Source organism: Lepisma saccharinum, chromosome 12 (genome assembly GCF_977018435.1).
Source record: "Lepisma saccharinum chromosome 12, izLepSacc3.1, whole genome shotgun sequence".
In the NCBI taxonomy this organism is placed as follows: Eukaryota; Metazoa; Arthropoda; class Insecta; order Zygentoma; family Lepismatidae; genus Lepisma; species Lepisma saccharinum.
The window spans coordinates 21,249,601-21,310,548 of NC_139240.1; the positions used below are offsets into that span (position 1 = coordinate 21,249,601).

General features: G+C 38.3%; 1 protein-coding gene across 1 annotated transcript; it reads left to right on the plus strand.

Annotated features, from left to right (window-relative positions):
* The first annotated feature begins 37,617 nt into the window (after positions 1–37,617).
* On the plus strand, positions 37,618–60,101 carry mRpL20 (mitochondrial ribosomal protein L20). The gene is made up of 4 exons (XM_083132856.1): positions 37,618–37,913; positions 55,242–55,352; positions 58,775–58,918; positions 59,925–60,101. The coding sequence occupies exons 1-4, from the start codon at positions 37,830–37,832 to the stop codon at positions 59,976–59,978; spliced, it is 393 nt and encodes a 130-aa protein (XP_082988982.1). The 5' UTR covers positions 37,618–37,829; the 3' UTR covers positions 59,979–60,101.
* The last annotated feature ends 847 nt before the right edge of the window (positions 60,102–60,948 follow it).

Consider the following 60,948-nt stretch of genomic DNA (forward strand, 5'->3'; position numbering starts at 1 on the left):
TCGAGGTCGAGAATGTGTGGAGCTCTACCTCCACATCTCCATATGCCTTCATACTTTATTTTGGGTCCATTATTTTTATCTTTTGTATGAGAATCCCAGATATTTTATGACTGTCCTTAAAGATGTTTCCCCACCTTGAAAAAATGCCGAATCTTTCAACGAAACGCGCAGTTTCCCAACAGTGGGATGATCTTTCCTCCTATAATAAGAGTAAATATGGCGAGAATAGCATCTTGCTGAAAAGTATCTAAATTTGTCACGCGTTTACTGATAGCTATTCCTCTTCTTTCCTGGGGTTTCCAATTTTGAAGCCTCGCATTTATTTATTTATTTATTTCTACCACATTATATTTTTCTTTCCCTATGGTAACAATAGTGTTCTTAGACACGCTGACAGCAGCAGCAGTCCTGTCCAGAACTTTGTTTACAGAAATGATTCGACCCCCCATTGTTTTTCTCTTGCTCAAATTATTTGCGCTCAGAACAAACCATCTGCCGCGTTTGGCTTTTGAGAGGAATTCCTTTTTGTTTTAGTGCATGGCCGCTTTGGTACATTGTCATCTCGAGTATTGCCTCCTGTGCTTGACATTCTTCACGCAAGCACACGACACACTCAAGCAGAACACAGAAAATTATGTACAAAAAATAACACATTAAAACAACACGCTATATACAACAAAGAATACTCTAAATTCAATAAACACTGACTGGTTAAAATATCACAGTAACGCAACGCAACAAACAAACAACACGTCCTCTCCCAACAACATGAAATCTGACCGCAGGAAGAATTGCCCGATAAGCGGCAACACCGAGAAAAACGTTTTCTGTTGCTAGGTAACCAGGGCTTGGGTGAAGCACTGGTAAGATTTTGATTGGCTCGCATGCCAGCAACCCACCCTCCCGCAGTGACGTAGACCCGATTTCAACACGTGGTTCTCAAGTGTCAATACCAAACTAATTTTGCGGCAGGTATACCAACACTCACGCACCTACAAGGTCAGACATAACACTGCTCCCGCCAGCAGACCCATAGTTCCAGCATGATATGCCAGGTGGCAACACCGAATCGAAAATGGTCGGATATAAAGCGAGCGAACAACCTTACTGTATTACAAATAGAAAGCTTTTATTGTTAAACATCTCCTTCTATGACATAAGTTTCACAAAGTGTTTCTTTGTGATATTGTGCTGTTTCTCATGTTCAGCTTATGACGCACATACTTGTTTGTTTTTCCTTTAGCCTCTAAGTCCGATACGACCACCGCTTGATCTAATTTATCCTTCGGCAGGCACACATCTAGAAATATATGTCGGGGAGGGTGTCCGAACCAAGTGTTTCAGAGGATATTATAATAATAACATTAACGACAACAGTTAAGGAAATGTTTAAATAAATACATTAATATAATTCATAGGTCTATTCACTTGAATATGTAAGTTAATTAATTCTATTATTATTATTATTACATTAAATGTTACAAAGACGGTACAAGAATAGTTATATAACAGCACGAATATTAGCTAATATATAGCTTAGCCTACGTGTAGTTAAGATCGCCAAAATCTGCATAAAAACAGCTGTCCTGGCAAAGGAAATTAATGTCAAGAAAGGTGATGAATTGAATATTTGCTGAATAATTAAAAAGAATGTTAAATCAAGTTGACGAAAAAATAAAGTTCCTGATTAATGTTTTATGCTCATTATTATAAGTAGTAGTGTACATAAATCTTCATTGATACTATCATTCAAGGCAGTAGGATCCCAATAGAATCCTTGTTTTCTAGTAAGTTCGGCAGGAATAAGTAACCCTCGAACAAATATATTTCTTGTTTACCTAGAGCAAGGCCCCAGGCGGATGCAAGAAGCCGTTCCTGCAAAAGTGCATGTTATACAAAGCGAAGAAACGTGACAAAACCACCACGTATGGAAGACAAACCTGCATTTCTTTTATATCGCACATTTACAGAACCGTGCCTCCTGCAGTTATAAAAATCCCAACTGCAATGATTCTTTTAGACATGCTATAGTTGAAAAAAATATGTTTAGATGCACCAAAAGTGCATCATTATCAGATTATGCATATAAAGTGTTATTGGAATCAACATGTTTGTGAAAATTGGGTGCCTCCCCGATGGCGTAGTAATAACGTCGAGGTCTTGTAATCAAGGGTCCCCGCGTTCGATACCCAATTGAAGGCACGAAATGGATCGGATCGCACTTTAAACTGTAGGTCGGTTCGCGATTTAGCCTATTTGAATCAAGTGGACTTAAAAAAACAAAAAACAATATCAACCTTAAGAATATTAGAATCCACTAATTCACCCGCAGGTAAGTCAACTTTCACATATCCCTCTTCATCCTCGTTCATACACTTCCTGCAATACTCTTGTGTTGCATCCCACCAGGTGCGAGAAATGTGAAGTTATTATTTCCCTGTACTGCGTTATTTCTTCTTATAACAGTGAGGCTAAATTCTCGTTTTATCTGCCTCCCCGATGGCGCAGTGGTAGTGTCATTGCCTTTTAATCAAGGGCCCCGGGTTCGAACCTGGTGGAGGCACATAGTGGTTCGGATCCCACTTTAAACTGTAGGTCCAGTCCCGATTAGCCTTACTGTGCATAAAGTGGACTTAAAACACCAAATCAATCAATCAAATCGTTTTATCTGAACATTTAAAAAATGTGCCAAATACGTCTCTATCTTTAAACAACCACCCTTTCTCATGTAGCTGTAAAATTATCCCACTCTGTCTCAGAAAACTTCTTCCTACGATCAAATGGCGGAAACAACTCTCAAGTTTCAATTATAAATTTATGCCTAAATTTCCTATCATTTATACAAACAGTAGCACATATCACATCCTTTGGTGTAACATTGTCAACAGCTGATGTTGCTTTCCTCGTCCTAATAAATCTACTTCCAGGGAAATGTGGCTGGGGTGTGGAAGGGGCAACATAATATTGTTGGGGCCAGTCACACTCCATATTATTCGTTCCAATAAAGGCATTAATTCTTTTTTATTCGTAAGTTGCGTTGTTTCTAGTGGCCTATTTCAGTATTGGAAGACATTCATAATTTTATAATTCATCGTCTTTCTTGAGATGAAATTACTGATATAAATATTTAAGTTATAAGATAATATAAATGACGAAAAAAATGCTTCGAAGAATTTAATTTTTGTGCAAAATAACGTGACGTTGGAAGAAATTAATCTTCTTAAGTATTAGATACAATGTGAGGCACTTAGTGAAGTGCAATTCTCCTGTAGGAGAATTCTTCTCTATGTGCTTTGGAGAACACATTGCCCACCTTTGGTACGTCCAGGACTTGACATTTCTTCTCAATGGCAAGAACAGCCAAATGAGGCAGTTTGCATCCAGCATCCTAGTTTCGAGCAAGCCTTTTCAAAGATTTTAAGGACAACCATCTTCGTAACGCTGAAGAGTTTTGGGCAAAATTTGTGTTTCACCTTTCAGGGAAATGTTATCACTGGATTAAAAAGCTGAAAAAGGTTAAAGTTATCTCATAATTCAAGAAATATTCTGACCCTGGCATTACTTACTCTTACTCTACCACTCCAACGCATGTCTGTGCTACACAATTACAGGCACCTATGAAGTTCGTGGGAAGAAGTTCTTCGATTTTGATATGTACGAGAAAGAGCGAACCTGCATCTAATGATTGAAGAGTGGTAAATTTTAATAAGCGTTCTTTTACCTGCCCGCGATATGTTTTGGCTCGAATTTTATGTGCAATTTGCATTTTAAGATTCAAGTTCAATACATTTCCGAATAATATCCCCTCATTTTGAAATTAACTTCAAGAGTATCGAAGAAATTCCCTTTGTTAAGGTTTGCCTCAGACTCATCATCTTGAAATTCAAGTCCCTGAAGAGTAAGAAACCGCGATGAATCCACAACAACTGATATGTAGTGACGGGTTTTCTTCCATCACCTTTGGTCCCGGGTTCGATACCCAGTGGAGGTACTTTAAACTGTAGGTCCAGTCCCGATTAGCCTTACTGTGCATAAAGTGGACTTAAAACATCAAATCAACCAATCAACCAAATCTTGAATGAACTTTGAATGTCTTCTACTAATTAGCGTCACTAACGACCACGATTAGAATAATTTGCCCGTACTACAGATGATGTCTTGTGGTCCTCAAAATATTCGTAATGTTTTAAAACCATTCACATTCAACACTTTTCCCAGTTCTTAAAACTGGTTAAAACTTTCTCGACGATTACAGGACATAAATGAATGAGAAATCACCTATGCCCAGGTCGGCGCTCGAATCTTGAACGAAAGTCACACACATAGCTATATATACTAAAAGAAATTAATATTTATTAGTCAAGTTGGTATTACAGTATAAGCAGGAAAGTGATATCATGCAGAATACACCACTTTGAAAAGGTGAAAAGCGTCATACTCTTAGAAATGAACTCTCGTATTATTCGATATTTAATTAACTTCAGTTGGGAGGACGGGGGGGGGGCGAAGTGTCTGACTTGGAGCGCCCCCTACCCCCCCTCTGGCGTCGTCACTGCTTCCAACCCTCTAATAACTTCGCTGCTGATAGCCTCAGCTTCGAAATGGAAGCTTGTGTGTCGGCGAATAATAGAAAGGACTTGTTTTCACTGTCCCTATTTCATTAAGTCTGCCGTTTTCCTCCCAGCTGAAAAGAATCCTAAGTGTCCCTCATTACAGAATTTTTATTGCTCCTTCCTTGCATCAACCTTCATTCCGAGGCCTGGATTTATGGCACTTACCCGCTAATGCAGGTCAACCTCGCCTCGGAACGGTGTCCATTGTTCGAAGCGAAACCTCTGTCAGTGGGAAGCGGCGAAAAGTAGTCTCGGAATACACCCTGGCCGTAACCAGACAGAGGGTGGACTGAGCTCCCGCCCCCCCCCCTGACAGTGCTGTAAGCTTCCCTCTGAAGTTTGATAAAACTACTTTGTGAAATTTGTTTAGTAACAAGTGGAAATGTAGACAGTAGATACGACATGTATTTTGCTCAAAAACTAGAAAGTTAAATTCACAGAATAAAAGAACAGCTACAACATTCGTTCATCTGATTTAGAGAAAAGCTAATCGGCACTGGACCACGGTTTAAAGTGGGATCTAAATCACTATGTCCCTTCACCGAGTATCGAACCCGGGACCCCTTGATTTCAAGGCGACTACGCTACCACTGTACCACCGGCGAGTCCCCTCATAGAACAAAGTTTCCTCCTACGACGATTATACAGATCTTATAGGGCATTTCCTTCATTTGAAATCTTTTCTATACCAGCCTCAGTATTTCGTTATTACAATCCAAGGAATAGTATTCTCCTTAAATAATAAATAAATAAATAAAATAAAAGCAGTGGAAATAATCTTCAAACGGACGTAAAAAAATAGAATCCAACCACCTGTGGAATGCCGGAGGGAAACAACATGAATTTTCTCAACAAAGACAACCCGTGTAAGTAATCATGTGGTAAAATCTTGCCATGGTTCCCTGTAAACACTAAAACCACCAAATTAGTTCTTTCCAAATTTCCCGTATTTTCTCCTCCTCTTTAGCTCTCAGTTGTTCGAAGTGGGATAATGCAAGATTATTTGTCCCTAATTATCTCCTTCTCTAAGTCTTGTTAATATCTTAGTCTCCCTAATAACTTTCCCAACAACTCGTAATCAATTTGTACTGCCATGTTTCCTACAATGTTTTTCCTACTTCCTAATAACATTCACTTCTGTACACCCTTTGATGTAAAAATTAAATAATAATAATAATAATAATAAACCCTATCCGTCGGTCCGTTTATCTTTCCAATCTATAGAGCTGAGACTTTTTTTACAAGATAAATGTCGGATTCAGACACTCCACGCTGTTTTGGCCCCTCCTTCCACCTTCTCTACCTGTCCTTTTACTTGATGTTATTCAGAATTGTATTAGTATCTGGAGTAATATCGTAACATAAAATTATTAACCTGGAATAAATTGAAAAACAAAAATGGGTAGTAACGCTGTGTTTCGAAAGAGTATTGAAAATAAATTTAGGTTTTCATTCATTACTTTCTCTAGAATAGTCTTCTTTTGACTTAAGGCGAAGAGGGACAATTACGCACCAGGCATGCATTTATTCCAATATCGTCGGAATGAGCAATGCTACTAAAAAGATCTCCGGCAGAAATGAAGAGTATGAATTTCTCCCCATGTGGCAAGTGGAAGCGGTTTCCTAAGTTGATTATTAAGCCTTATACGATTTTTGAAAAATATGATGAATTAGTATTTACCGAATCCCATGTATTCCTTATGGGACATCAACTTCAACTTCAAGTTATGGCTCATCAAATGGGAGTTTCGACTTTTCCTACTGCTTTGACATAGTTCTACGTGTCCTTTTTCCGTCCATGTACTTTTCTACGTCATCGGATGTTTGATATTCCCGAGAGAACGAATAAAATAATGGTCCCATAAGCCTAGTGCATTTCTCCTTGCCTCCTACGGCCATCCTGGCAGTGTTGCCAAACCTGATGTGCATAATAGAGCTAAATTTCACCATTAATATAGCTAAAGAGGACTTTCAAGGAGCTAGATTAACGAAGGCTGCATAAAGTGCCTACTAGGGTAATTTTAGTTGTCAGAGGGGTGGGGGTGCTGCTATTACCGTTAGCTTTAAAGTGATGGCAATTTATTCTTTCTTAGTTTTCACCGCCTAGATTTGGCGGCATCACCCATCTCAATAATCCAATGATGTTAATATAAAATCGAAAATAAAGGGTTCCTGGATAACAAAATTGTCATCTTCATCTTCGCCACAGCGCTATATGACTGTATCAAATACGATTTATGCACACCACTACTTAAGTAATATGATTAAATATTAAATTAAGAGCTTTTCATTTCGTCAAATGGATCTAACATCCTTTTTCGTTATTCAAACAATATTCAATTCCTTATCTGTTTCACAATCACCTTGCCAGGGCAGTTGTTTTTATACAAATTGAAGCGATCTGAACTATTCATGAGCTAGATAATGAATATGTGCGGTTATATTCCTATTCATATGCCGTATTTTTCCCATTCATGTAATAACAATATTAATTAATATTTTAATTATTAATTTAATATTACAGTTATTTTAATTTGTTTTTATTATTAGAAGGTGCCAACATCATAGGCGTGCGCAGACTCTCACATAAGGGGGGGGGGCAAAAGCCTTGAAAATTCAGTCAGATCGGGAAAGAAAAACCTCATTTTATCTCACTCTTTTAGTTTTTTGCATTGATGTGATATATATATGTGTGTGTGTGTGTTCGCGCGCGCGCGCGCGTGTATATTATATATATATATCTACCTAGGTATTAACATATTATTTAAATACATTACGTAATCTATTCATCCGCCACTTAACAAACCAACAGCAAAAATTATATTGATTGTCTCTGAAATGTGAGCGCTGTTTTCCTCCAAACCAAACTGTTATCGCAGCAACTGTCTGAATTACTTATTCGTTCTTACTTTCTCTCTAGTAATTTACAATGTATTGGAGAAAAGAAACTGTGAGCGAAGCGAGCAAGCAAATTTTTCGATCCAAATTTTTGAAAGTTGAAAACAGTATTGATTTAATAGGGCGCAAAAAATTTCATGGGACGGCATGGCATTCTCTTTTACAATTTTTCTCAATCAGATTGTTCGGCGCCCAGGGCCAACTCCCGCTACTTCCTTTCTACGGCTCGGAAGTTGACAAGACTGCAAGAAAAGCAGGTACCGCGAGCGAAGCGAGAAAGAAAATTTTACGAAATGTATTTTTATTTGTATAAAATTTAAAGTCGAGGGGACAATTATCCCTCTGTAACCCCCTGCAAGTGATCCTGACCGTCTGGAAGAAATAATGCAAGATGGACGTGAAAACTAATTCCGTCTTGAGTATCCTTTTGTCCTGCTACTAGTATAGATTCTGCTAGTCTTGCTTTTTTTTACTTCAATGTATGCCCCCCCCCCTATAATTGATTTCCGTCCAAGGTTGGAAAAAGGCATAAGGCAATGCCCCCTTGTCCCCTTGTGGTTGCGCCATTTCCTTTTAGAGTATAATATTGTTTAATAACAGCGACAATATTGCTCTCCACTAAATTTCTAGGTGAATGTATAATAATATAGGGGCATGGAACGTCTGGAAGGGGGGCAAGGATTACCACACCTCGAAAACGAAGGTCAACCTAAAAGTATATATTTCACAAGTATAATTATATTTCAGTCATAGTAATTTACATTAATTATTATGTAATGGGGACGCAGGAATGCGATAATTTCAAATTCAAGTGGTGTTTTTAGAGGGGACAGCACTAGTATCGGGGTAATATGCCCCATGAAAATAATACCTTTCTTGTCCCTTTGTGGAAAAATCTGCAAACGTCCGTGATTAGGGGACAATTCCCCACCTCCCCCGGCACGTGCGCACGCCTATGACCAATATATGGAATAGTTTATAACATCGAGTAGCAGGATACCTCTCCTGTATGGTGCTGTAAACTAGGGAAATAATGACGATGTTTTGTAGTAGTGCATAGCTATTCACCCTGTTGCGACACATGTGCAGAACAGGCGGAAGACATTCTTTTGTGTTTTCTGCAGTTGGTGGATAGGTGAGATGATTTTGATGTTCTTTCTTTTCTTAACGTAATAAAAACGTGTCTTGCAACCTAAGGCGTCGTGCTTTGTGCTCCGCCTGAGGATGAATTATATGATGAAACTGATGAACGGACACTCACAAAGAGCATCCATGCCGGGATTCGAACTAACCACTCCATCACGGAGGCCAGTGCTAATGCACATGAATATCACTCCAAGTTAGTCATTTGGAATCATTGGAAAAGTCGTGTAGTTAGTAAAATGTGTACTTTTAGCATTTTTGATACAATTAAAACTATTTACAGCCAATGCATATTACTCATATTGAACCGGAACGACGAATTTGTGAATTTACTACAGGACTTTTCAAACATCCGCAGATAAGGCTAATACAGTTTCTTGTTCATATCTATCATAGTTATCCTGAAATACACGTATGTCAGTTTTCACGCAGCTTACTAGTTTCCAGATATGCTTGATTCTGTTAACTGTTCACTCCTATTATTCATAGTTGCGAACAATCTCTCCGGATCCGAGCATGCATGTGAAAAAGAACTGAATCACTCCGCTCCGGAGGGCTCCTTTAGTACCACCGCGACCTAGCTCCGAAACCCTGCCTGCTGGCAATCGTATAATTGTCAGCGATGTTCTCTCCATCCTTTCATCCTTAGGTTCGAGTCCTCATTGAGCCTGCATTTTCCACTGAAAATTCTACGTAAGTTATGGTTGTAACGAAATCCTGATTGTCTCCGAAATGGGGAGATTACCTCCGAAATCCGGATTCTCTCATTTTTCCATCGGATTCCCGAATAGTAAAAAAAAAAATCTGGATTTGGCCATCTCTACTTCACACGTCTTGCGCGAACACTGACCTGCTGATGTGTAAGTGGAATTATCAGTGTGATAATTCCTAGTAATTCAGACTTCATAACATTCTGGTAGAAAAATGTGCAGAACAAATTCTCGAGTTAGTAACCTCAAAGTTGTCTTTTCGACAGCATTTGTTCTTTTTTTTTAACTTCGGACGGAAATGCATGGTAAAAAAATCAGAATTTTCAGTTTTCATGAGATAATTTGGAAATGTGTTTACAGGACAATAATACATCATCATCACTGGCACTGAGATATGGATCTCACTGGCACTGAGATATGGATCTCACTGGCACTGAGATATGGATCTCATACAAAAATAATTTAAATACACGAATACAAGAACAGGGGAAGAACACAGAAACGAGCACTGCCGGATCTACAAGCCGCAAGACCCCGCAGTGCGGAGGTGGGGGTAGAGACAAGTAAGTCTCTAGAAGGCCCTCAGTCATTGACATAGTATAGGGTTCGTATATGCGTATTAAAAAACTAAACTTAATTACTCAGGGGTTCAGAAACGAATACAAGATATACAAGTAACGGCAGTGGCGGCGAGGGGGACAGTCGGCCCCCATTTTTCGCCACTTTTGTCCCCGCACTATGCTAAACCGTACAGTATCTACAATGGGAAATACACTGCCCCCCCCCCTCGGTTTTGGAACCCAATCGCCGCCACTGGGTAAAGGTAAAGTTAAAGTTCCCTGTGCATATAGCACCGTGCCATGACGTCCACTTGGAACACACCAATGTGTTTATATATGAGTTGTTGAGGGACTTTTGAATCACCCTCTAGGCTCTTAGATGTGACTTTGTCAACATGAGATCAAGAACTTCACACACACACATGCATTATAATATACATACAGACACACATACATATTATATATAGAGCGTAGAGGGTATGTTTGTGTGTGGTAGGTTGGTAGAGGGGAGCCTTTGGTCCGTTGTTGATCCATGCAGATCTGCAGCTGCCACCTCCAACCATGATTTTACGTACAACACGTTGTAATAATCTTGCGATCTTATAAAAGCAGGAAATGTACTTGAACATTGCAATGGCCTTGCCCTAAGGGAAGTTTTATAATGTAAAATATTACGTAAGATAGCTTCTACTTCTTTAATTTTCGAACGCAAGGCGTCTACCGTACTATAAAATCTGGGGGCTACAGGGAGCTTAGATCTGTTGTTGGGGTTTCATCCCCCCTAACCTCCTTGTAGCGCCGTCCCTGGCTGTATGTATTTCGTCCAATGAGTACAAGCTAGCAAAACTGTGAATTTCAACAAGTTTGTAGATAATTCTGCAGCTGTTCATAAAAACAGACGTACGCGTATTTTATTAGTTTCTTGCTGTGGTTCATTTTCCCATTTCAGCAAAAAAGTATTCACACTCTTTGCATACGGTGAGTAAATGTGGGGGAAGGAAGAAGTTCCCCTTTAATAGTCTCACTTAGAAATTTAGTGCAGAAGAATCTAATAACCGTTCTTAAACAACATTATGCTTTTATAGAAATAAAAGTAAATACTATTTTCAAACCTACGAAAGCTCCAAGTAACTACGTAAGGAAAGGGTAGTGAATTACTTCCTATGTAATTGGACTCTCCCACTAGCAAATTTCTTATTAACACCTCCACATATTTCATTCTTTAGTTGTATTATCTGTATGTGTCTGCAGAATAAATTGCCCATATATTGCACATGAATAAATTATGTGTAGTTCTTTTGAATTTGCGGTACTAAACCACGTTTAAACGTACATTAGTCTTTGAACGACAGAGATGGAAAATAAAGCGCCAGCAGAGAACAATGGTGCCACTGAAGTTGAAATTCATCTAATAAAGTGATTTTAGGTGGGTCGGGACACACACGACCCTGTTTTGTTCCCACCAATGTAATAAAAACAGTGAGATGGAATGAGGACTTTATTTCGTCAGCTGAACTCTTATCAAGGCCCTTGCTCCCCATAATCGGAGGATCTGAGCACGCCTAAAATTCCTTATACAGAAATAGTGTTATTTGTCGTATATCCAGAAAGTTGATTGATTTGCTTTATTTTACTTCGCTTTTTGTGCCACTTTTGGCCAATTTGCGAAGATGGGGATGAGTGATGATATGATGATATGATGAAATTGATGAATGGACACTCACAAACATCCGCGGCCAAGCCGGAATTCGAACCCGGGACCCCTGGCGTCGTAGCGCGATGTGCTAACCACTCCCCCACGGTGGCCGGCCCCAGAAAGTTGAAAGTGAATGAAATTTTTATGGTGTGTTTTGTATGGTCATTATCAATAGTAAGTCTGTCATATTATTCCACTAAATAATGTCTTTGGAAAAGAAAAAACAACATATAATTAATGTATTTTATTTTACATAAGACCTATGCCTAAAAGTATTTTTGTATATGATGACACAGAACTATCTTATGTTGTGACTTCTTTGGGTCTGACTGTAATATATATATATATATATATATATATATATGTAATTGGTGATAAAATAACGCAGTAAAGTATTAAGTAAATATATTTTATCCCCCTTACTTACAAATCATGAAAGGAGCCAAATTCGAAATTAAGTTGAACGGACGTTCAAAATGTTTAAAAATAGCACTATTTCCATAACAGATCAAGTATTTTTTACCATTGACCCTCAGAAATATCTCAAACTGACAATGAACGTTCATTGAACTTATTTATGATCGACAGCTAAAAAGTCATTCATTTGCGTGGCTGGTTGATAATCCACCACCAGATAGAATTTACACAATATTTACCTAAAAACTTTGAGTAAAGTCACCTTCCCCCTAAAAGAAAATCCCTTGGTAATGGACTTTCGTGTTCTCACAAAAAAAAAAGTTATAATTTGGCACAATTTTTCTTTTGCAGCCAAACCTTTTGTAAAGGTGTACTTGAGTCTGTGCAACCAGCCCTTCCCATTTGTGAACAATATACTGGGGAAATCCCCCGTTCTTCACTGTTGTCATTGCACTACAACCCCATCGTGATTTAGTATGAGGATATAGCGTAGTGAAGAACTGTTTACAAGCATCGCCCAAACCATTGATTCTCCCCCAAAACCTTTCCCTGCATTCTTTTTTCTTTTCCTAGCTCTCAGCATGCGGTTTTCTTGCCACTTGAGGAAGACTGGCCGATTGTGAAAGAAAAGGGACCGCGGAGGAGTGTGGAGAGAGGGGGGTTGAGCACGAGCGGTACAGAGGGGGAAACGGCTAGCGCGACCAGCTTAGAAAAGTCGAAGTTAAAATTTACATACATTGCTCTGTACGTCGACAAACTACAGACATTCTAAAGAAAATTATGTAAGATCAGTTTCATTTCTTTGCTGTAGAAGAACAGTTGAAGCTTTCTTGCGCTTTAAAAATGTTGATTTAAGTTATTACATACAATTGGCGAGCAAGTGAATTTTACGAAATTGAGATCAGGAAAACTACGTAATAAATAATATTTTTAAAAAAAGGCTGCGCGACATAACTAACTTCATATTTGATCTTTAACTCAGTAAAATTTAAATGCCACACACTTGACTGTTCGAGCACAGAAGGTCGACGCAAGAACCTATTTTTTAGGTATCGTCACCAGCGGTGATACGGGCTCTTAATTCACGCTTATCAACGTTTCTAATTGAAGTACTTTATTCCAAGCAAACAAGTATTTGCAACTGATTAAATATTTTGCTTTTATTTTTTCGAGACATTCGAGACGAGACGAGGCTTTTCAAAAACGAGACGAGACAGGCATTCCGTCTCGTCCCGTCTCGAATTTCAAAACGTTTGTCCCGTGAGCAACGCTACTATCAATGTCAGCCTGAAGTTGAACTACGTCATTATTTGTTAAAATACTCTTAAAAATGTTTATATCTTCTGCACATAGTAAACATGTGCTAGATTTAAAACATAAAGTAACATCATTGATAAAAACAGAAAATAAAATTGGACCAAGTGCCGACCCTTGAGGTACTCCAGAAAATATTTCTTTTCTAGAGAAAACTGTTTCACCAATTTTAACAGAGAAAGTTCTATTTACTAGAAAGTTGGAAAACCATTTCAGAAATCGTGGTGATAATCCCATTTGGTCGACTTTATAAATTAATAGCTTATTGCTGACACTATTAAATGATTTAGCCAAGTCAATAAAAAAAATATCAGTCTAGGATTGCTTCCTAATGTTAGATTTAAGCGAGTCTATTAAAACCAATAAATTGTTAACAGTAGACCTTTTTCTAAAAAAAAAAAAAAACATGCTGATTTCCATTAATATATTGTTTAAAAGAGAAAGACACATAGTCAGCAATTATGTGTTCAAAAACCTTTTCCATGGCATTTAATATAGTAATTGGCCTATAATAATATATGATTGACTTTTCCATCTTCGTTTTTTGTTACAGGTACAATAAACACATTTTTCAGATATCTGGAAATATTCCAGAGGATAGTGACATATTGGAAATTTTAGTAAACAATGGTACAGAAACATCTTTGTTTGCTTTCAAAATAATATTAGGTATGCCATCAGGACCTATAGAAGATATGCCTTTTAGTTAGTTAATTGTATCACTTACATTATTTTCCAAGATAACAGGTATATCAATTAAGTTGGTGTATGAATGAAGTTTATTATTTTTTACATTTACATGACTTCTTTTTTAGAAAGATTTGTGAAAAATCTCACTAAATGCATTAGCAATATCATATTCATTGAACAGTACATCATTATCATAAATAATTTCAGTGTAATATTTTCTCTCTTCTTTCTATTAAAGTCCCGGGTTCGATACCCGGTGGAGGTACATAGTGGTTCGGATCCCAATATAAACTGTAGGTCCAGTCCCGATTAGCCTTTCTGTGCATAAAGTGGACTTAAAGCAACAAATCAATCAATCAATCTTTCTATTAAAGTGAAACCAAAAAGCATTCCTATCACAATTAACATTGTTTTCTAAGGAGGAATAGTATTGCTAAATAATAATAATAGGCGTAACTTGGCGGGGCAAGGGGGTACTAGTCCCCCCCCAAAGTGTGAGGGTCATTGAAATTTAGACTTTAATGGTGCTTTTGTTAACATCCTCGAACTCAATGTGTACTTTTCATGATTTCACAAAAATGTAATTGTTAGCAAAATAATCATGGGTGTTGTTTTTATGGAATAGAAAAGTTTTCGATTCTGCTCCCCCAAATTTAAGCCTCAAGTTTCACTCTGCCCTCCCCCCCACCAGAAAGTTAAACCGGAAGTTCGAGTCTGCCTCCCAAAAGTTAGGGCAAAAGTTACGCACGCACATGATAATGATGATGATAATAATAAAAGTTTCTATGGCTCTTCCCCTCCTGAGAACAAATCCTGCGGACGCCGCCCTTGATAAAAATAAAGAAGAGAAATATACTACAGAAATAGAGAGAGCGAAAGAGCGAACACAAGCAGAGGAAAAAGTATGTACAGGATAAATAAGAAAATGTTCACCAGCAAGAAGAAATGGGGATAGAAATACAAACGAAATCTTGAGAGAGGTGGAAGTGAGAGGGTGAGAGAGAGAATGTATGTTTGTGAAATTCCATATCTGCCTCCCTAACATATCAATATATAGATCCTGCCCACCCGGTCAAAATTTTCTTGTGCCGCCCCTGGCTATCACACCACGTAAACTTTGAAGAAAATTTCTCCGTAACTTTTAAGTCTTTTTTCTTGAACTATGTGCGTAGAAATTTATAACAAAATAGAATAACTATGCATTTCAGTAATATTACTGAATGAAATGTAAAAAAAAAAAGTAAAATAATAACAGTTGTGCTAAATATTCACTCATCTGGTAGATTAAGTAAAATCTCCCCAGGATATTTACTATTACTACTACTGCTGCTGCTGCTGCTGCTACTAACACCGAGACCCGGATTGAATTCCCGGGATGAGTGATTTAAGGTCGGAATCTTTCCGGCCTTGTCCCCACATAAAAGCGGTTCTGGGGTTCACCCAGCCTAAACTCAATGGACTAAGTGGGTACCTGGGGGGTGAAGGCGGACCGGAACGTGTTGCTGATCACCAAACCTCCAACATGGTCGAGATCGATAGAATGTCTGGGGCCCTACACCCCCACATCCCCCTGCATATGCCTGATGGCATAGTGCAAGGTACAAGGAGAACTTTAACTTTTTTTACTACTACTAACGATAATAAAATTGGTATATTTTTATTTGTTTGTAATAGTTATTATTCTGTAATAATGATAACCGTCATTATTACACATGGTTATATATTATACGATAATAATTGTTATTATTTATACATTTTAAGTTTTATCTAAAGCCTGACCCCCCCTCTTCCACAAAGATTTCTGGCGACGCCCATGCAACTAGCTAAATTCTGCATGTTGCTATGTTGAGTAGTTGTTGCCTATAAAAAGAAGTATTCAAACTAATTAGCGTTGCAGCTAGAATAACACTTGAAATGTATATGCCATAATCAATGGCCACTCTTGTTTTGCTGGTATTATCTCTCCGTTTTACCAAATTGCCCTCTCAGTTATCCACATGAGATAGCAGACAGAAAAATATGTAAACGTCTTAATTTTTTCCGTAAAATACTTATTTACATCACCCACATTTAACATGAACATGTTATCTTAATAGCTTTCACGTTTAGCATCTTTTGTCTGAAAGCAGTCGCGTCACTCCTTGAAAGTGTCTGTCGTGAGCAAAACACAACTTCGTCTATCCGTCGTAACTCGTAAGTAATACCAGGGGTCCCGGGTTCGAATCCCGGCCTGGGCATGGGTGTTTGTAAGTGTCCATTCATCAATTTCATCATATCATCACTCATCCCCATCTTCGCATTTAGCCAAAAGTTGCACAAAAGCGAAGTAAAGTAAACTAAATCAATCAATCAATCGTAAGTAATACAGCATTGTGAATATACAGTTGCTTAATTCTACTTATGGCCATTTTGCGCCCTTCAATGTAAACGGGGAAATATACCCTTATCCAGGGTGCGAAATCATTTAAGACTGGTGGGGGGGGAGAAAGATCTTAATCTACAAACCCCCTCCCCCACAAACATATGTATAAATTATACGATATACATATTTATAATGTTATTAAAAGTAAAAAATACTAAATTAAAAATATATTGTTACTATTATTAATTACAAATAAAGATATCAATTTGTTACTTTTATATATATCAGATATGATAAACTGGCAAACTAATTCCTTTGCTAACTGGTTAAGGATGTTAATAAATTATGAAATAGTTGAACTGGTTTTATTATATGTAAGTTTTTCATTAGTTCTTGCTTTATGTTAATGTAAATCATTTAGATTTCATAATTATTACTGTCTTGCATTCTTGTTTTACTTTTATTGTACATATTGATATACAGGTGTTGCAAAACACCTGTTACAACGCTTGGGAGGTGATTCGACAAGTAAAAACAAGGAAAAAATGCCATATGAAAAAATGTCGAAATCGGCACAGTTTTCGAGTGACAGGCGTGCGAAACTCGCCCCACACCATGTTTAAAGCACAATAACTGAAGAAGGAAGAAATATATCAATGTCGGATTAAAAGAATACAAAGAAAGTTGTACCTGACGAATACAATGGTGCAGCAATTGAGGCCCAGTGTTAATTGCGCAAGGGGACTCTCAAAGAAAGTGGGGAATCCGCTGATGGAAAATACAGGAAATTGACTACTATTTTCTACATAATGTTGAGATCGGAATGTAGCCAGTAAGAAATGACGACGTATGTCCACATGGCCCACTACTACTGGGACACCGCCCCACACTCGGGAAATAGGAAAATAACTGCAAATCTCCTGTTGCACATGGTTCATATTGCGGTACGACGAAGAAAAGAAATAAATTTGTCGCATGTCGCACTACTGCTGGGACACCATCCCAAATGGAAAAAATACGGGAAAACCAGGAAAGAAACGTTTTCAATCCCCTAATGTTGACACACTACTTTGCAGTATGAAAAACAAAAGTTAAACAATGGCCACATGTCGTCAGGCTGTACATAATACAAGAGAGCTCCCCAAAGAAAGTGGGTAATCCTCGAAGGAATGAAGACGGAGAATGGCGAGAAAACGCACACAAAGGCACGTAACATTTCTAGGCACAGCATATCTTGAAGGGATTCCCCTGAGAAGCGCACAACCTCCGCACATGCAGATCGACGGCATGTAGAACAGCGATCTCCAGCATCTTCATTCGCACCTTTCTCTAAAGGATACTATGTGGTGCTGATAGGGGCTCACAAACACCGGTATACTCAGAGACGTTGTTAAAAATGTCCGCCATTGCTTCAAGACAAAGATGGCATCGGCGAAGCACTGATTGTCTGGTACGCGCAAATACCTCTGGCATGTCACCAATTGTCCCAGCTGCGGCACTATCACGAGCAACGAGGTCCTCGGCACTTTTTACAGGGGTTTCATACACGAGCCTTTTCATTTCTCTCCACACAAAGAAATCCAGTGGTGTGACGTCGGAGGAGCGAGGTTGCCACGGTAAAGGTCCGCCCCTGCTAATCCAACGACCGCCGAAAATATTGTTGAGTAAGGCCTGGCTCCCCGGTCGAAATGCGCGGGGGCGCCGTCGTGTTGAAACCAGATACGTTGTCTACCTGCCAGTGGCACGTTTTCCAAAAGTTCAGGTAATACGTCATGTAGAAACACTCGATAATTTCCACCACACAAAGTAGAGGGCAAAATATACAGGCCTATCAAGTGGTCACCTAACACGTCACACCACACATTCACTGCGAACCTATGTTGATGATGGTTCACGATGATTGCATGCGGATTGTCCACATCCCAGATGTGGCTGTTGTGGCAATTGAACATGCCGTCCCTGGTGAACATTGCCTCATCGGTCCACAAATCTATTGTTGGGAAATCTGGACTGGCAAGAGTTCGTTGCACGTGCCATTGGCAGAAATCCATGCGGAGGGGAAAGTCCATGGGCAGTATGTGGTGCACCTTATGCAATTTGTATGGGAGCAATCCCTCCTCCTGAAGAACGCGGAACACATTGCTATGGTGGGTTTGTCGCGTACGAGCAATGACACGTGTGCTGGTGCCAGGACGGTCTCATATCGCGTCCAACACGTCCTCTTCAAATTGCACAGTGCGGCGTCTTCCACAATCCCACCTACGGGGAATTAGAGATCCAGTTTCACGCAGTCGAGCATCAAGTCCTTGAAAGATTGAATGTGCTGGTAACCGCCTATTGGGAAAACGCTCGTGATACGAATGCCATGCTTCACGGCTGTTTCGGTTTGCCTCTCCATAAACGAGATGCATATCAGCAAGCTCGTTGGTGGAGTACTCCACCATTTTCCTGTTCGAGAACTGACTAGCAACGGGGGCACTTTCCCTCCGAGTGACGGATCACAACTACCGTGATTAGCACCCACGTAATGTCACCAGGCGCGGTTGGCCCTATAGCGCACAGGATCAGTGAACCCCCAGTAATATACGATAATCACCTCGAGAATGAACAATGAACAATGTCTTTAAATTTTCACATTATTTCGCTAAAAATTCTACACAATAAGTCATGTATTTGTGCCCGTAACACGGCGAACTCTCTTGCTGAGAAGAAGAAACCGCGAATCGGCCGCCCTGATACAGACCCTCAGTTGAACCCCCACAGGACAGCTCGTGCCATTGTGAAAGCTTCGTGCGGGAGCAGAAGCGCGAGGAGGGTATAGGACAAAATACATGGGAGATGAGATTCCAGAACCTATGTCTCTACCCAACGGTCATGCGCAGTTCGTTCTCTCGCAGAAGCCGCGGGACAAGGCTCCTTTCTCGCTGCTTCCTCCCTTCCAGTGTTGCTGTGTGCGGTTCAAGTTTGAAGCGCACACATTACATATTCAATCTTCTCTTGTATCATTTTTGCACCGAACTTCTTGGAATAAATGCAAGATTGTGTCAGAGATGGATGAGTGGAAACAAATAGAAGCTGGAATTAGATGCGATGAATTAAAATAAAGGAGATACATTACCAAAATACCTTGTGCATGCATTCAGAGGTTTTTCCTTAAAGGTGGAAACACTTCGGGTTCGCGAAAGAGAAAGAATGGCGCGAAGACGTGACTCGCTGTCGCTCGGTGTCAAAGTCTCAAGTTTTTTAGTTTTTGAAGTGCTTGGATACTTCTTGGAAAGTATTAAGTGATGCTGCGAGTGAAACGAGGGATGGACTTTACCTAGGTTATGTCATTTGATGCAGTGTAGGCGTTGCTGTCCGCGCAGGTAAGAAATGACCGATAGAAATGCACATAATTAACGTAAACAAACTTCCTTGTCCACTGAAAAAAAGCGTGTGCTGGTCGACCAGCCCCAAATTTGAACAAACCTGTCGCGTATAAATGAAAGGGTCTCAGGTTTGATTTCTAGTATGCGCATGCCATTAGTTGCCATTTCCCTTTAACAAATGTAGGGCCAGTTCTGATTAGTCAGCATGGACGTCCGGAAGGGGAAAAGGGGGCCGCCCCCCCATGGAAATTGAATGTAAACCAAAAATTATATATTACACGCATATAATTTAATTTCAGTCACAGTAATTTTTGGTAATTATTATAAAAGCGTTGCAGTAACTTCAGACTGAAGGAGTGTTTTTTGCTCCTCGTGGGGAAAAAATATATTACTTGCCCCTACTTGAGGACGTCCATGATATTCCAACAAAACTCAACTTTTTTCATAAAGGCACAATTTATTGTAGTTTCAGCCCTAAATTTATTCGCACACCCCTACAACAAAACCTTATACTCCCAGATAAAAAGAATTCTTGACAAAGCTTTTAAACCCTCCCCCATCCTTTTGTTGGGCGAAGGAAGTATATTTTGCGGAAAGTGAATATATGTCACATCACTTCAGTGAACCCCCGGGTAAATAATGCACGAGCCGCGCCTGAATGTCACACAGGTGTCTTCGCAGTTGTTGCAAACCGAGAAAGAACGCTGGAATACGTACCCTCCTTGGCGCAATTCAACCACACACACACGCCAGTAGTGTTGCCCACGAGACGAGACTTTGGCCTGTCTCGTCTCGTGGAAATGCTGTCTCGTCTCGAAAATATTCGTTTGTCTTATGACACATGGTCAATCTCGTCTCGTCTCGAATTTTTAAAAGCCTGTCCCGTCTCGTCCCGTGGGCAACACTACACGCCAGACTAAACTCGACGCTGCGACACGCAGAACAGACAGGAAGAACAACGGTCGACTATCCTCTCTACGTAGAATCCACCAACGCTAATACTTAATAGGTGACCTACACTCCCAGCGCCTCTAGTGGGGCTTTCTGTATGACTTAGCTGAAATCAATCTCAGCGTAATCTGACGGCATAGCGTCATTTTCGGGTGAATTTCCTATTTCCCGAGTGCAGGACGGTGTCCCAGCAGTAGCGGGACATGTGGACATACATGGTCATACGATACATTCTGATCTCAACATTATGTAGAAAATAGTAGTAAATTTCCTGTATTTTCCATCAGGTGATTCCCCAATTTCTTTGAGAGTTCCCTTGCGCAATTGCTGCACTATTGTATTCGTCAGGTACGACTTTCTTTGTATTCTTTTAATCCGAAATTGATATATTTCTTCCTTCTTCAGTTATTTTGCTTTAAGCATTGTGTGAGGCGATTTTCGCACGCCTGTCACCCGAAAACGGTGCCGATTTCGACATTTTTTCACATGGCATTTTTTCCTTGTTTTTACTTGTCGAATCACCTCCCAAGCGTTGTAACAGGTATTTTGCAACACCCTGTATAGATATTGATTAGATCTCTTGAGAGAGAGAAGCATTGAACACACAACCACACTAATTTGTGTTTGATTTTTACATTATTCTTAGTAAAGTATATTTGAAATTAAAAGTTCCTGATTTTCGTTTGTTGTAACCGGAAATTTTTTGTAGGGGAGATTTTTGAGGCCAAAATTGTTGGTGGGGGGGAAATCATCCGCCCAGAATTTCGCAGCCTGCCCTTATCTAAAATCCTAGGAGTTAATAAAGAAGTGTAAAAAGTCACTTGAGAAATGTTAAAAGTGTAAAGTTGTAAAGAGATCTTGTAAGCTAAATGCATTAGTTTGTCGTCATCTCTCAACTAGGATTATAAAGAATGGGAAGATAAAAAGTATATCTGAGGATAGAAAAAACAGTACATTGAATAAGAATATGACGACTACTTAAAATGACATTACACATACGACACATGCATGCTAAACATTGTGACGTGTAGCTGTAATAAAGTTTGATGTAATAAACCCTATGCACTGACGTTACGACTGTAGTGAATATAGAAAGATAAACAGAGAATAAATATACTTATACAGGGTGTACACAAAGGGCCCGACACATTTTTAATTATTAATAAATCTGAAACTAATGAAGATGCAAATGAACTGGTAAAAAAAGGTAAAGTGCTCCCTGTGCATAGCACCACGCCATGAAGGCGTATAGGGGGCGTGGGGGTAACGCCCCACACTTTCTTGATCCGGTCGTGAGTGGGGGTGATGTGATCAGCATCACGCCCCTGACCGCCTTTACCCCCCAGCTTTTCCCCCAGGTACCCATGTTATTCGACGCTGGGTGGGCGCCGGGGCCGCTTCCATCGTTAGAAAAGTTCCCGGATTTGAACCGGCCGGGGATCGAACCCGGGACCTTTAGCATGGTAGTCAGACCGGTTACCGACTGAGCCACCGCGGCCATGAACTGGTGGCAATGACAAATAGATAAACTCAAAACGTGTTATGTCTTATATCAGTACACTTCTATGCGCACGGAGAATGTAAAGATGATAATAGATTAGTATTATCTCCTATACGTATGCAAAGAAAACTTATTCAACGTATTAATCTGCTTTCAGTCTCGGGGACCATCTGTGTCTGGCATAATGAAGAAGCGTGTAGTATTTGGCAGATTTTTATTGGTGGCATTAATCGCTGGAGTAGGTAAGTTTAATGTGTGGTGTATGGCAAGATAATATCTGAATAGATAATGTAGTAAATGATTTTAAATTCTAGGCCTCGTCGATGACGTAGTGTTGACGTCGTCGTCTTGTAACCAGGGGGATGGCTGAAGCCCCACCCAAAATTCTACAAATATCTAATTTAAATAGCGTATAGTGGTAATTAATTTTGCTTCCTTAGCAGGATTAAACATCTTGTATAATGTACTGAGAAATTCCTCTGCAGGGCTTCACGCCCCACTTTTACGCTTTTAGATTTCGGCTACTGATAAGGGATGAGCCCCTCCCGAAATTTAATTCTGGCAACGGCCTGCTTGTAATCAAGGGGTTCCGGGTTCGATACACCGCGGAGCCACATAGTGGTTCGGATCCCTCTTTAAAGTATCGTTCCAGTCCCGATTAGCCTATTTGTGCACAGAGTTAAATAAAATTTAAACAAGGGAACACGAAATACCACGCAATATCATCATTCATCCTCATCTTTTGCAACTAAAATAAATCATTCATTTATTCATACAGCATCTATTAGTAGCTTTTTCCATAATAAAGGACTGTTTTCTGAATATGGGAAGGTCAGTAGAAACGTTTATTACGTCTATACAGCTTGTCCGGAAAAGATTGTACATATTTCTTCTCTTTCGCTCTACGTGACCAGTTTGCGGAGAGCCATGTAGCAGGCGCTGATTGCAATTAGACTGCAGACGTTTCACTTGTAATATCCACCGTGCACATGCGAACTGCTGGTGTAAATTTTTTTCTGTGTAGAATATGCAAGAACGACGTCTGTGACCACAGTTCAACGAAGTTTTCGGCGTCAGTTTGGGTTTGATCCTCCTTTAAGCGTTGGTGTACCCAATTCTTGGAGAAAGTTGTCTATGCAAAGGCGAAAGCAAACCTTCCAGCTCAGTCGCAGAAATGCCCCACTCTACGGTATGGGATGTGTTTACAACTGAAAGCTTAAAAGGTGTAACTTGCATGCACTCACTGAACCAGACAAAGCACTTCGGTCCGTTTTCAGTGTGAACATGCAAAAAATTAACAGTCCGCCACTGATGTCGGCTGAAAGTAAACTTGAAACTTGTAACGTATGTTAAGAAAACTTGGAGACAGTTTGTCTTCCTTTAGTTGTAAAAAGCATGCTGATACCACGTCATGGGGCTGAGAATAAAGGGTTTGAAAAAGATACACTCTTTTCTGGACACCCTGCAAACTGTGCATGTGTGTGTGTGTACAAGTTTGTGTCTGATTTTCATGGCAACCCTGAGTATGGAGAATCACATACACCACATGTAGCCATAGCCATGCTCATGACCGTCGGCAGAAATGTTTGCGGGGGGGGGGGGGTCAGGCCACTGATAAAAGTTGAATAGTATAAATAATAACAACAATAATGATTATTACCAAGGTTATAAATGTTATCAGACAATAATAAATATTATAAGCTAATAAAAGCAATCAAATTTTATTCGAAATTTATTATTGTTATTATTTATTATATAAATGGGGAGACTTTGTTACTCGGTCCAGCAGACGAGTGAATATCCAGCACAACTATTTTCCATTTTTTTTACATTTCATACAGTTAGTGTACTGTAATTTACAGTTGCTGCATTGTTATTAACTTTTATGTTGTGTGATTTCTCACTCAAAACTATATTTTTTTAGAATTTTGAGAATTGTGAAACCATTTTATTTGCATTAAAAATGGTAGAATATGAAAATGTAACCTCGTTCTTGTATTTTTCACTAAATATTTTCGATTTAATTCAATTTTTACTTTTGTTTCTCTGTTCGCATGTTAACTAAATGAACTTAATTAGTGGATTCTGATTCTCATTTGTTAAGATACTCTGGACGAAGAGGCAGATTTTGAGCCCGGACATTTCGCAGGAAAATACATCTATCACTCGGTCCCCAAGACATGGGACGAGGCAGCAGCCATGTGTGCCATCCAAGGCTCCTATCTGGCTGTCATCAACTCCCCGGAGGAAGAGGTGGAGGTGTTCAATCTTATAACTGTCCTTGGGGTTCCTAGAAGCGTCAGCAGCTTGGTGTTCATCGGCTTCCACGATCGTAACTACGCAGGAGTTTACGAGACGGTTTTAGGTAAGTTGCAGTTGAAAAGGTTGCATTGAACTTCTAGGGTCGTGTCCGAAAGGTGCGAGACCGAACATCCTTCGAGAATGGTGTCGCAGGAATGGTGTCGCAGTTCAGTCTTGAAGCCTTGGACTGGAAGCGAAAATATTTCGAACAGCACTTTGACTGCAGCGCCAAATACGGTCAGTAGATAAAACTAAGAACACATCGTTTTTCCCGCGTTATAAACACTTATTTTTCAACATAGACATAACCTAGCATTTTAAAAAGTTCTTACACATAAATTTCCACACAATAGAAAAACTACAACAAACATTTGCCTGGCTTTCGACTTCCATAATTTCAAACAAGTGAACAAGCAAACGAGTGAAGTAATCAAGTCTGCAATGACGCGTACTGCACGCTGTGGCCTGGATTGCTCGTTTAACTGACGCTTTCGAATTGCAATAGAAGACGTCACTTCCGACAAGAGCGTACTTAAAGCCTACTTTTTGGATCTTTCGGACACAGCCTAAGTTTAGAACTACCACAGTTGGTTAGAAATAACGTATCCCCTCTGGAGCTCGTTCGGAGCAACGGATTACAGTGAGACATAGTAGGTAATACACACAATGAAGAAGTGAATGCTGAAGAAAAGAATTAGTGCAAGTTTTCGCCACCAGGTGGAAATGTGGCGCTGAAATAATGGCAACCAGAAATAGAACATGCAAAACTTTATTTTCAGTTGATGTTAGTACAGCAGTGTTCAATATGCCTGATCAAGTTTCATTTTAATGTACTGACTTGTAGTTCTGTTTGTTTTTAATGGACTTAAATTAGGAGAATGGGCAAGTAACCTCAATGCTGACGCATCCACTTTGATAAATCAATCAACGTTCTTGTATCATCAAGACCCAATATCTAACACATTGATCTTTTATCTAAATCAAACGTGTCCATACAGTTTCAGGAAACAATAAATCATAATTATACTTCACATAATTTTTCTACAACCTACGTTTAGTAATTAACTGAACATTTGTAGAGGGAGATTATTTCAATAACATCTTTGGCTGCTATGCATCTGAAGCTTCGGAACGAGTCACAACTCTCGAAGCAGCCAATCAACTAAGCGAGCTGCTGACGTCATCTCAACCCAGAGCCTATCGCTAAGCCCCTAGCTCAGGCTCTATACGCCCACTAGGCTCGCTAGACAGACTCGCTCAGTCCGCTGGAGATGTTTCGAAAGTAATTCGACTCCACCGAGGCTCAAACCTGATGAACCACGATTTCGATTCTATCTTCTTTGTTGTTTCTCCTTCTGATCTCATCAGACAGACACTTGAGAAAAAGTGGGAATAGTATAATCAAAGTGTCCATCAGCTATTCATTGATTTCAAAAAAGCATATGATTCAGTCAAAAGAGATAAATTATATAATTCTGTATATTAGTCGAGTTTGGAATACCTAAGAAGCTTTTAAATATGATAAAGATATGCACCAGTGAAACAGAAAGTAAAATTCGTGTGGGTATTGATGTGTCTGACAAATTTACAATTCATGAATTGTTAAAACAAGAAGATACATTATCTTCATTGCTCTTTAATTTTGCCTTAGAATATGCTGTTAGGAAGGTAAAAGAAACTAACGAAGGACTAAAATTAAACGGTGTGACTCAGTTGTTAGCATATTCAGATGATGTAGACTTATTAGGGGATGATATAAATGCAATTAAGAATAATGCTAAAATATTTTTCAAAGCAGTTAAAGAGATAGGTTTGGAAGTTAGAAAAGAGAAAACTAAATATATGCTTACAGGCCGAAACCAAGTGTTAGGTAATAATCAAAATCTAATTATTGATAACAACTCGTTTGAACCAGTATCCAAATTCAAGTACTTAGGAGTAATACTAACAAATGAAAATGATATTAAAGAGGAAATAAAAAGCACGTTTAATTCAAGAAATGTATGTTACTTTTCTCTTCATAAACTTCTTCTCGTTTAATATCTAAGAAACTAAAAGTTAAAATATACAAAACAGTAATTTTGCCTGTATTATTATATGGATGCAAAACTTAGTCCCTTACATTGAAAGAGGAACATAAATTGAGAGTATTTGGAAATAAGATCCTTAGGAAAATATTTGGACCTAAAAGGGATGAGGAGACAGGTGAGTGGAGAAGGTTACATAATTTAGAAGTGCATAATTTGTATTCATGTCCAGATATTATTAGTATGATTAAATCAAGAAGACTTAGGTGGGCAGGCCATGTGACACGAATGGGAGAGGAAAGAAGAGTTTACAGGATTATTGTTTGGAAACCTGATGGTAAGAGACCTGTAGGAAGGCCAAGACGAAGATGGAGGAATAACGTTGAGATGGACCTAAGGGAAATCGGTAGGGATGGAAAAGAGTATATAGATCTTGCTCTGGATAGGGACAGATGGAAGGCTTGTGTTCCTGCAGCCATGAACCTTCGGGTTTAAGAAGGCTAGAGAGTGAGTTAGTTAGTTCTTCCTTGTTTTCCAGGACGGCTCCTGAACAACGTAAACATCGCCTGGGACGAACACCAACCGGACAATGTAGGCAGCGAGCGATGTGGGGCCATGTCTCCAGGTATCAGGTTTCATGACGTCGACTGCCAAGTACAGCAGCCGTTCTTGTGTGAGCGGTTCGAGAAGCCAAATTTTTGACCTCGATAGAGGTTTCAATTTATGAAGTAGTTTAGAATAATAAAGAGAACAACATTTATTTCTACTGAGTTTTCTTTGTATTCTGCTGTGTTCTCTCTCTCTGCCTCTCTCTCTTAGTGCAGCCAAAGTAGGAAAAATAAAGGAACTAATTCATAACAAGCTGAAATTTGGTATGTAGCGTCTTTATAACATTTATAACCACATACCAAAAGCCCCCAGCGAACACCCGTACGCTAAGCAGGCCATATTGAAAAATGGCGGATAACAACAAAATTTCTCTAATTAAAGAACTAATTGACAATAGCTTGGTGTTGGATATATATCTTTCTTATAACACTAGTAACATCAATTACAACATGTTAAGTTTTCTGCAATCATTGACACGGTAGATAAAGGCTGATAATTTCAATATTTCGCATGAGAATGGAATTGACTTGTAACAGAATGGAATTAGGCAAATCTGTTTGGTATGTAAGGTATGACAACTTTCTGTAATATTTGCTGTCTCATCAGGCAGGCTATTGTTTTCACGTGTTACGTTCTGTTCAAAAAACTAAATCAGATTGTCGCTATGGTAGTGTACTCCTGTAGGTAACACACCAGTTTGGTACATCTTCATGAAATAAAAGTCAGCATATGATGTTCTCGCCAGTCAAATGCCATTTCTAAGAAATAATAGAAAGAAATCCAGATTTATTACTCACCTTTCTTCAAAGTTAGTAGAGGCAAGCGTTCCTGTAAAACTTTCCCCTGGCGACACCAACTCCCTAATCGTTCTACCTGCCACTGTACAGTACACAGTATTAGAGGTTCTAAGGTACAGATTTGTTTGTTATTCTCACTTGCTTAACTCGCTCAGAACATAATGTGTTTTTCTTTGTTTTTGTTCTTGTTATAACAGGACGTCTCTCAATAGCTTCAGACAAGAGAAGTTTGTAGCAAAAAGGAAGTCAAGATTGAAATCCTGTTCCAAACGATATACTGAATTTATTTTCATAAGGATGTACCAAAACTGTAATGGAGAATGCAAATTTGAATGCAATCAAGCTAAAGATGTTTCAGATTATGTGTCCCTTGCCAAGGTGTTTCCTGTACAAATTCCATTCTTGTTTTCAGTGTTTCCAGAGAAGACGTCGATGACCAACATGACAACGATGAAAGCGATGAACTCTTTAATTCAGATATGTGCTTTCTGGTGTGTTACCTACAGGAGTATACATTACCGTAGCGACAATCTGATTTAGTTTTGTGAACAGAACCTGACATGTGAAAACAATAGCTTGCCTGATGAGACTGCAAATATTACAGAAAGTTTTCATACCTTACGTACCAAACACATTTTCCAAATTCCATTCTGTTACAAGTCAATCCCATTCTCATGCGAAATATTGAAATTATCCGCCGTGCTTCCAATATGGCGCCGTTACCTACAGTGTCAATAGTCTGAGGAAAACTTAACATGTTGTAATTGATGTTACTAATAGTGTTATAAGAAATATATATATCCAACACCAAGCTATTGTCAATTAGTTCTTTATTTAGTGAAATCTTGAAGTTATCCGCTATTTCTCAATATGGCCTACTTAGCGGCATGGTGATCGCCGGTGACTTTTTATGTTTCTATTAATGTTATAAGGAAGCTACACCAAATTTTAGCTTGTTATGAATTATATAGTTCCCTTATTTCGTGAAAACTTTCACTGTCCGCCATCTTCAAATATGGCAGACTTAGCGTATGGGCGATCGCCGGGGACTTTCGATATGTTATTTTTAATCTTATAAGGAAGCTATGCACCAAATTTCAGCTTGTTATGAATTATAGTTCACTTTTCCAATATGGCGGACTTAGCGTATAAGTGATCGCTAGGAACTTTTGGTATGTTGTTACTAATGTTACTAGGATGTTATATACCAAATTTCAGCTGAATTAGTTCCTTTATTTAGAAAAATTACAGCGCCATTTTTTAAATTATTTTGTAGTGTGGAAAACGGCACTGTTCTGGGGCTCTCTAGCGGGTTCCACTCGAATATGATACCGCTAGAGGCGCTGGTATCGGCCCCGCTAAGTGGTGGAGTTTTCGCTGCAACGTCTGATTCTTTTACATAAAGCATTTCTATGAATGTGATAATTGCTATGATATTTGGTACAGTGGTCGTGAAGATATTAACGAACATTCTAGACAGTCGACCACGTTCTGTTATCGTGACTTTCATTAATAATACGGGAGAAAATATACGCGTGGACTGCTCTTGGCAACTAAATTTTTGTGTATAAATTAGGTTCATTATTAGGTATCATCATCATCATCATCATCATTTCTTTTAAAGATATGCACACTGAAGCATTTGTATTTTTGATATTTACTTTATCTTTTCTTCCGCTTGAAACTGATCGCTGCAATGATGATAACTGATGATTGCATGAAACGACAAAAGAAAACCCACAAAACTCCCTTAGTGCCATCATAGTGCCATCGACATGAGTGTAAGGAAACTTTCAGACCAATGGGACAAGCGACACGGGATGTTCACACTGATGTGACTAGTAACACAGACACTTCCAGACTGTAAAATAGCATTCATTGCTCATGAGGGTTCAAGCAGCAAATCGTTCAGCAAGCGACACGTTCAGCACATGTTCATATGTGGTATTCGCGTGCTACTTGTTGCTTCGGTCGGAAAGCTCCTTAAAGGAAGGGTACTCAGACCGAAGCGACGCGCTACAGGGGGATTTCCCAACGAAGTGACAAGCGGCATGGTGCTTTCAGTCTATTAGCAAGCGTTTGTTGCTAATTGTGCGAACAACATATCTAGGCGACACCATAAACCGCACGTGTGTCTCCAACTGGGCTATTTCCTCAATAGCTTGCAACGTGTTGCCGTGGTTTGTTGTTCACGCATGTGCAATGCAATGAGTGTTTTGCTTTAGGGAGATTGCGCACCGAAGCGACAAGCGGCACGCGACACTTGTCGCTTGAGGATTTTACCAACAGAACGCTGGCCTGTGCTGCCCGCTAAGGTATGAAATATTGCTCTTGATTGACTCGTTTCCAAACGACATGTGTCGCGTGACGCTTCGGTCTGAAGGCTGCCTTTGACCGAAGGACCCGTGTCGCTTTGGTATGATATCACCGTATCGTGTTACGCTTTGGTCTAAAATCTCCTTTAGGAAACGGTGCAGTCAGATTTGGTGTGGGTCATTCCACGTCAATTCATCCAGGCCATGTCACCCACCATCCCCGATTTTGATGAAATTCGGTATGCTTATAGAACTTTTGATGCTGATTACAAAAATGACAACTTTTTTAAAATTGGTCAAGGGATTCAGAAGTTACGCGCTTTTTAAAATCTCCGTGTACGCCACATGCGGCTCCACTTTGAATGACACGCATTAGGTTATAAAGAATCGTATCTTCCCTCGCGTTTGCCGTAGAAACTTCAAGTTTGTTTTCTTTTGTTCAGAATAATATAAGCTTTCATTTAAATAACGTTTCAGATGAATGCATCAGTAAACATGTATTTTTATATATAGTTTTATGTATTTTTTTAAAAAAATAAATGACTAACTTCAAGAGCGAATTTCATGCAATGCCCCCCCTTCAATTTTCCCCCAATTTTATATGTAGGTAGCTCAGAGTGTGTACTAATGCCTGATGGAAAAATTGGGATGGGCGGTTCAGAGACAGGGTGATAAAAAAATCATTTGCATAAAATGACATTAAAAGTAAATCTTATTAAAAATACTTATGTATTTAGCACAAAGCCTGAAGTACAATATGTATCAAGTTACAATATTCAAAATTTATGTTCACTAAGCATAGGCGTAACCTGGCGGGGGCAAAGGTAAGCTCTTGCCCTCTCCCAAATTTATAGATTAATTTAAAATTTGCAAGTAATAATTACAGTGGAACCCCGATTTAAGTTCCTCGTTTTAACATTGGGTGCAATGCATTTGCGCCAAAATCGCGTGTTTTGCGCCAATGAACAAATTGTAAATATTAGTGCCACAGTATCTTTTGCGCCAAGAATGTTTTCCGCCACTCTTGAATGTCTAGCCGAGCTAAGAATTGTATAGGTTGGCAATCCTGTCTCTCAAGGGCAACGACTGATCGTGGCTTTCGTCTACCTCCCTGTGCTTCACCTCAACGTTACACGTTTCATTACACCGGGGTCCGGTCGACCATGGAACTGCTCGCAGGGGCATCGAATAGAGGTAAGGATCTAATAAGTAAGGACAATTATAAATTCAGGAAAGCTTACGCATATTCAGATGGACGTGTTCGGTGGCGTTGCACAAACAAGTCGTGTACAGCAATAATAATTACGAACAGTGACATGATAGTTGAAAGTGAGAAGATAATTCATAATCACGATAGCAATGAACGCAGTTTAATACTTCAACAAATTCGTGGTTCATGTAAACGGAAGGCGTCAAGTGCATTACATGAAAAACCCTCGAGCATTGTGTACGCGGCGCTGAACGAAGAAAGGCTTACAAGTATCAATCAGCTACATTTCACAGATAAGAATCTTTTGCGATAGGCTGTGTATAGAACACGGCGAAATATGCTCCCTCCATTTCCGAAATCAGTGAGCGATGTTCATGAAGCAGTCGAAAACCAGACCATAAGGACTGTTCGTGGTGAGAATTTCGTACTAATTAATGACAGCGTAAAGAACATAATAGTATTCGGTTGTGAATCAAATCTAAAATATATTTGCGATGCTGATTGTCTTTATATGGATGGGACCTTCAGCTACTGTACAAAACATTTCACTCGGTTGTTCACGATTCATATTCTGGAAAAAGGCCATTATGTGCCCCTGTTATTCTGCGTATTAAAGGACAAATTAAAAAGTACGTATACTTCGTTGTTCAATGCTGTGAAATTAAAGTGTGAGCAAGTTTGCGGCAGTAGTCTTGAACCGAAAAGAATATGCGTTGACTTTGAACAAGGGATTCACAGTGCCATTAATGAAGTATGGTGTGGGAGATGTGTTATAGTAGGATGCAGGTTTCACCTATGCCAAGCCTGGTGGCGAAAAATGGAAAACCTAGGTCTTTCGAAAATCTACAAGGAAAGAGGTCCCGAAGGTAAATGGCTCAATTATATTTTTGGTTTGTCTTACTTACCTCCCCATGATGTCTCTGATTGCTTCGCAATTGACATGTTCGAAGATAAGCCATCAGATGAGAAAATTACAAAGTTCTGTGATTATTTGGTAGAAAACTATATTGCAGAAGATTCTACGTACCCTCCACACATATGGGCAGATTTTTCTGCCTCGGCCTATCGCATAACAAATGCATGTGAAGCCTTTCACAGTCAACTGAATGCCATGTTTTACACCAACCATCCTGATATTTTCAAATTTGTACATGCATTGATTAACCTCCAGACCGACACTTACCTTAAAATAAATGGCCTCGAAAAACCCGCTCGTAAGAGGAGCGTTTTAAGAGAAAAATACCTCAAAATTGAATCTTACATTGATCAATATAATTGCAAAGCAATTTCAAGCAATGCATTACGTGAAATTGATCTCACATGCCACAAAGGTTCCATTGTAAAAGACTGCAGTTTGACAAGTGCAATTTTGTATACTTATGGTTGGTGGTGCATAATTTTTAACCACGCCATCTCGGTGACAGTCCGCAGCCTGTTTAAGTGGGACGGAAAATCATGCTTGCCAACCTAAGTCATTGAATTACGATTTTCTGTAGTGGCGCAAAACCATGTACGGAAAGATAAGGATCCGGTAATTATTGGCGCAAAACCAAACGATTTTCCAGAGTGATTGGCGCAAAGCCGTGCACCCCTTAACATTTTCCTTCATTTTGCATTCAATCTTGATGGTCTGGTTAGAATTTTCCAAGATTTTACATTTTCCCGCGTATTAAGTTTTTTCAGTTTGGTCTCCTGGATAACGTAAAATTGAGGTTCCACTGTATATAAGTTAGTTTCAACAGCCTTCATTTTTTAAAATTTTATATATTATATAATTATATATATAATTATTACTAACATTCCCAAGTTTAGCAAATTTATCTTCGAGAACATTCTTTTTGTGCATTTTATCTCAATATGGAAGTTCATTCTTGGCTACTCTTCATGGGGATACGTAATATGAAGTAAGAATTAATACTACACATTTGTGCTGATTGAAGTTTTTTTCAAATGGAGCTTTTTCGCCACATACCACAAAAAATATCCTTCTGACGGGATGGTTGGAACAGTAAAAATACTTGTAAAGACTTCTACAGTATAAAGTAACAAGTACGGCAATTATGTAGAAATAGTATTCAAGGCATAAATTTCTTAGTAATCATCTAGGGTGAAATGACAACAACCCACAGTACAATGTGTCAGCGATTGCAAAGTACTACAACAGTAGCAGGAAGTATGCACTATTTTGAAGTTACAGGTTCCGTAAGTTACTTTTTACAAGTAACTGAGTTACAGTCAATCATTAAAAAAGTTACTCAGTTATTGTTACTGGTACTTTGAAAGTAACCGAGTCTCTTTTACAGTTACTGTAACAGTAACATACTGTTAATGATCATTGATTTGTGTAAACGTTACACAAAATCATATTAACATAAATAAACATGATAATATTAGGGCTACCCCTTATTATTTTTGTTCTTATTTTGAATATTTCATAAAGACTTCTGTGTTTTACTTATGTTTCTAGTACATAATATGTATTCATATATTTACATTATTACTGCTAATAAATGATGGAAAACACAGTCAGCTTTGCTTGAACGATTATAATTAAAAATCATTTGTATGCTGACCACGCTAGTTTGAATATGGTGGCATTGATTCCACTTGCACCTATTTCTCTCTCCTCCATTCCAAGTTCAACAATATCCGAAGATCCATTCCCTCGACAATGACTTTTTCCTAGCTGGACAACAACATTCCAAATGAACGCAGCAGTCTACCAAAAACAATGGAGTTTTCACATACAATTAGAAATGAATTACAGTAAAGCGTGGATGTTCTAAATTTAGCATGCAACAAAGCATAGCTTCCTTGCCAGCAATTCCAAGAAAATCCTCTCACGTAGCATCCGGAGAAGGTACATATTTTATTTTTATAGTCTGGAACAGAATTGTCCAATTTAGCTATTTCCCTACTGCAAAAAGTAACTCTGTTACCGTTGTTAACGTTACAGGTACTTACTTTTAAAAGTAGCTAGTTACAGTCAGAATTCCTAAATAAAAAGTAACTGTACTTGTAACTTTGTATATTTACTTTGAAACACTAGTTGTTTAACAGTCAGAGCAAAAATAGTAAATGCTGATGTTTTGTATAACTGTATGGTTTGACTTTTGTGAAGAAGTGGCTTTCCGAATTCCAACAGTAAACAGTTATGTAGTAGCATGTGTGTGCGTGACTCAAACTTGTTTGTAGGATTGCTTCAAAAGTCCACGTGAAAATGGCAATGCAGTTATTAAATTCTTGCAACCACTTGGTCCATCAACTTCCCACTACTGGCCAAAAAGTATGCTGTGTCCAGTGGACATTAACAACACAAATGGATGGACATATGTACTTAGTGATAAGTCAAATACTTTAGTGTGTTTGAAATGGTCAAAATATCCATCTAAAATGTGAACAGCACAATTTATAGTACATGAAATTTTGGCAATGCATAGAGTACAATTTTTAGGTACTATCTTAATGGGTCACTTGGAAACTATTTTCGGGTTGAGATAATCACAAAGTTTTCCATCGCATAAAAATAGTGTCCAGGATTATTTGAAAAATCACAATTATTACTCTTTATTCGTTTGTTCCTCAAGTGCCAGGAGGATCACAAAATATATTTAACTTATAAATTTTGGAGGGGGCAAGTGCTTCCCTTTGCCCCCGCCAGGTTACGCCTATGCTTACATTCACACATAGTGAACATAAATATTGAATATTGTAACTTGAAACATATTGTACTTCAGGCTTTGTGCTAAATACATAAGTATTTTTAATAAGATTTACTTTTAATGTCATTTTATGCAAATGATTTTTTTATCACCCTGTCTCTGAACCGCCCATCCCAATTTTTCCATCAGGCATTAGTACACACTCTGAGCTACCTACATATAAAATTGGGGGAAAATTGAAGGGGGGGCATTGCATGAAATTCGCTCTTGAAGTTAGTCATTTATTTTTTTAAAAAAATACATAAAACTATATATAAAAATACATGTTTACTGATGCATTCATCTGAAACGTTATTTAAATGAAAGCTTATACCATTCTGAACAAAAGAAAACAAACTTGAAGTTTCTACGGCAAACGCGAGGGAAGATACGATCGTTTATAACCTAATGCGTGTCATTCAAAGTGGAGCCGCATGTGGCGTACACGGAGATTTTAAAAAGCGCGTAACTTCTGAATCCCTTGACCAATTTTAAAAAAGTTGTCATTTTTGTAATCAGCATCAAAAGTTCTACAAGCATACCGAATTTCATCAAAATCGGGGATGGTGGGTGACATTTTCACAAAATTCTGGGTGATTTGACATGGAATGACCCGTGTGCCTTTGGTTCGAAAGGCTGCATTGATTACCGACTGCTCGCTTCCAAGCCAAGCGACATGTGGTTTGTCGCCTCGGTATGAAATATCTCTCAAGATACTATTTATATTCTAAAAAATAAACTCTAGTGTACAATCCAACACCTGACGCCCGGAATCACATTGCGATGTTTCTTCTTGTGTTACACATGCTATTTAGTTATTCATTTTATTTTACTTTTATTTCCAAATTAATGCCATTTCGTGACTGGAAATTACTCCACAAATATAACTGTTTCCATTAATTCACTTACCGCTTTTCAAGACAAACAAATCTAAACAATATATTTGAAAAACTAACTAAGTCGCATTACTTTCATAAGAAAATTAGATGCGATACTGATCGCACTGACATCTATGTTGTCACCCGTCTCGGGAACCAGTGGGTGTGCGGGACAGAATTTTTTGGGTCGGAACGGGAATTTTTTTTTAATCCCAACATTCGGGACGGGAAGAAAATTGCCATTCCCGACAAAGTCAGGAAATGTTCGAAATTTCCAGAAGCACTGAAAATCTCGAATTCTACGTCATTTTCACATTAAGTGATTGTTTTTGCATTTCTGGAATAAAAGCAAACGATTTCCGATAAGTTCCAGACACTTGCAATGCAGGAAACGTCGAGAATTAACAACTTTCTTAAATGACCATTCGGTATTTCCCGACTGCTCGGGATCCCGAAAAGTCGGGAAGTCATTTCCCGAAGTCGGGTTCGGGACGGGAATTTTTTTTCCAGATCCCGGTCCCTACTTTTAGGGATCCCACACACCCGGATTATAGTGGAACCACAAGCAAAAAAAACCTTTACTCCTGTGCACCGTACTCCCGCGAGGAGAGAGAAAGCTCCGCGGGTCGTTTGCCACACTATGTATTCAAGGCGCTGCCTGTACCAGTGATGTGCAGTAGACTATAAGTTTACGTCTACATGCGTTGTCTACACGTAATCTACGCGTAGATTACATTCGGTTGTAGTTTACATAGACTACGTAGACAATCTAAAGTGCATAAAAATTAATTTTCAAGGGTTTCATGAAGAAGGGAAAGTGACATTTTCAACTATATTGGTTCCTAACGAAATGAAGAGAATCCTATTTACAACAAAATTTATCTTCTCTTCTATTATCAAATATGGAAGAAGATAAATAGTATGCAAAAAAAAACAACAACAGATGGCAGTCGTGAGGCAAGAGTGGTCTTTTTCCCATAAAACACTAGAATATTTCTTATATTACGTTTCTTCCTAGGTGAGAAATTGTTCGAATTTGGAGGAAAGAGTATGAAATGTTCTCTTCACACATCAGCAACTGATACGCAATATAATTTTCTTTTAATTTCACGGCGCCCTTTGCTAAGTTATCACCTTTCGGATTGTTGTTTACATAGATTACGTGTATAAAATAGTCTACGTGTAGAATGTAGACTATCGTTGTTTACGCGTAGACGCACATCACTGCGCTGTACCCTCGCTCTGCTCTTGGGTGGTCTCACTTATCGCACAACATTTGATGAACCTTGTGTTCTGACGTCACGATAGAATGCCTTAGAATTTTTGGCTAAATGCCTACGTTGTTATGATAGGCTAGCTACCAGCTACGCTTAGTTCTCTTAGCCTAAGTAATTTTTGATTGCATTTATGCTAATGAAACCTAACCTAACCTAGTATGCATTCCTCATCTAACGTCAGAACACATAGTAGCAAGACTGTTGTGCGACAAGGAAGACCCCTCTGCTTTCTGCCAATATTATCTTCCAAGCAAATTATCCATCACCTTGTTTATTCTCTTTATTTTGCACTACGAGGACATCAAGAATTAAATAAAAAGACTAAACAAGCTGTCGACAACCTGTGCTCTAATATTTGTAAAACAAATATCCCTTACAAGCATGATACAAGAGGAAAAGAATAATAAAATAGTCATGGATCATTTGTAGACACGCATACCCGCAGGTAGCACACACAGTTCTTATGATTGTTGCTGCTTAAATATTACAGAATGTTTTTAACCAACGCTCTTCTTGTTCGAAGCAGAGGCCCAGATACTTTCTGGAGAAAGAGGAAGATCTTGAAATTATCTGCTGTAAGTATTGACATTTTAATTACATTGTGCAACAATATGTGTTGACTAATTATTTTTGTCCCTTGCACATTGCGTGTAGTATCTTTCCTAATACGGGTTTCAGCGCCCCTTTTCCCTCCCATAAAATAATTTTGCTGGAAGGAAGGTGCAGCGAGACATCTGACGAAAACGAAAACATTATTCCAGGGTGGTGGTGAGACATACAGCATGGCTAGTTAGACCACCACTAAGATCCAAGAGCCCATTCGTGCTGCTATGGTTAGATTTTTATGTGCAAATAAGTTTATATTGAAAATGTATATTTCAAAAAGTAAAACAGCAAAGAGGATGGTGACAACACTGCTAATGTTCTGAATTTGATGATAACGTTGGGTATAATTTAACAATACAGGGAATTTCTCCAATTTGTTTGAATTTTCGGTTACTTACTAATTTGGGTCTCCTAATCACGAATCTGCACTTAAAATTTGGCGCTCACGTAAAAATTTGGCGCTTATTTGGGGCAGGTGAATCCGGCCACTTTCTAACATGCCCTTAACAGGGAGTCTATAGATATAGGCGGGAAGCCGGAGCGGAGCGGAGGCGGGGCCGCGATAGCGGTTGGGGGCGGTAGGTCGATTACCCCAGGGGCGGAGCCCGGAACCGGCGGGAAATTCGGAAATCGAGGGTGTGGAAATAAGAACTTAATTTCGATTATTTTGCTATTTCCACGTGTGAGCGCCAAATTTTGACTGCAGATTCGTGATTAGGGGGCCAAAATTAGTGAGTATGCCGAATTTCAAACAAAATGGAGAAATTCCCTGTATTGTAAAATCGCTCCTATATTCTTCCTAAAACTTCATCCTACAATGCAGCAGAACAATAAATAATCATTTTTCATGTAATAATATTGCGCATTTTGTGAAAATCGACAACATTATGCCGTTGTTTCCAAGATGTACCTGCAGATGGCTCTAGCGTCGGAAGTCACGCGATCTCGCTAGTGGAATCAGGGTTTCCAAACGCGCGATTTTTTTCGAGAAACGCGAGTTTTTTTTTTCTTCGAGAAATGCGCGGTTTTTTGTCGAGAAAGGAAAATGGTTTTTCGATGAATTTAGGGGTGAAATGGGTGCTAATGGAACCTAACCTAACAGGCCTAACCTAACCTCGTGTGAATGGTTCTTGGGGCTACCCGTGGATGGTTTTTGGGGCTACCCGTGGATGGTTTTTGGGGCTACCCGTGGATGGTTTTTGGGGCTAACGTCAATGGTTTGTGGGGCTACCCGTGGATGGTTTTTGGGGCTAACGTCAATGGTTTGTGGGGCTACCCGTGCATGGTTTTTGGGGCTAACGTCAATGGTTTGTGGGGCTACCCGTGGATGGTTTTTGGGGCTTTTTTACAACTTTCATGCACAATAGAGTTGGAAACATTGATATTCGAAAACAAAAGAAGCGTTACAATTCGCAAAGCAAGCGATATCGCACCGTGACGTCCTTTCCGTAGCATTAAGGAAAATGGTTTATTTTAGCAGAAAAAGTGTTTGTTTTCGTGCAAAAAGCATATTGGCACCTTCCACTATGTTCCGCAATACATAATTGGTAAGTACAAACCACGAGAAAGATAAAATATCGGATTTAAATGTGTCTCCGATGCATGAAACTGTTAATGAAAAAAGTAAAATTCTGAGGGAAAATCATCTATAGTGGAACCACGAGCAAAACAACCTGCGCAGACCCACGACTCCTGTGCACCGTATCCCCTCGAGGAGGGGCAGGGGAGAGTGGACCATTCTTCCTTATGGCCAGAGGTGGAGGGAAGAAGGGAAACCTGCGCGGGGACTTTTCGTCCCAAGGTTTTTTCCTTGTGGTCGATCTATAATTGGTCAATGTGTCCCAATGGAGTACATCTGAACGACTTAATTATTAACGAATTAATTGTTAATCATATGCTCCTTTGAAGATTTAGGCTTTAGACAGGGGTGGCGCGAAGAGGTGTTTGCGCACTCCTTAATTTTCTTCAGCACCCCCCCCCCCATCCAAAACCTATATTGTACCAAAAATATTGCATCTTACAGTGTCATATAATGTCATGTCGTTGTCATATTAAGTGTCGCATGTTAGGTACTGAAGTGATGGCAAGCATTGATCCTACTCTCAATGAGATTCCACATTTATTTTCCTGTACTCTAAGTTCAGCAGCCCTTGTCTTCATTCATTTTTTGACATTCGTACTTACCTTTCTGCTTCGTGGAACATTCCTTAAGGTGTTTTGCTCAAAGTAATTGAAATTCACATTACAAGTACTTCTTTCCCGTAGTCTTTTCGCTTGCCTGAGACACAATATGGCGCGTACACCTTCCTACATAATCGCACGTCGTGCTTGTGTTTTGTCGATTTTCATTTGTTATGCAGTGTTTCAACCTTCGGAACCCAAGAAATACCTGTGAACAAAACTCATCTGATGTATTTTTCTTTAAAAAAAAAAAAAAAACTATTTTCCATTGCTTTACGAAGAAAATTGTAATGTTTCATGGCGCTATCCATGAATGGTTTTTGGGGGTATCCGTCCCGGAATCGGTGGGAAATTTAAAGTAAAAAAAATATTTTAGTTTGAAATTTTTGAGTCCAAATTTCCCACCGATTCTGGGCTCCGCCCCTGGGGTAATTGATCTACCGCCCCCTACTGCTACCGTGGCCCCGCCTCCTCTCCAGATACCTGGCTTTCTCTATAGAGTCCCTGTTAAAGGCATGTTACGAATTGCCCGGAGTCACCTGCCCCCAAATGAGCCCCAAACTTTTGAATTTGAAGAAATCTGTTTCCAGGATACGGAAAACTTACCTGAATTTCACCACGCATCCACGACACGTCATATTAGGCATATACCCACAGCTCATTCCTTCTAACAAGTAGCTTACATTCACTGCCACATTTTTCGACATTCCTTTCCTTTCTTCACGATCCCGTGTTCAATTAAATTACAAAATCCACTGGATCTTCCACACCCAGTACGAATTTCACCACGCATCCACGACACGTCATGCTTCGAACTTTCGTTGTAAACACACTCAGTTCGAAACACTGGATACCCAATGAACATGAACAAAACACAATCACGACGCGTGAAGATGTACGAAGGTGTACGCGCCAAACGTTATTGTCCGTCAGAGAATTAATTTTCAACAAGGAACATGAATTTCCGCTATGAAACATTCCCACATCACACAAAACACCTTCCAGATGTTATACAATACTACAGGAACTTATTAGGGTAAGTAGTTTCTTCTGTAAAAATGAAGAAATCTGTCCGAAGCATAGTAAATTAGTACCGAAACGACTTACCGTAATGTTGTCAGTTTCACAGTACATACTTCACTCGGATGTATTGTACTGAAGCAGAAATCCCGTTGATAATGTAAGGAAATATGATACTTCGCTTGTACAATTCAATTGTTTCACTTCTATGCAAGAGTTAAGTTGTTTGCTTTGCAGAGAAGAGAGAAGTAGCTTTATGCATCGAAAAATGAGTCCGCACTCATGGTTCTTGCAAGCAGAGGGTTCCAAACCTCAGTGGAAATATCAACATATAATACCAATAATGTATAAGGAGACTGATAAATTACAAATTGTATTTCTTAATCAATCACTCTTCACTCTTATCTCATTTAGTCGTAACTTTAAAAATAATCAAATATTTTATTTTAAACTTACTGCGTATGATTAAATTCTGTAATCCTTCCCTAGCTTGTGAATTGTAATAATTTTTCAAATTCGCTATTTTGCTGTTTGAATTCAAATCATAGAGAATGGAAAAATTTAGTCAATTTCATAGAAGATAATATTGGTACTTAACAAATCCATACTTGGATCTGTATGAGTATTATTTCTATTTGCAAAAACATTGATTTAGTTTAGTTTGTAATTGCCAGGGAAAAATGTAAATTTTGTCCTGGAAAACCTGGAAAAGTCAGGGAATTTTATTTCTGCTTGTTTGTAGCCACCCTGAAAGTAGTTTGGATCCCATTTTAAACTGTATGTCCAGTCCCGATTAGTCTATCAAGTAAACTTAAAACAATGGATGTCAATGTAAAGTGTACATTTCAGTCACGGTCATTTATGTTAATTTTTATGTGTGTTTTGCAGGAACATGGTAAATTGAAACTGAAGAATTTTTTTTAGAGAGAGTGAGCATGCTATTGGGGGAGGGGGGGGGGTATTCCTTTCCGTGGAAAAAGGCTTTGCCTTGTTTGCATCTCTATGAAAAAATCCTCCAGTTCTCCATATATGCCATCGGCCTCCCTTGAACAAGCTGTTCTTTTCAAAATTTCCAAACGTCGTCGTTGTGTTAAATCAGGCAAAAATGAAGCAAGTCATTAGTATTCTCCAGTTTCATTAGCATATTATCATAGATGTCTAATAAATATTGATTATGTTTTCTTTATTTTCAACGTCGCACCCCCTAAATTTCATTCAGCACCCCCAGCCGCTGACTTTAGATTAGGGCAACCATACATCCTTGTTTTCGCAGGACAGTCCTTTTTAGACTGCTGTCCTGCAGTTCACAGTTCAACTCAAAAACCCAAGAATGTCCTGCATAACATGACTTATGCACTTGAAAAATACCTTCGTTTCAGTAGGGTGTGCATTGTAAGTTTTAATGAAAATGCATTGTGAATACATTCATATTTTACAGGAATTCTGTGAATTTGTAGAAACAGAATATTCCAAATTATTCAGCTACAGCAACAAGATTAGACTTGAGTGGAAATTTTTGAACACATCCTTTTTAAAGAGTTTGGTGCTCACAATTGCTGAGTTTGGTGCTCACAATTGCTGAACTTAGTTTATGTTTACTAGACATAAATACACCAACAGAGAGACTATTTTAATTATGAGCAATATATAGACAACCACGACAAGTTGAAACTCAAAGTTGAAACCTGAAACCTTAAGACAGTTGTTAATTACAAAATGTAATCTAACTTGCACACATTCCAATTTTCATCAATTGATTAAAAAAAACAAAAAAGTAGGCTTACTTAGTTGCAAGCAATTAATTCATGTGGAAGTCATGTTTCAAAGAGTTTGGAAGTGGAATAAAACTTGTGTAAGTTCATTATTTGACACTTCATTTGTTAATATGAGGCTTTTCTTTCCTTTACAACTGTTCGTAATTGTACAGAAAATATACTATTTTATTGATAGTTGCCAAATTAATATTTTTGTTATGAATTTACAATTACCGGAAGTATCTCCAATTGCTTTCAAATTTGGCATACTCACTAATTTTGACCCCGTAATCACGAATCTACAGTTAAAAATTGGCAGCACGTCTAGAAATTGCAAAATAACCTTGTCAATTACCACTATGATTCTCGATACACTAACATGGAAATGATATGAAGGCGTCTTCCTTTCCGCACAACGGTCTTGCTACCAACGTTGCTCAAGTGTTATGCAAATCAACACTCTCACTTATTGCACGTGAGAAAATGGCATCTTGCGTAAAAGTGGAAAACATGTTTGCCCCACGAACCATTCACGCTAAGGTTAGGTTCGGTTAGGCAAGCATAGTTCAAATTAAGAGTCATCATAAACATAGTTTTGAAAAGCTAATCATTGCAAAGGATGCATAGGACAAACAAAGTATACAGAGAAGGATAGAGAAGTAAAGAGTAGTGTTCATAGGGATCAAAGAAACTGGGTAGACAATCTGTCTCAGCAGGCGGAGGAAGCAGCAAAAAAGAGGAATCTTAAAGAACTATACAACATCACAAAAGTTCTGTCAAGGAAACAGATGCAGAGAAATCGACCAGTGAGAAGTAAAGATGGTACCCTCCTTACGAATACTGAGGACCAACTGAAACATTGGAAGGAGCACTTCTCTGCAACCCTTAATCGCTCTGTGGATGCTCAGATAGACCAGGGGAAGAGGAAGATGATAATGATGGTGATGTTGGTCTCAGTGTAAGAATTACGACGGATGTTCCAACAGTAGGAGAGATTAAACAGGCTCTGAAAGAGGTACGCAATTGTAAAGCAGCTGGTGTCGACAACATACCACCGGAAGTGATGAAAAGTGACATAAACACCACAGCAAATATGATGCAGCCCTTATTTAAGAAGATATGGATAGAGGGAGTGATGCCTAAGGACTGGAGGAGTGGCCTGTTGGTGAAGCTACCTAAAAAAAAGGGGATACATGAAAGTGTGACAACTGGAGAGGTATAGCACTTCTCTCTATTCTGAGTAAGATCTTCACTAGAGTTATCCTAAACAGAATTAAGGAACATGTTAACTTGAGACTCAGAAGAGAACAGGCAGGGTTTCGACCAAATCGTTCTTGTATTGATCAAATTAACATCTTGAGGATAATTTTGGAGCAATGTATAGAATGGTCATCTCGTCTCTATACAGTTTTCGTTGACTTCGAGAAAGCATTTGACTCGGTCAACAGAAACGCAATGTGGAAGGAAGTGAAGCAATATGGAGTGCCCACAAAAATTCTTGATCTTATCCGAGAAACTTATCGTGATTATACATGTAGAGTTATACATGAAGGTCGTGTATCTGGAGTGAGGCAAGGTTGTATATTATCACCTACAATGTTCCTGATTGTGATCGATGCAGTGATGCGAAATGTAATAGGAGGGAAAAGACGTGGTATCCAATGGGGATTGAATAACAGACTAGAAGACGTTGATTTTGCAGATGATTTGTGCTTCTTATCTGAAGCACATGGTGATATGCAAACAAAACTAGCAGATCTGATAGAAAGTGCAAAAAAAGCAGGACTTGTGATTAACTCCAAGAAGACCAAGGCACTGAGGATTAACTCCACAAAAACAGACCGGTTTAATATTGGTGAAGAGATTATTGAAAATGTGGATAGCTTTACTTACCTGGGTAGTGTGGTGGCAAAAGACGGAGGGGCGGCACAGGATGTTTCTCAACGAATCCAAAAAGCAAATGGTACCTTTGTGAGTCTCTATCCAGTATGGAAAAACAAGAAGATATCTATGAAGACCAAACTGCGTATTTTTCTAAGTAATGTTAAGTCTGTACTGTTATATGGGTCTGAGACATGGAAGGTAAAAACGATTACCTCTAAATTACAGACCTTCATCAATTGCTGCCTGAGAAAAATGCTGAATATCTTTTGGCCAGAAGTGATTCAAAACCAAGAACTTTGCAGAAACCGAGGTGTCCATACAAATAAAGCGGCGAAAATGGAATTGGATAGGGCATACGTTGAGGAAGGAAAATGAGGCTGTCGAGAGAGAGGCACTAGACTGGAACCCGCAGGGAAGAAGAAAAAGAGGGAGGCCTAGACAGACGTGGCGAAGATCTGTTCACACTGAGGCCTTGGAGGAAGGAAAGAGCTGGAATGCAGTGAAGAGAATTGCCGTCAGTAGGACCAGGTGGAGATGCTTTGTTGATGCCCTATGTTCCACAGGGAACAACAGGAATTAAGTCAAAGTCAAGTCAATCATTGCAAAAAGTTTTTTTCTTCATAAATCAAGGGTGTTTACTCCGTCCACGGACCCACTTTTTTCGACAAATTTTGCAATTTCTAGACGTGACCGCCAAATTTTAACTGCAGATTTGTGATTACAAGGCCAAAATTAGTGATAATGCCAAATTTGAAAGCAATTGAAGATACTTCCGGTATTGTAAATTTGCTCCACATTTTTTTTTCGTATTTGTTATGCATAGCTGACTGATTTAAATCAAGTTGGTTTTAACCATGGTGTCATTAATATTATCTTGAATTTATGCAGAACAGGAGTCGTTTACATTTGATAAAGTTGAACACTCTTCACACGTTATGTTGAAGCAGTGCTGCTCGAAGTGGAAATTCCTAGGCAGGGTGTTGATTGTTTGGTTCAACATTGAGACAATACATTAAGTGGAAGAGACTTGCAAATTTTCTTAACTGAATAGGTGGGATGCCTCCCAGCATTTTCTCCACTTTGAGCTTTAAAGGAATGAGAACCACATAATTTTGAACTATCTTGATTCAAACCATTCTTGTTTATGTATGAATACAAATATAAATGATATTTTCCAACTTTGGTTTTATGTATGCATGAATATGTTTGGCCGATATCCGTGGCAGCATGCTACGATCCCAACTAGTGCACTTTGTAAGTGTCCCTTATTCAATTTCATCATAACATCACTCATCGTTATCTTTGCGATTAGCCAAAAGTTGCAGAAAAGTAAAGTCAAATAAACCAAATCAATCAATCATGAGCAATGGTCAGAAGTAGTTTGGCTACTGTAGCTAGCTACAAAATTTGTAGCTGTAGCGAAGCTACAAAATTCCTGTAGTTGTAGCGAAAATTTCTCTACAGATACATTTTTTCTCAGCATTTTGAGGTAAATTTTGAATGTCGCAATAGCATTGAATAAAATTGACAATAATGCATACTTTTCCTGGCGGTTCATAAAAACAATCTATTACATGGAAATATGGATAATCTAAATTATAAATATCTTGATATTGCAGATTATAATAGATATCTGCGTAATGTATTTCACGAGTATAATTATAATATCCAGATAACTAACTGACACACATGAATATATTCCTGGTAACAGCTTCGTTCTTTTTAGCTACATCGCTATTTTGAGGAGAAACGCCTCGTTTGCGCCAGCCTCTGAACAAATACTGTGGATATCAATGGTGTAAGAGACAGCAAAATATCAATAACTACTATGTAAAACACAACTTGAGTGCAAAAACGAGTGATCTATTTTTGACTTCACTGGCAAAGCAATAGTGCCAGCAATATGGTTCAGTATATTAACAGTAATGATCATTGTCAGTATATAGGATCTCACCAGCAAGAAATTATTGCGAGAAAGATAGACATACACTTTCTGGAATTACAATTATTTTCGTCATAATATTTGTTTAAGATTACGTTTAGATCACTCGGGTATACACGTCAGTTTCTTCAATATATTTTATCATATTGTAAATAGTATGTAGGAGTTATTGACTTTCCTGCAGAATCGACAATTTTCTTTAGTAAATATACATTGCTTTCAAATCCATGTATTTTTCCTACTTTTGCATCACTTTTCTGTAACTTTTGCTAATCATGGCAATGAGGTTGAATGGTTTATTTAGTTATTATCTTATCTATAGTCACATTTTGCCACTTTCGGCTAATTGTGAGAACGAGGAAGAATGATGAGCAGTGTGGGGAATGGAGGAGCAGGAGGATCCCATCCTCCCAACTAGGCATCTTTCCTGCTTTTTGTTTTGAGTCCACTTTATGCATAGATAAGCTGATCGATACTGGATCCGAACCACTGTGTGCTTCTGCAAGGTATTGAACATAGAGCCCTTTGATTACATGGCGACACAATTTTGACTGTGTCTTCAGAGAAGCAATTTCAACATGAAAACTTAGGTAAAGCATTGCTGCATATGTGTCTCATTTACACCATTAGAAGCACCCCCCAGCTATTCCCAAGGGTTCGAGTAAATATCCCCCCACCAACTAACATTCTGTTCAAGTGCTAAGAAGATAAAATTGATGAATATCACATTTTTTATCTTATTCCCATTTTGCACAACGCTTTATGGTTAATTTCTGTACACATGATAAATTCCAATTAACTTTTAAAAAGTCGTCAGTCACAGAAATATTTTTGATATGACAATGAGAACAACATGCACACGTGTAAGACCTCTTTTTCATTAATATTCCATGGGAGCAGCAGGAATATTTAATAAGATAAATGAACGTTTGTACTTTTCGTTCAAAATCCTGCCTTCATATCAGTCTATTAAAAAATGAAATAATGTGAACATAAATACATAATCCTACCCAATTTTATTTGTGCATAGTGTAATCATTAATTTGGGTAACACCCTAATTGCAATATTCATGTATCAAATTTGAATTGATATGCCACTTGCATGGGTACATTAAAAATATCGAATGGTGGGAATCATGATAATAAATAATAGAATCTAGTTTCTAGTAAGTACAACTATCATGCATGTGGTTTCTTTTGAATATCCATATGCATTTTTAAGTTTTATATACAGAAGTAGCGCAAAAAGTAGCCAACAGGAGTAGCGTAGCGAACTACTTTTAGGTAAATGTAGCTGTAGCGAAGCTACATTTTAGGACGAGTAGCGGCAGCTGTAGTGAAGCTACTTTTAAAATGTAGCGTTTTGAGAATGGGAGACCAGGGGGGAAAATTGTAAAAATTAGAAGTAGGGCTTGTCAGTCAGAATATAAAAAATTTATGCTACATACAAATGTAAGACACTAGAATTTTGATTTTAGATATAGTTCAAAATAAAACAGTATCACTCATTTGATAAGTGTGTTAAAAGATGTAGCAATATTTTCTTCTTTTCTTTTTACTTTATATGCACATTCTTATGCCAAATTGAAACATTGAAAATTGTTAGTATACTATTCGATTCTATTTACAAATTATATACAAGACTACAGTAAGTTAATGTGGGTGTGTATTGTGTTTGTACACTATGTAGATATATTTAATAAGCCTACTGAAATACGAAGATTACACTTGGATGAAAGCATCCATTTAAAAAAGCTGGCATTTTTGCAACTACTGCTTATGTCTAGCAGTGTATACTATGTTGAAAGTTGTATTTAAAATTTAGATATGAGTGTATTTTATATTATAAATATTGCCATTATACACAAATTAGTTCTCTATATCACAGCTGTAGCTATGTTTATCTTTTACGTCACGGGAGGTGCTCTGCTTGACATACGGGGGGTATAAATACAGCTTCGGAACCTAATTCAGGGGCATTTTCATCACCGACTCTGATGGATTAACAAATACCCAGCTCCCTTTATGGGAGGGTTCAAGAACTTAGTCTTTGTTCTCAAATTAACTTAGAGACCTAGTTTTTCTGTCGTATGGGTAGGTTCGCCCTGTGGACATGAACATGCCACCATACGAAAGAATAAGTTCATTTAAACTTTATTTGGAAGCTTTCTGAAATTTTAAATTATATCTTCGGAAAATAATGTTAAATTTTAACTCAGAACTTACTGTTATTCTGACGCATGGATAGGTTCCCCCGTGGACATGACGTGTTACCATGCATGAGAATAAGTTAATTTATGATTGCTTTCAACCTTTGTGATAATTCAGTTTGATTTCTTCGAAACTTATACATAATTCAGTTTCGTATAAAGCACAGAACTTAATGTTATTCTGCCATATGAGTAGGTTCACCCTGTAGGCATGCTAACATGCCATCATAGGGAAGAATAAGTTCAGATTATTTCGTCTCAATGATTATTATTTATTTATCAGGTTATTCATTATTGATATCTGGCATGGTTAGGTTTCGCCCTGTGAACATGCTAACATGTTGCCATACCCGATATCAAGTTGATGTCTCTAATATGTTACGAATTATAGCAGTTTGTATTTCTTCACATATCTTGAAGCCAGACCATAATGTCCAATTTATATTAAATTGGCGTCAATACTCAAAACCTTCGCCAGTCATGTCAAAATTATACTTCATTATGTCAGGGAGAGTTCAGAAAGATCCAAGCAAGCACCTGATCGTATTTATATAACGGATATGACAGCTTGATCCATGTTCAGTAAATGTAATGTAAACTGCAAGAGTTGCATGGATTTGTTTATAAGAAGGAAGTCTGTTCAGTCCTATGTTTACGGAGATCTGTAACAAAGATGTAAATTTATAAAAGTATCTTAAAAGTAAACCATCTTCAGGAAAATAATTGCCCATAAAGAAGCCTACTGAAGATGCAGATTTTCTTCAGAAACAGATGTTGTTCATATATCTAATCTGCTTTCCCGTAGCCTATGCCAACATAAATTAGAAGAGTCGTAGCCTCATACCCCATGCATGTCTATTATCACCCGTACCTGAGAGGGCTCAGAGTATCCCATTAGCCCACTGAGTTTAGCCGAGGTGAAGAAACAGATGAAATTGAATATGAAAGGTGTTCGAAGGAAATAGGAAGGTAAAGATGAGGATGGACGCTTTGTCTTTGTGACTTTTTTTTGAATGTTATAGCTGCTATTGTATAATTTTTCAAAGGCGATTTATGCTCGAGGACGCTGACGACAGAGGGTGGCCTAAAGGTTCGAGAGAGGAACCGCCACGAAGCCTAGTTCAGTATGAGAGCAGCCTAAAGTGTCGCGATGGATGTTTCCGCTCACTTTCTTTGTCTCCTTCAGAGTTCAGAGCTGGCAATTGAGCGCAGGTCTCTCCCCAGCCATGCAGCTTAGCTATGATGATTTTAAAAGGATGGTATTTGTTTTATTTTGATTTTGAGCCTTTTCCCTCATCAGCATCCCACAAGTTGTGTTTTCCTTCCTAATTTTGCGTAACGCTATGCATCGCTCTTCCTAGTTATTCACCTGTTGATATATGTTGATAAGAATGATAGATAAATTGAAAGGACATGGAATTGAAAGGAGAGGGACCTGTTTATAATATATCAAGTAGAGATATAATTGAAAGCTGTAGAACAAGAAAAATGCAGTCCAGCAATGTATTTTCATCGATTTGAAACACTTTGGTGAAAAATGCTGCGTAAAAGAAAATTCAATTTTTTCTTTTTCAAAAAAGACGTTTTTTACCCGACCACTTTCAACTCTATATTGTAGAGATATGGAGACCATTAGACCGAGAAAACCTCGTCATGTTAATATTCACACTTGTTTATTTCCTGCACTTGTCCGACCAGCGAGCGATCCCAAGAATGCGCTAGCTTGTAACTTCCGTAAAAACCAGGAACTGGAAAGGCAAACGCGTGGATCTAAACAGGATCTACCGCGTTTGAAAGGTTTAACAACCTTTCGACGCCTAGAATGATAAAAGCAAGCTCCTACCCGGAGCTCGCTCTCTTTTGATTCTGACACTCATCGACGCTACATGGATAACTAGTCCGATTACAACACGTTACACTGCTAACTACGACGATGGAACACGGAGTTACCGCTGCCTAGCATGCTACAAGGCGCAAGGGATCGCTTGGCTTGGTGAACTGAGGGTCGCTGGATAGAACCTTGGAACTTTCACGATTCGGTCTGCGAGAAGCATTAGGACAAGACAACACACACATCTACCAGGTATGAACAAGCGTGAATAACCTTTTACACCAACTTTCCATATCTCTACCCTCCTACGGAGCAGGTTCAGCCATCAAATATTATTAAGCTCTACCTAAATGTTTAAATGAAACTTCCCTGTGACCTCTCAGAGCCCAGAAAACGGGCTTACAACATGGTCTAATGGTCTCCATATCTCTACAATATATATATGTTTATTTTGCATTACATTATTGTGCCATGTGTAAACTTCTGTTTCTCAAAAGTGTGAAAATATTTGTTCCACAAATTATATGTTTGAAATGTTATTTTCACACAGGGAGGCAATTTTTATTGTTGAATTAGTTTTGTTATTAGTATCAGAATATGAACTAATTTTTGTTGAATACTGATAAATTACTGACGTCAAATATACAGATTCAGATAACAAAAAGTCAACTGCAATAAAAAACTGCAAATGATTCTTGCAGTGTGTGTGTGTGTGACAAAAGTGATTCAATGGGGTTTGCCTTTAATAAAGAACTGCTTATTTATACATTTACTTTACAAAACCATGACATACAAATTGTTTGATAAGATTAATAACAAAATGGCAGAATATTACAGATACACTGATATGCTGGCACCAATACAGTAACATTTAATCTGTCCCCATGTCTAATAATAATAATAATAGCCAGAGGTCCCGGGTGTGAATCCTGGCTGGGCATGTGTGTTCTATGTTAGTGCCCCTTCAACAATTTCATCGTTTCATTGTGATTAGCCAAAAGTTGTGAAAAGTGATGCTAAATAACAAACATTAAATCAATTCTAATAATAATAAAGAAGGTGAGGGTGGTATACGAGGGGAAATGTAGGTTATTGTAAAATAAATTTAAAATGCTATTGAACTGTGTATTATCTACTCTGAAAATAAAATTTAAGATTCTGGAAAATGGTGGGAAATCTCAAGGAAAATATATTTGGAGTTCACGTGGGAACCCTGATAAATAAAATTATTCATGTTAGATTTGTGAGAAAAATTGAACTCTTTTTGAAGTGCCAGCACTATTATCCGTGTAGATACATGTAGTTTAATTTGTCCTTTCGCATGGTTAGGTACATTCTTGCCATAGCAGAATATCATATTGCTTGGTCTTTAAAATATATGAGCCTAAAACTTGCTGTATGAAAGGAACGGGACAATATGTCACAAGAGTAGCACACTGTTATAAATTTCAAAGCTTCTAAAATCTTTGATTTTGGCCTTAATGACTTTGTACACATGAATAATTGGTGTTGCTGGCGTAAAAATGTCACTTCAAAATGCACAGGATTTTAAAAGGATCATTAAGTTGTAAGAACTTTTCTCGTCACAAGCATAATTTAAAAAAAAAAAAAAAATCCTATGTAGAAATTTGAGCAAAAAAAGCACCCGAATTGGACTTGAATCTGTGTCTCTGGCATGTTGTGCCATTGCTCTATCACTGATCTACCGAGCCAGCCCTGGCTTCACCTTCTTTTTTACTGTCGCTGTTTTACCTGCGTGAAACAGGGTGGCTACTCACCTGGAATTCCTGGAATTCTGCATGAATTATTGGCTCCGGGAATTATCTGTGAATTCTGCTTGGATTGTTCTCCGGAGACGTGAAAAATTGCAACTTTTATTAATGCAAATCCTGTTGAATTTATACATATTTATAAATGCCATGAGGCAAGTTTGTCACAGTATAGTTTTTATTTTTATCCTGGAAGGAAAATTAAACAGAATTGTCTCAACCCGTTTACCTTGTTAGTGTCTTTTGCAGAACAATGTCGGATAAACGGAAGATAAGGTATCTTGAAGATGATTAGGTCAATTTTAGTCTGAAATTCATATACAATTAATTTCTCGTAGATTAGAATAGAAACTGTAACATTTGTGACTTGTGTTTGTAGATGTATTTCGAGTCTTAGTATATGAAGTGGCAATGTTATCTCCGCACTTTAAACTAAATATTTTAAATATATATCCCATTTAATTTAATTAGAATTTTTTGATACATTGGAACCGCACACACTTGTATATTCATAATATGTTTGTGTGTATGTGTGTGGGTGCTGAGAAGCGGTAATATGTAAGTTGAAATAGAGAAAGCATGTGGTTGTAGCCTTGAAGTTTTTGAATGTTCACCTTGAAAACCGGGAATTATACTTGAATTTTATTGTGGTCCTAGAGTATCCACCCTGGTGGAATTGCCTTTACCAGCGCTACGAGAATGAAATCTGTTGACCTTGACAGTGCCTAGTTTTTCGCAGTGTAGAGATGTAAATTACCTTGCAATTTGTGAAATTTCTATGTAGTACATCTCCTGTATGTGCTAATTGTAAGGCAAGATTAATGTTCTTTTACTGAAGTTTTTCATAGTAAAAAGTATGCTGAATAATAATATATTGAATTCATTCAAATCCTGTAGTAAATTTTATCACATAAGTGATAAGTGGTGTGATGTTACAGGAGATACAGTGGACATACCCTAGAGAGCAGAGAAAGTGACAAACTAGTCAACAATACTATACTGTGAATATGTGGGCCTCCATGGTGAAATGGTTAGCACAACATGCTATGCTGCCAGAGATCCTGGGTTCGAATCCCAGTGTGGGCATGGATGTTCCTTGTGTGCGTGTCCTTTCATCATGTCACCCATCCACATCATAACGGTTAGCCAAAAGTGGAAGAAAAGTGATGCTAAGTAGCAAGAATCAAATAAAATACTAAAAAAGGTATAGTGTTCCCCTGTGCTTAGCACCATGCCATAAAGGCATATAGGGGGTGTGGGGGTAACGCCCCACACTTTCTTGATCCCGTCGTGAGTGGGGGTGACGTGATCAGCATCATGCCCCTGACTGCCTTTACCCCCGAGGGTTTCCCCCAGGTACCCATGTCATTCGATGCTGGGTTGGCGCCGGGGCCACTTAAAACGTTAGAAAAGTTCCTAGATTTGAACCGGCCAGGGATCGAACCCGGGACCTTTAGCATGGTAGTCAGATGTGTTACCGACTGAGCCACCGCAGTCAGCAAATAAATTACTGTGAATATATATTTCTCAGAGCCCAAGTTCCGATTGTTTAATTGCAAACTAATCATGGTACAAATACAATTTTTATGTGATTCAATTTCTACTTACACTATATAGCCAAATGGTACTGGACACCTAAGTGAACGTGGCAGCAGTGTCATGGTTTGGGGCTGTTCTTCCTAGACCATAGCATGCTGCCAATACTGGCAAAAATTTGGAATGGGTCCTTTTCTCTATCAGCACGTGGTTTCATTATGTGCTTAGCTGGCTTGCTCAAAGCCCCAACTGGAAATCCATAGAACATATTTGGGATGAACTGGAGCATCGGTTGCATGCCAGACCCACTTGACTGAAAACCACCCATGAACTATTCATGAGGCTACAGGATGAATGTAAAAAAAAATCCACCAGCAATATACCAGAACTTAGTGGAAAGCCTGTCTCGAAGAGTAAATGCTGTAATGATAGTGAAGGGAGGTCCGGCTGGTGTCTGGAATGAACAGCACTGGGTGTCTGGTGACTTTTGGCTGCATAGCGTATGTCTACTTTCTACTAAATAGTTTGGAGTCCGTGTTTATTGGAGAACGAATTTTCCTTTCCTTATGCACCTATGTTATTCTTTGTTTGCAAGCAGTCATTTGTTTACTGTCATCTGTCGGTTATGGACTGCCGCTGCCATCCACTAAACGTGCATGGTGTGCGAAAAGGTATTTTGTTGGTAAATGCTTTTGTTCTTAGGTTAAGCAGGTCAGGTTTAGGGCTCTTGGCAATAATATAATATCCCTAAATCTGTTTGTGGTAAGGTTAGGTGGCTCAGGTTTAGGGCTGTTAAGCACTAAAATGATGCCCTTAAATGCTTTAAACACATGATAACATAATATGGTCTCAAGCACAAACCCCCTTCAAGCCTGACATGAAAATCTGGAAAAACCTGTGTCCAAGAATACCAGAAACCAAGAATGCCTACTCATGCAAGCTACATTTTAAATCATAATTTCTATGGTAACTAATACGTAGTGAAGCTTTTAAATGTGCTAATTAGTTTCTCCAAACTTTGAACTCTCAGAATTGTTTCCAGTATTCTACAACACGTTCTAATACTCCTATAAAACTTGTGAAAAATCATTAAACATTTGTGATCGTTACTTTTCTTAGAGCTAATTAATTAAAATTCAGTTTCAGATGTGTTTTTTCCTGTTCTTTCAGCATTTTTATGGAAGGAAGAGGAACTGTTATTCTGTAGCCATACGACTTGTTCTGCGTGCCTTGCAGTATGCTACAAAAGGTCGTGAGTTGAAGAAACAGGATGCTATAGAGGTAAGCTACACACAGAACTGATAAAAACTGCAATTGTAAGTACATAACTTTTCAGTTCATTTATTTTCACAAGAGTCTGAAACAGTAATTTCAACAAATAATAATTGTTGATAACCGTTATACTATTGCAAGCAATCGGTTATCAATCAGTGTATGTTACAGTTTTGCACCTGTATCTTAAAAGATTATTCATGAATTATTGAAAATTAAAATTGCATTCAAGTTCTCTTGTAGGACTGAAGTTTTGAAATAGTCCAGCACCATAGCCGTGCGGTCTAAGATGTGAATTTTCTTGATAAGCAAGCGATGGGCCCGTTTTTAATTTTTGGCTAATTGCAACATTTTCAAATGTAATATAGGTGGTTTAAGGGTAAATTTGGAGCCAAAATTACCAAATATTGGGCGTTGGTGAAAAGTTTTAGGAGGGTATTAAGGAAATTGGGGGGGGGGGGTTGTGTGGATAAATCACTGGTATGCACACAGGAGGGGCCTGGAATTGTAAAGGGGGCTCTTGCTTCCCCTGCTAACCCAGCCTCTACAATGTGTATTTTGTCATATTTTTCCTGCCTTTAGCCTTTTTTTTAGGAATATTGTGCCAAAAGAGTGGTATGACCCCCACCAATACCCCTTTTGTATACCCAAAGGCAAAAGAAACAGTAGGCAAATTGTCCATCGCCATTTTAATTTTATCTGTATTACACAATGTGATGATAGTGAATTGAAATAAAGACGCCAATATGCTGAGGGCAATACCTGCTTCGAACCAACATAATTTCACTACTTGAAACATTACAGGATGTAGAGAAAAAAAAGTAATAAAAATAGTGATGGACAATTTGCCTACCATTATCGTTGCCGTTGACTGAACGTCACTGCACCTCTGTGATTTTGGGAATGTTCATGTCTTTGCACTGCATTATGGAAATTACTAAAGTTATTCTGGCCTGTAAAGTTCCAACAAAATTATTTATAAATAACATTGCTACCCAGTGGCGGCGATGAGGGGGCAATTGCACTGCCCTGCTTTTCGCCACTGTTGCCCCCGCAATATGTTGTCTTTGCTCCCAGAGTTTTGGCACACAATACGTAACTTCATTGCCTTGTAATGAACGGGCCTTGAATTCGATAATCGGTCAAGTGGTTTGGATCCCAATTAGACTTTCTGTGCATACAGTGGACTTAAATGAATTTTAACATATTATTGTTTTTTACTGTGATACTTTTAACTACTTAATGAAAACATTCCAATTTTTCTTACTTGTTTTGATTATGCATAGTTCAGGACACGGACCCTCATGATTCAATCCCTCCAACTTTTCAGTACAAGTTCTTTAACTGGTTGGTTTTCACAGAAGATCCCTAATCGAGTCCTTGCCTTCACCAATCCAAATTGATGGCTCTTCTAGTTTGTCAACCCTGGTGGTTATTTTTAATGTAGACCATACTTTAACATAAGGCAGCAAAAACACCCCACGAAAGAACAGAATAACACAGGACGATGGCCACAGCTCCCACGCTTCCAAATACTCCCTCTTCTCATCTTACCTGCAGTGTTTCATACCCTCTATATTTTGGAGTTCCTGACCACATGAAGGATATGTCGAAGTATTGGCTGGTGAAATTATTTCTTATAAATACCATAGCAATGGTACTCATAGACTAACTTCATAAGTATATCCCTGTATACAGGGGTAGACAAATACAGGCTGTCTGAAAATTTGAGTTCACTTATAGAAATTTCCATTGCCTTTTTTAAAATAACGAGCACAGCATATATTTTTTAATGTTTGTTTATTTTATGTATCACGTGTATCATTAAATCAGAATAATGAACATGCTATTATAGATTTTTGGATTGGTGCCAGACGAATTTTAAAATCTGCAGCTGTGTGGTAGAGTTGGCCATATATTAAAATGATTGGATTCTTATTTATGATGTTCCCTGTACAGACTTCTTCGGAGGGGCTACTTTGGCACAATAATTAATTATTTTTAGTCTTACTTTAATTAATAAATTAGATGTTAAGATCACATTTCAAAATCTGTACCTTTATCATAGTTGAATTCATGGCAGGGTATGTTAAAGGTGCAGAAACCCTGGATTCCTTAACAGGACCAGAACCTTATTTTCTTCCCCAATTTAAATTCTGTCCAAGTGGCATATTGTTTCATTTCAATATCGAACTTGAACCATATTTAAATTAATCCGTAAAAAGGTTTTGGGACTGAATGGAAATAGAAAAGAAGGTTCTTTATGGTCCAGAACCCATTTACGCTTGCTGATTTTCTCTCCCAGACCAGAATTGAGTTTATTTACAATTCCTGGACGTTTAACAACCCTGATTCATTCCTTTCTTAGCCTGTATTTGGGATTGGGGGAGGAGGTGGCTCCTGAGAAAAATAGGCTGGTGCATGAATTATTTTTAGTTTGTCTATTGTTTTGTTGTATGAATAAGCCTACACCCGTAATAATGTGTGTGGTGTAATGGATATAACAGGTGTTTCAATAAATTTGATATAATTTCGTAATCTAATAACATTACCAATTCTCGTGCAAATGATTTGAAAATTTTTAACAGTATGTGTAGAAACACCTCAACAGTCAATGTGTAATGTGGTAAATTTTTGTCTTTACTGGTATAGACATGCAATTCACTGGAAAAGGAAAAGCATTTTGTGCGTTAGAGTATGCTCGAATACAGTTGAAAAGACTGTGTAGCGTGCATTTGTGGGGGAATTTGCCAAAAAAGCACCAGCTGCAATGCAGATATGGACATGGCACAAAAAGTTCAAAGAGGATGACTGTCTGTGCTGGGCAAAAGGATCTGGACATCCACCAGTATTAGACGATATAGTCTAGCGGTTCAGGACACATTTGTGCGAAGACCCAGGAAGTCCATAAGAAGAGCAAATCAGGAAAATCAGATTCCTCCGACAGTTTGGCACGTCTTAAGAAACGCTTGCGAATGACACCCTACAGGCTGCAGCTCGTCCAACTCTTAGATGACAAGCTAATGTGCAAACAATTTTGTGTTGTTCACCAGACCTGACCCCTTGTGATTTTTTGCTCAGGGGCTATGTGTAGGTCTATGCCCCCCCCCCCCTTCCCTTATTCCTACAAGCTTAGAATCACCACCGCACTGGAGACTGTTACCGCAGACATGCTGCAGCATGTTTGGCAGGAGCTGGACTACGGGCTTGACATATGCCGTGTCACAATAAACATATATTGAACACTTGTGAACAATCATTTGTGACATCCACATACCCTTGAATTTCTTATTGAAATTTTTGTGTGTAAATCTTATTGAGTTGAGTATTACACCTGTATAGTTTTGTTTACCATGACTATGTAGTTACTGAGATAGTTACATCTGTAAAGATATCAAATTTTTGGAAACACACTGCACTATTTATTTCAGCTGTGGGACACAAGACTTACAGCTGCATGCGAGGAACTGAGTTGCCCGTACCCTTACCTTCGAGAAAGCCTCTCCCGATCTGACATTCAGTTGAACAGGAAAGTTTTGGTTGATCTGGCGGTTTGGGAGCCTAGGACATTCAAGGTGAGAGAGCAACCTTCAACTTGCGCTAATTTGAACGCAGACATATCCTTGATGCATGAAATATTTTTTATCAAGTGTTTGGTGAGCAAAACACAAAAATGTAAAGGTATACAAAAGGTACATATGCTGTGCTGCACTTGGCAGAGGCAGTGTTGCTGCATTAGGAAACTTTTCCTTGGTGCATGGAAATCCAGTTCTAATTTTAGGTGAATAAAAAAAAATTGTGAAAAATTGATGAAATATTTGAAGCTGTCAGACTCCTGCTTTCATTTTACTTGCATGCCTGCATTGGTGTTTCATTTCTATTATGTCTAATTAATCTATATGGGGTGTATAATGTACACAGCAAATAAGAATCGTTGCCATGTCCATGTGATCTAAGGCATCGTGCTTTAGGCTATGGGATGCACAGAGGTTCGAGTCTCCTGGGAAAAGTGTAACAACTTTTCTCCTGAGATATCGGTCTATTATTATAAGAATTATTGCAGTAAATGAGGTCAAATTTCAGGATATACTACTGAATTCAAAAAAAAAAATCCAATATACTGACCAAGGTAGAATTTATTTTATTTTAAAACATAAACTAAACGTTATGTTTCAACCTTCTAGCAAGGTCTTCTTCAGACTTTGTACCAATTTCAAAAAAATGTTTATCTTTTTTTTTAAATTGATACAGGGTCTGAAGACCTTGCTAGAAGATTAAAACGTAACGTTTAGTTTATGTTTTAAAATAAAATTAATTCTGCCTTGGTCAGCATATTGGATTTTTGGTTATAATGGAAACAAGGCTTAATGGTATTATTACTGAATTAATGTCCAATACATAACAAAAACAAAAGGTATATTAGAGACATTACTTATCAAAAGTCACCTGTTTTATTGGAACTTGATTTTCTTTTTCTTTTGATAGGTTCTGATGATTTATTCTTATTGGTATTTTAGTATGTATTATGAATTAGTAAAGAGTGGCACAGGAAATATATTGGTATTATTTTTTCTATTCCAGGCTTTAACAGATGTTGCAAGAATTGAAGGTCCTAAGAATGGGTTGGTTACATGAATCTTAGCTGATATTCAAACTTTGGTAGTACGGTCCTACTTGTGCAGTCATTTTTGTGATATATTTTGTCAAGTATTTTTTCGCTGTTTGCTTTTTAATAAAATACATTAAAGTTTGCAAGTATCTTTCACTTCTTTATAAGAATGACCCCATTCCACCTTGATTCAGTGATTATAATTAACTATTTCGACTGAAACTAATACAAGAACATAGTAACGATTTAATTAGAATGTGTTATCATTAGAATTCCTATATGCAACAAAAATTTCTCCAGATGCTGTGTACTTATAAATTTAAGCAAAAAAGCAGCATTTTCTATGACACTATAAATCCACCAGAAAATGAAAAATTGTGTATGGTTTATGAACTTTTTTCTGTTGTTTTTATATTGTGCAGATATGTGATGAAATAATGTACCTCTGTTACCTTAGCCCAAAGAATAGATGCACGTGATTGTAGCACCCAATACATTTGATGCGAATTGTAATTTTACATTTTACTCTTCGAATTTTCACGTGTTCTTGTGTGTGTAGAATGAATTTTGCTAAAAAAAATAGTTGTTAATGTGAGTATTCATAATAATTAACGGATTATACAGTGAGAGTCATTCTCAGAGCGGCAGCCAGCTTGCCTGGCAGCAAGAGCTCGTCTGCCGTCAAACTTGATGCAACATCCGCGTAACTGGAACTGCTAGCTGTGTAATAAAATAAGCTTGTACAATTACATGAACAGTTACAATTAAAATGAACACGTATATTGTTACAAAAGGCAAATTTTCACTAACATGTATCAGTTTTTCTTCCAAAATTGCTTCAATTTCTCTCCTGATATTCTCTTTGAATTCTTCTAATGTATGGCTTCAGGTTTAAAAGCTTGGTAGCTCACCATGCAAATACTTAAAAATGTCTGCTTCTTGTGCGAGGCACCAGGTGGATTTTGTAGGAGTATGTTCCAATCGTGCTCTAATGAC

Coding starts and splice junctions, on each gene's coding strand:
- mRpL20 (XM_083132856.1), top strand. CDS start 37,830: ATGTTTTTAACCAACGCTCTTCTTGTTCGAAGCAGAGGCCCAGATACT. Junction 55,353..58,774: donor AGAAACAGGATGCTATAGAG/GTAAGCTACACA, acceptor TATTTATTTCAG/CTGTGGGACACAAGACTTAC. Junction 58,919..59,924: donor GGGAGCCTAGGACATTCAAG/GTGAGAGAGCAA, acceptor TTTCTATTCCAG/GCTTTAACAGATGTTGCAAG.